Source organism: Piliocolobus tephrosceles, chromosome 21 (genome assembly GCF_002776525.5).
Source record: "Piliocolobus tephrosceles isolate RC106 chromosome 21, ASM277652v3, whole genome shotgun sequence".
In the NCBI taxonomy this organism is placed as follows: domain Eukaryota; kingdom Metazoa; phylum Chordata; class Mammalia; order Primates; family Cercopithecidae; genus Piliocolobus; species Piliocolobus tephrosceles.
In genome coordinates, this window is record NC_045454.1 from 29928753 (window position 1) to 29996071 (window position 67319).

Sequence of the window (67319 nt, forward strand, 5' to 3'; positions counted from 1 at the left end):
CCCGTCTCAGCCTCCCAAAGTGCTGGGATTACAGGCTTGAGCCACCGCGCCCGGCGAGATTTGAAATTGTAAGCTCATAAGTGTTTGAGAAATTTAGTTTTGCTTTGGGTAGGGCCAATGCCTTGAGAACAGGTCTATTGTTATTTTATATAACATAAAAATTCCAGGTTTTGCCTCAGAATTTGCATTGGGGTGATCTTAAAAGGCTCATAACATGTGATATGAGTGAAGTAAGGGCATCAAATGAATTGATTTGATTACTAATCTAAAAATGTGTCCAAGATCAAATGTGATAGTCTCTGGAAGGTACTTTTTGTGTGTGTGTGTTGCTTTTTAAGCAGCAGGAGCCACATGTACTGGAGGACAGTGAGAGGAAGACCTTCTGTCTCCTTTGAGTATGTTTGAGATGTGGTCACCAGTGTGCCTAGTTTCTTTTATGAGGGTGCCTGAGCAAGTTATGAAATTGGCAGGTCTTGCATTGTGACAGACACTTAAGGATCTGTTTTCTTCTATTTGTGGATAAGGACTATTTTGAAACTAGTAATAAATACAGAATTGAAGTCATGCATGCTACCAGCTCATTTTTAACTGACTTATCTTCTGTATTTACTGCTATTATTATTTTCATTGTTATTTTTCTTATGACATTGGGAGAGTTTCAGCAAAATAATAGTGGAAAGCAATATGGATTAGTAGACCAGTATTCTGGCTCCTTTCTTGTCTCATCTGTTGAAGACCACTATCAGCAAGCTTGCATTGGGAACCATTTCTTGACACCTACACCTGGTACCAGGCTCTAGAACTGCAAAGATGGATATAATATGATTCCAGTTCTAAAATTCACCAGTGCCTCACAACCAGCAAGAACAAGTGAAGAACTGGCAAGTGAGAAGTTGCAGTAGAAAGGAAAGGTGGTACACTCACATGTGCAGCTTTTCCATGTGGAGGAGAAGAATGTGGGAAAGGAAAAAGGTACATTTGGGCAAAAAAGCAGTTTAAGTACAGGACTTGAAGTATAAAATTATGAGGCTTATTTGAGGACAGGGTAGGACAAGAAGTAGAGTGTGAGAAAAGAATATAATTTGGGAGGGTTGTGTAGAGATGAGATGATAAGGGATGTTGGAAACATGAATGACTGCTTAGAATCATGAAAGGGGGCTCAGCTCTGTAGTCTGTTATGAGCCACCAAATGTTTTGGAGCAGGGCTGTAGTTTGAGCAGCTCTGTGTGTTCAGAGAGAACACTGGCAACTTTTTAAAAAGTTTAAGCTTGAAAAAAGACAATGTGCTCAGCAAAGTGCAGTGCAAACTTTGAATTTGGTACCCTCCTTGATAAATACATTTTCCCTTTTTTATGAGACTTTTCAGCCCAGAATGTATGGGCTGCCTTCCTAAACGTGGTTAAATCATAATGGAAAAGTTAGACATTTATTTTCCACACATCAAATTCAATTAGACAATGTTTAAGCTTCCCTAATAGGGTTTTACTAATTGGTATTTAAACTCTTTAAAGAGTAGGCATATTAGGCCGGGCGCGGTGGCTCAAGCCTGTAATCCCAGCACTTTGGGAGGCCGAGGCGGGCGGATCACGAGGTCAGGAGATCGAGACCATCCTGGCTAACACGGTGAAACCCCGTCTCTACTAAAAAATACAAAAAACCTAGATGGGCAAGGTGGCGGGCATCTGTAGTCCCAGCTACTCAGGAGGTTTAGGCAGGAGAATGGCGTAAACCTGGGAGGCGGAGCTTGCAGTAAGCTGAGATCCAGCCACTGCATGGGCGAGACAGCATGGGCGAGACAGCGAGACCGTCTCAAAAAAAAAAAAAAAAAAAAAAAAAAGTAGGCATATTTACAAGGCAGGAACTCCTTTTCTTTCAAAAATACTGAACCTGGACACTGGGAGCTGAATGGAGGTATGTGTAAAATAATTTTGGACAAACGATTACTACAATGGGGATACCAAAAGCTTATATGAATCAGTAAAAAGTTAAATAATTCAATAGCAAAATAAGCAGAAGACACGACTAGGCAATTCAATTTATTTATATATATATAACTTTTTTTGAGATGGAATTTTGCTGTTGTTGCCCAGGCTGGTGAGCAATGGCATGAGCTCAGCTCACTGTAATCTCCACCTTCTGGTTTCAGGTGATTCTCCTAACTAAGCATCCTGGGTTGCTGGGATTACAGGCACATGTCACCACGTCGGCTAATTTTATATTTTTAGTAGAGACGGGTTTTCTCCATGTTGTTCAGGCTGGTCTCAAACTCCTGACATTAGGTGATTCGCCCACCACAGCCTCCCAAACTGCTGGGATTACAGGTGTGAGGCACCGTACTCAGCCTGGGAAATATTTTTTTAAATAACATGTTCCATTAAACTATTCATAAATGGTAAGCATAGGGAAATAAGAGCTTTGTAACACTGTTACTGGAAGTATAATTTGATATCATATTTGTATATAGCAGTTTTTGCACTTTGCATCAGTGGCCTTTAAAATGTGCTATATTTCTTAATATAGAAATTTTAACTAATAAATTAATTAGTTTTAACATAATGAAGCAGAGTCACTTGTCTGGGGTAAACACCTGAGTTACATCATCTCATGTCAAGGAAATCGAGTAGATGGACACACAAGAAGTTGGTTTAGAGGCCCGGCGCGGTGGCTCAAGCCTGTAATCCCAGCACTTTGGGAGGCCAAGACGAGTGGATCACGAGGTCAGGAGATCGAGACCATCCTGGCCTACACGGTGAAACCCCGTCTCTACTAAAAAATACAAAAAACTAGCCGGGCGAGGTGGTGGGCGCCTGTAGTCCCAGCTACTCCGGAGGCTGAGGCAGGAGAATGGGTAAACCCGGGAGGCGGAGCTTGCAGTGAGCCGAGATCGCGCCACTGCACCCCAGCCAGGGCGACAGAGCGAGACTCCGTCTCTTACCCAAAAAAAAAAAAAAAAAAAAGAAGTTGGTTTATGGTTTAGGAGTGGAGATTTAATAGGCAAAAGAAAGGAGAATAGCTCTCTCTCCTGAATCTCCTGAGAAAGAGTGGGGCACCCCAGTGGGACTTCCTGCCTTCAGTGAAGCACACTGGATTTTACAGACTGGCTTCAGGAGGCGGAGTCTAATTTACATAGGACTCAAAGATTGGTTGGATCAGGTGTGGACATTTACACAGTGCATGAGGAAGCTGGCTGCCCCACCCTAATCTTCTATTACGCAAATAGAGCATTTGCCAGCACCTTGTTGCCTGCTTCTTACACTACATCTGGTTTACAAAGAAAAGGGAAGATGGAGCCACCTTTTGAACATCCATAGTCTACAGGTAGCTCCTTTCCTATTGGCACAGCTGCTGGCATTTATTCATGCAAGCTTCCAGCTTGGTTATCTATTTCTGCATCTCGATTTTACAGGCTGCTCTTTGTTAAAAAAGAAATAATTTGTTTGTTGCTTTTTATTAAAAGGAAAAATTTACCAAGGACTTCCTTACACTCACTATCTGCCTAAATAATTTCTTTTTAACTCCTGTATCAATAATAGTTAGTCATGGGAAACATTTATAATGTATTTGTATGCATGAATAAGCAAGATAGCAAACTCTAGTGGTTCTTTTTAATTTGTCTATACAAATGTGTTGGGTACAAGTGTAATCTAGTTATATGCATAGACTGCACAGTGGTGAAGTCAGGACTTTTAGGGTATCCATCACTCTAACAATGTACATTAAAGCTTTTAAGTAATTTCTCATCACCCACCCCACACCCAACCTTCTCACCCTTTCAGGTCAGGTGTGCTGGCTTTCAATGACCAACACAACAAAGACAAATTAATTGTTTTCTGAGACTTAGAATTAAAAATCAACCTAAGAGAAAAGATGATTCCTAAGGCAGTAAGACATATGTGTGTATATACACACACACACACACACACACACATATATACACATACACATATACGTGTGTGTGTATATATATTTGCTTATACTCAAGAAACTTATACAGTCTTTCCCACTGCACAAACCCCAAAGTAAAGCCAAATGATTCTATGCAATAAACATCATGGTAATAACTTCAATTAAAAAAAAAAAAAGAGCTTTCTCCAATGAATGTAAATTCTAAAATAAAATGAAGCCATTGTCTCTCTAGATATGCAGAAATCAGTATAAAGTCCCAGAAAGACACAGGAAACACAGAAAAGCAAGGTTTATGACACCTTTAAAGAAACACAATAATTGTTCAGTACTCTAAGAAAAAAAAATTTATTGAAATGACTTTAAAAAGACTTCAGAATATAGATTTTAAAGAAGCTCAAAGATGTTGCAGGAACTCAGGGACCCCGAATGGAGGGGCTGGCTGGAGCTGTGGCAGGGGAACATAAATTGTGAAGATTTCATGGACATTTATCACTTCCCAAATAATACTCTTATAATTTCTTACACCTGTCTTACTTTAATCTCTTAATCCTGTTATATTCATATGCTGAGGATGTACATCACCTCAGGACCTGTGATAATTGTGTTAACTGTACAGGTTGATTATAAACATGTGAAATCAGTGCACCTTGAAAAAGAAGAGAATAACAGCAATTTTAGGGAACAAGAGAAGACAACCATAAGGTCTGACTGCCTGCGGGGTCGAGCAAAAAGAGCCATATTTTTCTTCTTGCAGAGAGCCTATAAACAGATGCACAAGTATGGAAGATATTGCTAAATTCTTTTCCTAGCAAGGAATATTGATATTAATACTCCGGGAAAAGAATTGCTTTCCTAGGAGGAGGTCTATAAATGGCCGCTCTGGGAATGTCTGTCCTATGCGGTTGAGATAAGGACTAAGATACACCCTGGTCTACTACAGTACCCTCAGGCTTACTAGGATTGGGAAACTTCAGTCTGGTAAATTTTTGGTCAGACCACTTCTCTGTTCTCGAACTCTGTTTTCTGTTAAGATGTTTATCAACACAATATGTGCACCACTGAACATAGACTCTTACCAGGAGTTTCTGATATTGCCCTTTGAAGCATGTGATCTTTGTGACCTACTCCCTGTTGTTACACCCCGTCCCCTTTTGAAATCCTTAACAAAAACCTGCTGGTTTTGTGGCTCAGGTGGGCATCATGGTCCTACCGATGTGTGATGTCACCCACGGTGCCCCAGCTGTAAAATTCCTCTCTTTGTACTCTTTCTCTTTATTTCTCAGAGCAGCCAACACTTATGGAAAATAGAAAAAACCTACATTGAAATATTGAGGGCAAGTTCCCCTGGTATCTGGCATGCCAACATGGTTTTCTTTTTCCTAAGTGCATGTGGGAACCCAATTCCCTTTGGTAGGTGTGGAGAAATGTTCATCGGTCCAGTCCACAGAAACGCTTGTTTGGCTCCTGATGATTGGTGAGTTGTCTGTGTATTGTCCGGGGTAACTATGGGTCACATGGAGTCTAAACATTATGCTTATCTCTACTATATTATCTCTACTATATTAAACTCCTGTTAAAACAGGGAGGAGTTTGAGTGCCCATGGAAAATATGGTCACCCTATTCAGGGCACTGGAAGAACACTGTCCTTGGTTTCCTGAAAAGGGAACGTTAGATGTGGAACTATGGGATCATGTTAGTGCAAAATTCCGGAAACTGGTCCCAACGGGAAATTATGTTCCCGTCACTGTTTGGGGTGATTTGGCCTTGGTATGTGCCATCCTAATGACATACCAATCCCATGACCCCCTGCAATTACCACAATTTTCTGAATCTGGTGACCCTCTACCTTGTCCTCAGCTTTCCTCTCCCACTCGGCCTTCATTATTTGCTCAGCCTCTCTCTTCGCCTACTCCTTCCCCACCTGACAACGTTGAGGATTGAATATCTAACTCTGGTGACTTTGGCTTAATATCAGCCCCTGATGATCTTATTTCTTTTCATAAAAAGCCGATACTTATAGCTCCCACGGCCCCAGCTTGGACAGCCCAGGACCATATCTATGTTAATTCTTCCCTTGCCAAACCTTTGCAGTCTTTGCCTCTGGAGCCACCTAACAGCTTTGGGACCAAACTACAATTTACCTATAATTCTGCAGGCCCTCCCCCATCCACTGCAGACCCTCACCCTCCTGTCATTTTGGTGCCTTATCTGGTCACTTTGCCATCCATTCAACCTGCTTCTCTGCACCCTTCTTCATGCATAGACGCCAATAATCACTAGTATGCTTCTGCCTCTTCTACTCCCCCAATGCCCCTTTCTCACACTCTCATATCTGTCTGACTTCCTCAACCTCAGTTTCCCTTATCTACACATGCTTTTCCTGTCACTTCTATTCTGACTCTGTCTCACGTGCCTGCTCTCGAAACTTCCATGCAACACTTATTACACCAAAACAAACAAACAAGTGGATTAGAGGCGTGGGCTTATCTGGTCATGCTGGAACCTCCTAATGCTCAAGGGATACAAGTGCGTCAATATGCACTGCTCAATCTTACGATTTTAAAAGAACTCAAGGATGCTTGTACTCAGTATGGTCCTACTTCTCCATGTTAAAATGGTATTACAGACTCTTTGTATTGAGGTCATTTTGCTTCCTTTAGACTGGTACATTTTGGCAAAAGCTGTTGTAACTCCATCTCAGCATTTACAATTCCATACCTGGTGGTCAGAGGAGGCCCATCTGCAGGCTCAGCTAAATCGGGCTGAAGGCATTCTAATTCCTTAGGCCCAGTTCATAGGTTCTGATAATTACTCTGATACTACTGCTCAATTAAGCTTTGATGCTCTCACCATGGAACAAGTAACAAAGGTTTGTACGAGAGCTTGGGATAAATTATGTGCCCCAGGCCAAGCTCCTGTTTCTTTTACTAATGTTAAACAGGGTCACAATGAATTATATTCTGATTTTTTGGCTAAATTACAAGATGCTGTTCAAAAATCTGTCTCTGATGAGCACGCTCAAGGTATTCTCCTTTGTATGTTAGCTTTGAGAATGTGAACCATGAGTGTAAAATGGCCATGTGTTCCACCCAATGACAAAATTTACCTGATCATGAGGTTTTGCCTCATATATTAAAGCTTGTGAAGGCATTGGATCAAAGACCACAAAGCTATTCTGTGGGCACGGGCCATGAAGGACGACAATCACCTGGCTCAACTGATTTTTTCTTGGAGCCTGCTATAATTGCGATCAACTTGGTCATACTAAAAAAAAAATTGCACTGTCAAAAAGTTAAAAGCAGCCAAGCCGGCTCAACAAACACAACCAAATGCTGCCACTACTGTTTGCCCGCATGATCGTAAAGGTAAACATTGGGCAAGTACTTGCAACTCTTAAGTCTGATATAGGTGGAAATCCCTTGCCACAGAACCAGGGAAATGGAAAGCGGGGCCAGTCCCAGGCCCCAGTATCAAATGGGACACCTCAGACTTAGACCAATATTGTGTTTCCACTTCAAGCAGTCCCAGCGTAGCCCCCAGCACAAATTTACCTACAGCCAACCGGGATGGGTCCTAGCCTCTTCTTGTCTCAGTACAATGCTTGTCCACCTCCACAGTAGGGGGTGGGGTGGTAGATCTCTGTAGTATCATTCCTCTAAATTTACCACCTAATTCTTTGCCTTTAATTGTCCCTATGGGGGTCACTGGCCCTTTACCTCAAGGTTTTGTGGGCCTGGTGTTAGGTAGGGCATTCGCCTCTGCTAAAGGAATCACCGTTCATACTGGTCTCATTAATTCTGATTCCTTTAATGAGATTAAACTTACGGTGTTTGCCAAGGTTCCTGCTTCCATTCTGGCCAGTGAGTCAATTGCTCAATTACTTTTACTACCTAATATTGTTTAAAACAAGGGAGATAACACACAGGGCCCTGGGATGGCCTCCAGTGGTGAAAAAGCCACTTATTGGATTAATGTAATTTCTAAACAACAGTCCACCTGCACCATACACATTCAAGGAAAAAAGTATGAGGGCCTAGTAGATACTGGGGCTGATGTTTCTATTATTTCCTGTAATTTATAGCCTTCCTCCTGGCTTAAACATCCTGCTAACATGGGACTAGTAGGTGTTGGAAAAGCTGATGAAGTTCACTAGAGCACATTTATCTTGCCTTGCACTGGCCCTGATGGTCAAAAGGGTACAATTCAGCCTTATATCACACCAATCCCCATTAATTTTTGGGGTAGAGATTTGCTGGCACAATGGGGGTCTGAAATTAATATTCCACGTAACTCTTACAGTGCTCCCAGTCAACATATAATGAAAAACATGGAGTTTGTTCCCAGACCTGGTCTTGATCCAAAACATGAAGGAATTACTAAACCTCTTCAAATTACTGTAAAAGAAGACAGGGCTGGTTTAGGTTGTCCTTTTTATGGCAGCCACTGCCACGCCTTCTAATCCTATTCCTTTACATGGAAATTGGAAACACCTGTTTGGATCGATCAGCTGTCACTCTCTAAAGAAAAACTGGAGGCTTTAACTCAATTGGTTTCTAAACAGTTACAACTTGGACATGTGGAACCTTCTCTTTCCCCCTGGAATTCTCCTGTGTTTCTAGTGAAAAACAAATCAGGCAAGTGGTGTATGGTAACTGATTTAAGGGCCATTAATGTTGTAATTAAAACTATGGGAGCCATAGAACCCCACACACCTGCCCCTGCTTTAATACCTAAGAATTGGCCTCTTACAGTTACTGATCTTAAAGACTGTTTCTTTCATACTGCTTTACATAAATCGAATTGTGAAAAATTTGCCTTTACTGTACCATCTATCAAAAATCAGGAGCCTGCAGCTCATTATCAATGGAAAGCACTTCCTCAGGGAATGCTGAATAGCCCTACCATCTGCCAGCTTTATGTTGGACAGGTGCTTTCACCAGTTCGAGCTCAATTTCCTCAGGCCTATATACTTCATTATATTGATGCTATGTTAATTGCTGCCCCCGCTGATAAAAGAATTAATTGTTACCAATTTTTGAGTTGCTGTGTGCAGAGGCTGGATTACACATTGCTCAGGATAAAATTAAACAGAACACTCCTGTTCAATATTTAGGAATGGTGGTTGATGAATGTATTCAACATCAAAATGTTCGGATTAGGAGAGATTTTTTGAAAACCTTAAATGATTTCCAAAAACTTTTGGGTAACATTAATTATTTAAGACCTACTTTAGGCATTCCAACATATGCGCTAACTTGTTTTCTATGCTGCGTGGAGATTCCAATCTCCACAGTCCCAGGACTTTGACGCCTGAGGCTTCATTGGAACTGCAATTCATAGAAGAATCCAAACTGCCCAGTTGTCTAGGATACAGCTGTCTTAGCCTTTTCAGCTTCTAGTTTTCAATTCATTGCACTCCCCTACTGGGATAATAGTTCAACATAATGATTTAGTGGAGTGGTGTTTTCTTCCTCATTCTCTTTCAAAAACTTTTTCTGTTTATCTGGGCCAAATAGCCACCCTAATTGGACAAGCCTCATGTAGAATACTTAAAATTTCTGGATTTGATCCAAATTTAATTGTGTTCCTTTAAATCGGCTCAAAGTTCAGACTGCTTTTCAACATTCCATACTGTGGCAAATTCACTTGGCTGATTTTATCGGTGTTATTGACAATCATTGTTTGATTTTATAACAATGACTTATTGGGTGGTCCCTTGACTGACCAAAGATCAGCCCATTCCTGAGGCCGTTACAGTGTTCACTGATGGCTCCAGTAACGGAAATCCTGGTTATGTGGGTCCTACAGACAAGCTTATTTCTACCCCTTACACATCTGCAGACTCAAAAGGCAGAATTAATTTTTTAATAATAATTACTGCCTTACAGGATTTCCCCAAACCTTTAAATATTGTCTCTGATTCTGCTTATGTTATACATGCCACTAAAAATATAGAAACCGCTACCATCAAACATTGATAATTCTGAATTGGCTTCTTTATTTTCAAGGTTACAGCAGGCAGTTCGCCAATGTAGATACCCTTCCTATATTACACATATTAGATCTCATACCACTTCACCAGGACCCATGTCTGCTGGTAACCAAAAGGTCGACTGTTTGGTCTCTTTTGCAACCCAAGGAGCTCTCGAGTTCCATAATCTCACTCATGTCAATGCCGCTGGATTAAAAGATAAATTTGCTCTCACCTGGAAAGAGGCTAAGCTTATTGTCCACTGCTGCCCTAGGTGCCAAGTTTTTGTACTTCCAAATCAGGTACCTGGCATTAATCCCAGAGGCCTAACTCCTAATGATTTATGGCAAATGGATGTGACTCATGTTAGTTCCTTTGGCAGACTTTCATATGTACATGTTTCTGTAGATACCTTTTCAGGTTTTATTTGGGCTACTTGCCAAACAGGAGAAGGCACAGCCCATGTTAAAAGACATCTGTATTCTTGCTTTGCAGTTATGGGGCTTCCATATCAGATAAAAACAGACAACACCCCTGGATATGTTAGTAAGGATTTTGATTTATTTATGCAACAATGGGAAATTTCCCATATTACCAGAGTCCCTTACAATCCTCAGGGACAGGCTGTTGTGGAATGGGCAAATCACACCTTAAAAACTCAATTGTTCAAACAATCTAAACAATAAAAACATAATTTAACCACTCCCAGCACTCCCAATTACATTTAGCATTGTTTACTTTAAACTTTCTAAATGTTCCTAAAGACAATACCGTGACTGCACCTGAATGCCCTTATACAGGCAAAAAAATTCTCCCTAAATGAAGGCAAGCCAGTGTTATGGAAAAATCCCAAGACCAATACCCGGGAACCTGGAACAATTATAATGTGGGGAAGAGGGTATGCTTGTGTTTCACCAGGAGATCATCAATCCCCTGTCTGGGTGCCCACCAGGAGACTTAAGCTTCGTGTGAATACTGACAACGAAAACCACAGGGAAAAGACGTCTGTGTCAGAGACCACCCTAATACCTGGTGAGATCTTTGCCAACTCCTCAGAAACTGGTAGGCCAAATCAAAATGGGTCTGGCTCAGTCCTCCCTAATGGCAATGGAGTCCCCTCTAACTAATCCCACTTCTCCTAAACCTAAAAATCTCACCATTTCTATTAGCCTAAAAACGACATCCCTCTGTTCTTCTCTTCCTCCTTCAGCACTGGATCTTGCTTACAATAGGTTTTATTTAATGTTTCTCCTCTTTATACTTTCTGTCTCACCAATTTCCCCTCACACTGACTTACCTGCTACACAAAACTATTCTTATTGGGCTTATGTGCCTTTTCCTCCACTCATTCAACTTCTCACCTCGATGGATGCTCCTGCAGAAATCTATACTAATGATAGTGTGTGGATGCCTAGATCTACAGATGATCATTGCCCTGCCCAACGAGGAGAAGGCACTGCATTTAATGTTACTATAAGTTATAAATATCCTCTTCCATGCCTTGGACATGCACCTGGTTGTATCCATCTACTAACTCAAGTCTGGGCTGCTTATCTTCCGGAGAGATTAGCTACAAGAGAATCGGGACATTTGGTCTCTGGCCTCTCCCTTTCTCCTTTAAGACAAATGAAAAGGGGAGCAATAGGAGATACCCCATACTTGCAATATAAACTTGTAGAAAAACCATATCCTAAAAATTTTGAGGGTCCATCTAAAACTTTAGTTTGGGAATATTGTGTTAACTCACATGCAGTAGTATTAAAAAATGACTCATGTGGTTCAGTAACAGACTGGACACCAAAAGGTTACTTAAAAAACAATTGCTCCTCTGGCAGAAGGGAATGCCTGGAGGCTACTTATTTTATTTCTTATTGGAAGGATGAGGATCATCATTCTACTTTGTATAGGAGGTTCAGCTCATTCTTTCCCTTAAAATGGGAAGATAAGGGCACTACCCCCCTGAGGCCTCATATGATAGTCCCCATTCTGAGCCCAAAACACCCAGAACTTTGGAAATTGGCTATTGCCATGTCCGGACTGTGAGTATGGAAAGGGGAAACTTTTCTGTCTGTTGCCACCACTGCCACTCCTCACATCAGTGATTCTGAACCCCATGATAAATTCCCTTTAAACCTTTTTCCTCTTTTTCATGCCAATCCTCCTTTGTGGGACTCCAATTGACATTATGATAATTCTTCTCAACCCAGGTACGCCCCTCTACCTCTTCAGCATCCCCGGGCACCTTGGATTGCTTCTTTACAGTGGAGAACATTGGGTGTTGCCACCACCGCTCCCCTCCCTATCAAAGTAGATTCAAACATTCTGCTTTACCACTTTACCTCCAACCTGACTATTCCTATACAGACTTGTGTTAAGCCTCCTTACATGCTGTTAGTGGGAAATATCAAAATTTGGACAAACAATCAAACTGTCCAATGTATTAATTGCTACCTATACACTTGTATTAACTCCCGTTTTGACTCCAGGAAAAGTGTATTGTTGGTTCGAGCTCAAGAAGGAATCTGGATACCGGAAACTTTACCTAGACCTTGGGAATCTTCCCCCTCAGTACATTTAATTAGTGAAGTGTTACAACGAATTCTCAAAAGTGCTAAGAGATTTGTTTTCACTTTAATCGCTGTGATCATGGGTGTAATTATAGTTACTGCACTGGCCACCACTCCCAGAGTGGCGTTACACCAATCTATTCAAACAGCTCATTTTGTTAATGACTGGCAAGCGAATTCTCAACAAGTAATTGATCAAAATTAGCTAATCAAATTAATGATTTAAGACAGTTGGTTATTTGGCTTGGGGATCAGCTAAAGAGTCTTGAACATCGCATGCAAATGCAGCATGACTGGAATACTTCTGATTTCTGTATCACACTATATTCCTACAACGAGACTGATCATTCATGGGAAATGGTCAAGGGACATCTTCCAGGTAGGGAAGATAATTCATCCTCAGATATAACTAAATTAAAGAAACAAATTTTTGAAGCCTCTCAAGCTCATTTATCCATTGTGCCTGGAGCTGAGGTGTTAGATCAGGTGGCAGAAAGTCTTTCTGGACTAAACCCCACAACTTGGATTAAGTCTATTAGGGGCTCCACTGTAGTACATTTTGGAATTATGTTTCTTTGTTTAATTGGTTTAGTGTACCAGACCAGTCAAAGAATCCTGCGTTAAAATCAAGAGAATGAACAAGCCTTCATCGCCATGGAACATTTATATAAAAAGAAAGGGAAAGATGCTCTGGGAAATCAGGGACCCCGAATGGAGGGACCGGCTGAAGCTGTGGCAGAGGAACATAAATAGTGAAGATTTCATGGACATTTATCACTTCCCAAATAATACTCTTATAATTTCTTACGCCTGTCTTACTTTAATCTCTTAATCCTGTTATCTTCGCAAGCTGAGGATGTACGTCACCTCAGGATCATGTGATAATTGTGTTAATTGTATAAATTGATTGTAAAACTTGTGTGTTTGAACAATATGAAATCAGTACACCTTGAAAAAGAACAGAATAACAGCGATTTTAGGGAACAAGGGAAGACAACCATAAGGTCTGATTGCCTGCGGTGTCGGGCAAAAAGAGCCATATTTTTCTTCTTGCAGAGAGCCTATAAACAGATTTGCAAGGAGGGAAGATATCGCTAAATTCTTTTCCTAGCAAGGAATATTGATATTAACATTCTGGGAAAAGAATTGCATTCCTGGGGGGAGGTCTACAAATGATCGCTCTGGGAATGTCTGTCCTATGCAGTTGAGATAAGGACTGAGATACACCCTGGTCTCCTGCAGTACCCTCAGGCTTACTATGATTGGGAAACTTCAGCCTGGTAAATTTTTGGACAGACCTGTTCTCTGCTCTCGAACCCTGTTTTCTGTTAAGATGTTTATCAGCTGGGCGCAGTGGCTCAAGCCTGTAATCCCAGCACTTTGGGAGCCCGAGATGGGTGGATCACAAGGTCAGGAGATTGAGACCATCCTGGCTAACATGGTGAAACTCCCTACTAAAAAATACAAAAAAACTAGCTGGGCAAGGTGGTGGGCACCTGTAGTCCCAGCTACTCGGGAGGCTGAGGCAGGAGAATGGCGTAAACCTGGGAGGCGGAGCTGACAGTGAGCTGAGATCTAGCCACTGCACTCCAGCCTGGGTGACAGAGCGAGACTCTATCTCAAAAAAAAAAAAAAAAAGATGTTTATCAAGACAATACATGCAGCGCTGAACATAGACTCTTACCAGGAGTTTCTGATATTGCCCTTTGAAGCATGTGATCTTTGTGACCAACTCCCTGTTCTTACATCCCCTCCCCTTTTGAAATGCTTAACAAAAACCTGCTGGTTTTGTGGCTCAGGTGGGCATCACAGTCCTACCGATATGTGATGTCACCCCCGGCGGCCCAGCTGCAAAATTCCTTTGTACTCTTTCTCTTTATTTCTCGGACCAGCTGACACTTATGGAAAATACAAAGAACCTATGTTGAAATACTGGGGGCGGGTTCCCCCAATACAAAGAGATGCAAGAGAAATCTGAAAAACAATACAAATATAAATAAACAAATTTAGAGTATGAGTAAGAAGTGTATCAAGGAGATAGACATCTTAAAAAAAAAGAAACAAAAATTGTGGAACTTAAAGATTTATTAAAGGAAAAAGAAAATACATTCAAAATTTCAATAATAGACTGAAACAGGCATAAAAAGAATTTTCAGACCTTTAACAGGTTTTTTAAAATAATCTACTCACATAAAATAAGGAGAAAAATGAAAAAGAACGAACAAAGATTTTGCAATATTTGCAACTACATAAAGTAACTAAATAAAAATTATCAGTGTTTCTGAGGAAGAAAAAACATCAAAAAGTTTAGAAAACCTATTTAAGAAAAAATTGATGAGAACTTCCCAACTCTAGCAATTGAATTAGTCATACATATACAGGAAATTCAGCAATCACCAGCAGAATGCAATGCAAAACAGACCTCAATATGGCACATAATAATCAGAAGATCTAAAGTCAAAGTGAAAGAAGTAATTCTAAAATCAGCAAAAGAAAAGCATCTAGTCATTTATAAATAGAACCACATCAGACTAAAAGAGACTTCTCGGCAGAAACTTTACTGGCCAGAAAAGAATGTGATGGTACTTTTAGAGTGTTGAAAGAAAAACACCAGCCAAAAATTTTACATCAAGCTAGACAAACCTTCACAAGTGAAGAAGAAATAAAGTCTTACCCTGACAAATAAAGGCTGGGGAAACTAACCACCAATAGACTGGGCCTACAAAAGATGTTCCAGGGATTTCCAATATAAAAACAAAAGATTGATATTCATCATCATTAAAACATACAAAAGTATAAAACTAACAGGCCTTATAAAACAAAAGAGAAAAATAAATAAATCACAACAGGATACAATTTTGTTAAACCACAAAGATAAATAGATAAAAAGAAAAAATAAAACAAGAAAAGAATTAACATTATGACAGTAACAAAGCTTTACATATTAATATAACCTTGAATATAAATCAATTAAAACCTTCATTGAAATGTACATATTTATGAAATGAATAAGAAAAAATGATCCAACTCTGTGTTGCCTACAAGAATTTCACCTTACCTGTAAGATACATATAAATTAAAAGGAAAGGGGGGAAGATATTAACACAAACAGAAACCAAAAACAGACAGCAGTATCTGTACGTAAATAAAATAAAACAGACTTTAAAAAGAAATATTATTAAACCTATAGAAAGAGATGGACAATAACACAATAATAGTGGAGAAATTCAGCATTCTACTCATGGCATTAGAGAGACCATTGAGATAGGAAAGTTGGCAAATCAACAAAGTACTCCCAAAAATCAAAATTATATCAACTACCTACTTAGACCACAGTAGAATAAAACTACAAATTGATATCAAGATAAATTTCAGAAACTATAAATTTACAAAGAATTAAAACAACATGCTCCTAAAGAGTCACTGTAAATGAAGTAATGAGGATGACCAGCCACGGGTGGTGGCTCACACCTGTAATCCCAGCACTTTGGGAGGCTGAGGCAGGTGGATCACCTGAGGTCAGCAGTTTGAGGTGGCCTGGGCAACATGCAAAAACCCCATCGCTACAAACAAATAAAAAAACATCTAGGTGTGGTGCTGTGCACCTAAGGTCCTAGCTACTTGGGAGGATGAGATAAAAAGATTGCTTGAGCCTGGAAGGCAGAGGTTGCAGTGAGCCAAGACTGTTCCACTGCACTTCAGCCAGGGTGACAGAGTAAAACCCATCTCGAAAGAAAATTAAGATGAAAATTAAAAATGTGTGGAAAAAAAGATGGAAAGAGAAACACAATATAATAAAACCTGTCAGATACAGCAAATATAGTACTAAGAGGGCAGTTTATAGCCTAAATGTCTGCATCAAAAAAGTAGAAAGCTTACATGTTAAGGACCTGACATCATACTTCAAGGAACTAGAAAATTAATAACAAACCAAATTCCAAGTTAGAAGAAGAAAAAAAGTAACATAAATCAGAACAGAACCAAATGAAATAAATATCAAAAACAATAAAAATGACCAACAGAATCAAAAGTTGCTTTTTCAAAAAGACAAAATTGATAAATTGCTAGCTAGAATAACCACAAACAGAATAGAAATCTAAATAAGTAAAATCAGAAATGAAAGAACAGACATTACAATGGATACAACAGCAATACAAAAGATCACTAGAAATGATTATAAACAACTAGACACTCATAAACCTGAAAACCTACAAACAATGAATAAATTCATGGAAACATAAACCTCCCAAGATAGAGCCAGGAAGAAACTGAGTACCTGAACAAACCAATGAGTAGCATGATTGAGCCAGTAATAAAAAATGTCTTGAAAAAGAAAAGCTCAGAACTAGATAAATGCACAGCCAAATTCTACCAAATGTATAAAAATTTTACCAAATGCTCCTGAAACTCTTCCAAAATATTGAGGATAATGAAATTCTTCCTAAGTCACTCTCAGGTCAGTACCACCCTGCTACCAAAACTAGCCATGAACACAACAAAGAAAACTGTTATTATTTATTGTATCATCGTTATAAAAAATTGACAAATTGGATTCAAACTAAAAAGTTTTTGCACAGCAAATAAAATAGAGTAAATGGGCAACCTACAGAATAAAAGAACATATTTGCAAACTATGTGCCAACATGACACTTATATTTGGAATTTATAAATAACTCAAACTAAAAACATAGTAAGAAATCCCATTGAAAAATGGGCAAATAACATTACTAAGCATTTTTCAATAAAGACATACAAATAGCCAACATGCATATGAAAAGAATGCTCAATCTCAGATAGCTAAAAATAGAACTACCATTTGATTCAGAAATTTCATCATTGGGTATCTACCCAAAAAAATAGTTTGTTATATGAAAATGATACCTATACTTGCATGTTTATTGCAGCATGCTTACAATAGCAAACCATACATACACGTTTAAAATTCAAAATAGAAAATTCAAAGCAAAGACAAGTATAATAACAATGATATACCAACTAAAAAATGGTCAAAACACTGAAGAAATACTTTGCCAGTGAATTATATACAAATGACCCAATAGATATATAAAAAAGTCCTATCACCTACCAACAGGCAACTGCAAATGAAAACAATGATGAGCTATCACTTCAAATCTGTTAGGATTGCTAATATCAAGAAGGAAAAATGAGGCCAGCTCCGGTGGCTCATGCCTGTAATTTCAGCACTTTGGGAGGCCAAGGCAGGCAGATCACCTGAGATCAGGAGTTGGAGATCAGGCTGGCCGACATGAAGAAACCCTGTCTCTACTAAAAATACAAAATTAGCCAGGTGTGGTGGTGCATGCCTGTAATGCCAGTTACTTGGAAGGCTGCGGCAGGAGAGTCGCTTGAACCTGGGAAGCAAAGATTGCAGTAAGCTGAGATCATGCCATTCCACTCCAGCCTGCGCAACAAGAGTGAAACTTCATCTCAAAAAAAAGAAGAAAAAAAAGACAAGACAATATCGAGAAATAACAAGTAACATGTCATTGATGTTCCTGAGATTTCTGAAACAAATCTTAATATCACCACTGCTCTCACACATTTCAGACATGATAGGAAAAGAAAACCTAACAAATGATCAACATGCAGTTTCTCAAAAATAGTCAGAGATATTCTTATATTCCCCCCAAAGAAATGGAATGGGCAGGCATATCATGAAGTACCTTATCAGCCATAAAGAGGACTTTAGCTCTCATGGTAATCTCAAAGGAAAATCACTAAATAGGAAGTAGAGTGCATAGAGAATTTAACGGTATGGGAAAAAAAGATGTTCCTATATAAGAGCTAGGGAAAAAAACAAAATGGTTTTTTAGGAAATCTTTCCATTGGAACAGAGCATCCCATACCACATCGTAAGGTCTGGAATTCTTTTTGACCTTTGTATCTCTGTCATGCATACCTGTCTGAGTATTTGACCACTGTCTCATGTTTCTTTACATACCAGCGTTCTTTTATTTGCTCAAGGCAGGAGATCAGATCAGGTTCAGAGACACCAAGGCCTATTTTGTTAGAAAAAAGTTAACATGATTTGTTGGGATTCTCCAGTTACCATCCTAGTACCATGTTTAGTACAGAGGAGAGAATGTTATGAAAGATTCTAGAAATTTAATTCCAAAATACTGTTTTCTGACAGAAACTTTAGAATATTTAGAACATATTTTACATTTCTGGGTCCTTAGCTCTACTATTCAATACTATTGAATTTAAAGTTGGTGCTGGATATTGGATTTTATTATTCGGGCAACAATATTTAATGCCACTGAATTTCTAGAATTATCATTAATCTAGAGTGAAGGATGCAGATTACCTCAAAAAAGGGGGATGGTTCCTGTTAAGATAAAACATCTTGGCCGGGCGCGGTGGCTCAAGCCTGTAATCCCAGCACTTTGGGAGGCCGAGACGGGCGGATCACAAGGTCAGGAGATCGAGACCATCCTGGCTAACATGGTGAAACCCCGTCTCTACTAAAATACAAAAAAAATTAGCCGGGCGTGTTGGCGGGCGCCTGACGCTGAGGCAGGAGAATGGCGTGAACCCGGGAGGCGGAGCTTGCAGTGAGCTGAGATCCGGCCACTGCACCCCAGCGGGGGGAAAAAAGAAAACCCCCCCCTCAAAAAAAAAAAAAAAAAAAAAAAAGATAAAACATCTTGAAGATTTTCTTTTCTATTTCAATAAACCTTCAAGTTTTCCTTAAAAGGGTTGATCTAAAAATAATTTACGTGGAGCAAAAACTCCCAAAATCACACTACAAAGGGAGAAAATGGAAGCCTTATGGTATATTAGGAAATCTGGTGAAAATTTATTCTCACAGAGAGACGTATTCTAATTCAAGAGATGTGGGATGAGACCTGAGTTTCTGTATTGCAAAAGAACTCACCAATGATGTCAATCATTCTAGCTTAAGGAAAATACTTTGTAAAACATCTAGTAAGTGATAGAACCTGGGTTTTATCCAAGTGTATATTACTAGGAAACAAAAATGACAGCCTTCATTTTCCAAAGCAAAGTATAAACAAAGAGAAACTTCAGAAAAAGGGTGTTTCACTGTTGTCACCTAGGCTGGAGTGCAATGGTGCAATCTTGGCTTACCGCAACCTCTGCCTCTTGGGTTCAAGTGATTCTCCTGCCTCAGCCTCCTGAGTAGCTGGGATTACAGGTACGTGTCACGATGCCCGGCTAATTTTTTTTTTTTTTTTTTTTTTTGTATTTTTAGTAGAGATGGGGTTTCAACATGTTCATCAGGCTGGTCTCTAACCCCTGATCTCAGGTGATCCACCCACCTCGGCTTCCCAAAGTACTGGGATTACAGGTGTGAGCCACTGCACATGGCCCATGTTTTGTAATTTCTAATAGTGTATCTAAATACTCTCTCTTTAGCATTCTAGAAGGCACATTTCTTTGAATTAATTCCTTTATATATCTTTCTAAATTATTCCAGGCAATTAATTGCATCTTTTTTAAGTGTGCATTTAAAAATGATGCTATTCATAGAGTGATGGAGCATTCAGATGGAACCTAAGTGTGCAGTTTTCTCCTTCACTGATATCTGAGGACCCAGCACCATCCCCAATAAGAATGTTTTATATCTTCACCTGCCCAGGCTGATCTGTCAACGAAGGGAATACTTTCAATATCTCATGGTATAAATTCAAGGTGAGTATTACTTGCTATATGTAAGAAGCCTGGATGGAGCGAATAAAGATAAGGTTCTGAAACATAGGGAAGAATTATTCTAATGAGGTCATTTCACTGTCATGAGAAGAAAAAAGGTAGTTCAAATAATCTTGTTAGGCAAAAGCATCAAAAGTAGAAACGTAAATGATTGCAACTGTAAATACATGACATTCTAGAAGAAAATGTGGACACAATTTTGACCTGGGACACATTCATCTGAGAATCAACCATTTTTTCTCTCTTCTCTGATTCCTTCTCAGGAGACAGTATCTGAACAAATCACAACCTTCATCTTCAGAATGTATCTTTAAAGGCATCAGGACAACCCTCTGAAGGAAGCAGACTGTTCCTGCAGGACCCGACAGACACCCCAAATACAGTGAGTGCCACTACTGCAGAAGTGGGAAAGGGAGACCCTCTTCTCCTGAACACAACGACCCCACTGGACAAACCGAAAGTCTGTTTGTGGGAGAAGCTCCTTACTACCTGGAGCTGAGTCAAGTTAGAGAGCCAAGCTGAGTGAAATACAGGAGTGCAGGAGGCAACAGGGAGGCCCTGGGAGCTCGCTGAATCCCCAAGGAGCTCATTCCCGCCAGGCACCACAGGGATCCGTCGGTGGGGGAAGGGGAAGGACAGAGGAGCAGGGGGTAAAACTCCAAGGGGAGAAGGACTTACCTAGCTAAACTTCATAACAATTTGAATGGTACAAGAAGCCTCCTGGCAAAAGCTTGGGGGAAAGCATGAATCTGACTTAAACACTTCACAGGTGGGGAAGAACTGAAGCCCTTTTATTTTACCACACTGAGAAACAGAAAGCCTGGGGTAATTTTCAAGCCCAACTCACCCTCCACATGGAAACAGACTTGGGGCTGGTGTGAGGGGGTGCAGTGGGAGTGAGACCGGCCTTTTGGTTTCCATGGGAGCTGAGTGAGGCCTGTGACTGCCAGCTTTCCCCCACTTCCCTGACACCCTGCCTGAATCAGAAGAGACAGTCATAATGAGCCTCAATAAATTTAAGAAAATTGACATTATATCAAGCACTCTCTCAGACCACAGCGGAATAAAACTGGAAATCAACTCCCAAAGGAACCTTCAAAACCATGCAAATTACATGGAAATTAAATAACATGCTCCTTAATGAGCATTGGGTCAAAAACAAAATCAATATGGAAACTAAAAAATTCTTCAACTTAATAACAATAATGATACAACCTATCAAAACCTCTGGGATGCAGCAAAGGTGGTGCTAAGAGGAAAGTTCATAGCCCTAACTGCCTACATCAAAAAGTCTGAAAGAGCACAGACAATCTAAGGTCATACTTCAAGGAACTAGAGAAACAAGAACAAACCAAACCCAAACCCAGCAGAAAAAGGAAATAACCAAGATTAGAGCAGAATAGAACTAAATGAAATTGAAACAAACAAACAAAAAATACAGAAGGTAAACGAAACAAAGAAGTGCTTTTTTTATTTTTATTTTTATTTTTTGAGACGGAGTCTCGATCCGTCGCCCAGGCTGGAGTGCAGTGGCGCGATGTCGGCTCACTGCAAGCTCCGCCTCCCGGGTTTACGCCATTCTCCTGCCTCAGCCTCCCTCCCGAGTAGCTGGGACTACAGGCGCCTGCCACCTCGCCCGGCTAGTTTTTTTTTTTATTATTATTATTTTTTATTTTTTAGTAGAGACGGGGTTTCACGGTGTTAGCAAGGATGGTCTCGATCTTCTGACCTCGTGATTCTCCCGTCTCGGCCTCCCAAAGTGCTGGGATTACAGGCTTGAGCCACTGCGCCCGGCCTAAAGAGGGGCTTCTTAGAAAAGATAAATAAAAATTGATACATCATTAGCAAAATTGACCAAGAAAGGAAGAGAGAAAATCCAAATAACCTCAGAGAGAAATGAAACGAGATAACTGACACCACTGAAATACAAAAAATCATTCAAGGCTACTATGAAAACCTTTATACACATAAGCTAGAAAATGTACAAGAGATAGATAAATTCCTGGAAAATGTAGAAGAGATGAATAAATTCCTGGAAAAATACAACCCTACTAGCTTAAAACAGGAAGAATTAGATACCTTGAACAGATCAATAACAAGCAGTGAGATTAAAATGCTAATTTAAAAATTACCAGCAACAAAAAGAATCCAACAGATTAACCGCAAAATTCTACCAGATATTTGAATAATTGGTACCAATCTTTTTGACACTATTCCACAAGATAGAGAAAGAACTCTCCCTAATTCATTCTATGAAGCCAGCATCACCCTAACACCAAAACTAGGAAGAGACACAATCAAAAAAGAAAACTAGAGACCAATACCCTTGATAAACATTAATGCTAAAATCCTTAACAAAATATTAGCTAACCAAATCCAACAACATGTCGAAAAGACAATCCATCATGATCAAGTGGGTTTCATACCAGGGATGCAGGGATAGTTTAACACACGCAGGTCAACACACCATACACCACATAAACAGAACTGAAAAAAAAAATCACACGATCATCTCAATAGATGCAGAAAAAGCATTCAACAAAATCCAACATCCTTTATAATTAAAACTCTCAGCAAAGTTGGCATAAAAAGGACACAGCTTAATGTAATAAAAGCTATCTATGACAAACCCACAATCAACATTATAGTGAATGGGGAAAAGTTAAAAGCATCCCCTCTGAAAACCAGAACAAGACCAGGGTGCCCACTCTCACCACTCCTCTTCAATATAGTCCTGGAAGTCATAGCCAGAGCAATAAGACAAGAAATAAAGGCATCCAAATCAGTAAACAGGAAGTCAAACTGTCCCTGTTTACTGATGGTATGATCATTTACCTTGAAAACCCTAAGGACTCCTCCAGAAAGCTCCTAGAACTGATAAAATTCAGAAAAGTTTCTGGATACAAGATTAACATACACAAATCAGTAGCTCTTCTACTCACGAACAGCAACCAAAGAATTAAATCAATAACTCAACCCCTTTTACAACAGCTGAAAAAGTTAAATACTTAGGAATATACCTAATGAAGGACCCAAAAGAAGGAAAACTACAAAACACTGCTGAAAGAAATCATAGACCACACAAATGGAAACACATCCCATGTTCATGGATGGGTACAATCAATATTGTGAAAATGACCATCCTGCCAAAAGCAATCTACAAATTCAACACAATCCCCATCAATATACCACCATCATTCTTCACAGAGTTAGAAAAAACCATTCAAAAAATCATATGGAGCCCACATAGCCAAGGCAAGACTAAGAAAAAAGAACAAATCTGGAGGCAACGCACTACCTGATTTCAAAGTATACTATAAGGTTATAGTCACCAAAATGGCATGGTCCTGGTATAAGAATAGGCACATACACCAGTGGAACAGAGAACCCAGAAATAAACCCAAATGCTTACATCCAGCTGATCTTCAACAAAGCAAACAAAAACATAAAGTGGGGACAGGACACTCTTTTCAACAAAGAGTGCTGGAATAATAGGCTAGCCACATGTAGGAGAATGAAACAGGATCCTCATCTCTCACCTTATAAAAAAAATCAACACAAGATGGATTAAGGACTTAAACCTAAGACCTGAAACTATAAAAACTCTGGAAGTTAACATTGAAAAAACTCTTCTAGGCATTGGTAGGCCAAAATTTCATGACCAAAAACCTAAAAGCAAATGCAGTAAAAACAAAGAAACAGCTGGGACCTAATTAAACTAAAAAGCTTTGACATGGCAAAAGGAACAGTCAGCAGAATAAACAGACAACTCAGAGTGGGAGAAAATCTTCACAATCTATACACCTGACTAAGGACTAATATACAGAATCTGCAATGAACTCAAATCAGTAAGAAAAAAATCAAAAAATTGACAAATCTCAAAAGATACACAAATGGCCAACAAACGTATTTAAAAAAAATGCTCAACATCACTAATGATCAGGGAAATGCAAATCAAACCACAATGCAATACCACTCTATTCCTGCAGGAATGGTCATAATCAAAATATCAAAAAACTGTGGATGTTGGTGTGGATGCAGCGATCAAAGAACATTTCCACACTGCTGGTGGGAATGTAAACTAGTACAGTCACTATGGGAAACTGGAGATTCCTTAAAGAACTAAAAGCAGAATTATCATTTGATCCAGCAATCCCACTAGTGGGTATCTACACAGAGAAAAATAAGTCATTATTTGAAAGAGATACTTGCACATGCATGTTTCTAGCAGCACAATTCACAATTGCAAAATTGTGGAACCAACCAAAATGCCCATCAATCGATGAGTGGATAAACAAACTGTGGTGTGTGTGTGTATGGGTGTGTGTGTGTATGTTGGAATACTACTCAGCCATAACAAGTAATTAATTAAAAGCATTTGCAACAACCCGGATGAGATTGGAGACTATTATTCTACATGAAATAATCCAGGAATGGAAAACCAACCATCATATGTTCTCACTGATATGTGGGAGGTAAGCTATGAGAATGGAAAGGCATAAGAATAATACAATGAACTTTGGGGACATGGGGAGAAGAGTAGGAAGGGAAAGGAATAAAAGACAACATATATGATGCAGTGTATACTGCTCGGGTGATGGGTGCACCAGGATCTCACAAGTCACCACTAAAGAACTTACTCATCTAACCAAATACCACCTATACCCCAATAACTTATGGAACAATAAAATTTAAAAAAATTACTCTTGTAATTACAGACCAGTTCACATAATGAATACTTCATAAACCATTACACAGGCTGGGTGCAGTGGCTCACACCTGTAATTGTAGCACTTTGGGAGGCTGAGGTGGATTGATCACCTGAGGTCAGGAGTTTGAGACCAGTGTGACCAACATGGTGAAACACTGTCTCTATTGAAAATATAAAAATTAGCTGGGCATGGTGGCAGGCACATGTAATCCCAGCTACTTGGGAGGCTGAGCCAGGGGAACTGCTTGAACCTGAAAGGCAGAGGTTGCAGTGAGCCAAGATCTCACCATTGCACTTCAGCCTGGGAGACAGAGCAAGACTCCATCTCGAAAGAAAAAAACAAGAACAAAACAAAACAAAAACTATTAAACAAACAAGCAGAGAATATTATGGGACTAGCATGAGTACCAGTCAAACTAAAACAGAGAATTTGCATGGGGAGATTCTGAACTCTGAGCCAAAAGATTGCACAGTAATAAATTCAATACAAAGCAGAGAGCATAATTTGCTTTCACCATTTCTGAGAACTTTTGTTTTCTAGTAAATTAGGCCCCTTATTAAAATTCCTGTATTAAAATATGCCATGTATGGCATAAACATATACACATATTATATATTCACAGAAATTAAGAAAAACAAATTTAAATGTGAAAATAAGAAAAATATAACCTATAGGAACAATATTTTTAAACTATTGGCCATTTAAAGTTACCGGCAAAAAAGATTACTAGCGATGTCAATCCATTATCTTACCAAATAATGTATTGTTACCTACCCCCTTGAGTAAGATGGACTAGGTTAAAGTTAGTGGCACAATAACATTTCAATGGATTCATGATAGTATTTAACATGTTAAAAACGTGGAATTGAAAAGTTAATTTCACACATAATTTATAATTTTAAAATATACTGTATAATATTCCACAAAAGTACAATTAATAACATTACTAATCTAATTTTAACTAAAATTAAGAATGTTTTTCTTTCATAATAGTGCAGAAGAGTATTACTCTGAACACCCACCTCATGTATCACTCAATACTATAAGTTAATCACAAAGAGCCTCTCTACTTAAATTTTCATTATCCATCTTACATTTTAATGTCCTTACCTTTCCATAGAAAAGGTCATAAGTAATGCTTACCTAATAAACAAGAATCTCCCATATATTTTATCCAGCAACAATTAGTCACATGCTTTCACATTTGAATACACCAGGAATGATGGAACAGCATGAAGTAATTTAAGAGTTTAACTCCATTATTATCCACTTTTTAAAAATACCTGTATTTTCATAAAGAGTATAATTTGAATGTAATTATAACTCTCCAAAAAATATTCTACTTCTTTTAAAGTTATATACAAATAATGTTTACACAACTTTAGTTTTGTATTATTTTTTATACTCAGCACTCTGATTTACTATAGTGTCTAAAGATTGAGTGGTCCTAGATATTTCTACTGTGGATTATTCTGATATTTATACAGATAAGTTTGGATTATATATCTTTCATATTTACTGCATCTGCAAAAGTATATTTTAGTATAAACTCTTTGGTGTTTTACAATTTGTAGTTTTTGAAAAAATGTTTTTTCAAATTTATTACATTTGCAGGGTTTTCTTCAATATAAACTCCCTGATGTTGAACAAAATTTTGACAACTGCCTCAGGGTTTTCCCCTAACACAAAATGTGTACAATAAGATCTCTGATACAAGTAAAGGTATTACAATCGTATTTATATTTGTAATGCTTTTTAAAAATAAATACTCTTCTGCACTTTAAAGACATATTTTACAATAGATCTTTTGACAGTAATTAGACTTTTAATGCTTTTATTTAGTACGAACTCTCTGATTTTGAGTAAGATGTGAGCAGGTATTAATGGCTTTTTTACTTTATCTATATTTGCACATTTGTTCTCAAGTATAAATGCTTTCCTGTGCAATAACGTGTGAGCATTAGTTAGAAGCTCAGCCACATTGTTCACACTGATAGTTATCTCCAGTATGAATTACCTTACCTAAAATCAAGTGTGACAATCATTTAAAGGCTTTGCCACATTCTTCACATTTCTAGGATTCTCAGCAGCATGACTTTATGTTTAGAAAAGCTTAAGTTGTTGTCAAAAGCATTGGCACATCTTTCAGGTTTGTAAAGCTTCTCTCCAGTATAAATAATCTTATGTCTGTTAAGAACTGAAGACTTTTTATAGGCTTTGACACATTATTCACACTTGTAATATTTCTCTTCAATATGAGTTATCTTATGTGTATTAAGTTGTAAGGACTAAAGGCTTTGCCAATTTTTTTCCATTTGCAAGGTTGCTTTCAAGTATAAATTTCCTTATGTTTAGTTAGGGCTGAGGACCAGAAAAAGGCATTGGCACATTCTTCACATTTGTAGGGTTTTAAACCAGTGAGAATTATTACCTTATGTTTAGTAAAGCTTGAAGACAGGTTAAAAGATTTGCCACATTCTTCACATTTGTTGGGTTTCTTTCCAGTATGAATTCTCTGATGGTTAGCAAAAATTGAAGACTGCCTAAAGGCTTTGCCACATTCTTCATATTTGTAGGGTTTTACTCTACTATTAATTTCCTTATGTTTAGTAAAGCTTGAAAACAGTTTAAAAGATTTGCCACCTTCCTCACATTTGTAGGGTTTCTCTCCAGTATGAATTCTCTTATGTGTAGTAAGGATTGAGGATTGGCTAAAAGCTTTGCCACATTCTTCACATTTGTAAGGTTTCTCTCCAGTGTGCATCCTCATATGACTAGTTACGGTTGTGACCCATAGAAATGCTTTGCCACATTCTTCACATTTGTAGGGTCTTTCTCCAGTATGAATTACCTTATGCGTACTAAGGTGTGGGGACCAGCTAAAAGCATTGCCACATTCTTCACATTTGTAGAGTTTCTTTTCAGTATGAATTATCTTATGTATACTAAAGTTTGAGTTTTGGCTAAAAGATGTATAGTAAGGTTTGAGTTTTGGCTAAAAGGTTTGCCAAATACTTCACATTTGTAGGGTTTCTCTCCAGTGTGTATCCTCTTATGTCTAGTTAAGGTTGAGGACTGAATGAATGCTTCACCACATGCTTCACATTTGTAGGGCTTCTCTCTAGTATGAACTCTCCTATGTTCAGTAAGGTCTGAAGACCAGAAAAATGCTTTGCCACATTCTTCACACTTGTAATGTTTCCCTCTAGTGTGAATTCTCTTATGTTTAGTAAGGGTTGAGAATCAGGTAAATGCTTTGCCACATTCTTCACATTTGTAAAGTTTTTCTTCAGCACAAATTATTTTATGTGTAGTAAGGGTTGAGTGTTGCCTAAAAGCTTTGCCACATTCTTCACATTTGTAGGGTTTCTCTTCAGTATAAATTTTCTTATCGTTAGTAAGGATTGAGGACCAATTAGAGGTTTTTCCACATTTTTTACATTTGTAGGACTTCTCTTTAGTATAAATGCTTTTATGTTGGGTTTTGTGTGAAAGCATGCAAAATGACTTGACATATTTTTTACATTTGAAAGGTTTTCTTCCAGTATGTCTTATTTTTGTTTGTTTGAATTTAAAAATTTATAAAAGACTTTCAAACATTTACCACACTGAAATACTTTGCTCTGAATAATTGTGAAACACTTAAGTCCATTATAACCTTCTTTGTGCACCTGACACTCATCCACACTTTTACAGCCATTTCTGAACAGTAAATTCTCATGTCCACATTTTTCATATCTTCTCAGTATTACTTTTTTTTTTTTTTTTTTGAGACGGAGTCTTGCTCTGTCGCCCGGGCTGGAGTGCTGTGGCCGAATCTCAGCTCACTGCAAGCTCCGCCTCCCGGGTTTACGCCATTCTCCTGCCTCAGCCTCCGGAGTAGCTGGGACTACAGGCGCCCGCCACCTCGCCCGGCTAGTTTTTTGTATTTTTTTAGTAGAGACGGGGTTTCACCGTGTTAGCCAGGATGGTCTCGATCTCCTGACCTCGTGATCCGCCCGTCTCGGCCTCCCAAAGTGCTGGGATTACAGGCTTGAGCCACCGCGCCCGGCCAGTATTACTTTTTAAAAGGAATATTCCATGCCCTGCTCTGGCCAGAGGTCTTAAGCAAAACGAGGGCATATACTTGAAAAAAAAATTAAAAATAATAAATTACTTCACCTACTAGACTCACATGAATACAGTTTTAAAATCTTACCTTTAAAATTATACATAATACACAGGCCGGGTACGGTGGCTCACGCCTGTAATCCCAACACTTTGGGAGGCGGAGGTGGACGGATCACGAGGTCAGGAGATCGAGACCATCCTGGCCAACACGATGAAATCCCGTCTCTACTTAAACAAAAAACACACAAAAAAATTAGCCGGGCGTGGTTGCCGGCACCTGTAGTCCCAGCTACTCGGGAGGCTGAGGCAGGAGAATGGCATGAACCCAGGAGGCGGAGCTTACAGTGAGCCGAGATCGCGCCACTGCACTCCAGCCTGGGTGACAGAGCGAGACTCTTGTCTCAAAAAAAAAAAAAAATTATTCATAATACATAAACAAGAGGGCATTGCAAAATACCACAAGCTCTAATTCTTTTATAGATACATAAATGTAACTAAAATATACAGACCCAAATATAGCTGCAAAAATTTATAAATGAGTTACGTGTGTGCAGTGTTCGAGGTGAGCACATACACACACAAAAAAAACACACAAAGAAAAAAAAGAAGAGTTAAATTCACCCAACACAGCTTTTCCTGCTTCCCACTATAACATAGTGCCTTTAGAAGTAAATTCCTAACTCTTGGTTTCTGTTTTAAAAGAAAGCTAAAATACTGGCACATTCATTGTTATTTCTGACTTTAAGGGACCTTTTCTGACACTTGTTTCAGTCTCTCATGACATAAAGTGCTGAAAGACATGGTGGCATATTTTGAAATGAGAGTTTGAGTCAGCTGAGATAAAAAAAAAAAAAAAAGTTAGAGCAGCAGAAAGACTGCAGTGCCACAGAAAAGGAACAGGTGTAGCATGTGATTACTGACTTCTACAAAAAATAAACACAAAATTTCAGACATCACGTGTCCTAAGAATATGTGTGAGAAACTCCCATAATCACCAGCCAAGACAATTGTTTTCAGACTATGCCAGGACAGAACTACATTATAAAGATTTTGACAGGTAGCTTTTTTTAACGTCCAAATTGCAATCAAAGAGTATAATATATACAAAACAGGGCAATATGATCCCACCAAAAATATCATAAAATTTTCTGAAAGAAACCATAAAAAAATCAGAGGTATAAATTAATTTTAATAATTGGTAATAAATTGAATAGTACTCACTGATTAAAATAGGAACAGAGACAACTATGGAAATTGAGAAAAATGAGGACAAGAACAAAAATATTTAAGATTTCAAAAAAACAAAAATTGTGGAGGTAAAAAATAAAAACAACTAATAGATCACTATGATGTAAAAAAAAAGAAGCACAACAAACTAGGATCACAGAAAGATATTTATAACAAACATATATATAACTGCAATTTCAAGTCAAAGACAAAAAGATTATCTTTGAAGCTGCAAGATAAAAGTGATGTGCCAGGCCAGGCGTCGTGGCTCCTGTCTGTAATCCAGGCACTTTGGGAGGCAGAGGTGGATGGATCGCCTGAGGTCAGGAGTCCAAGGCCAGACTGGCCAAGATGGTGAAACTCTGTCTCTACCAAAATGACAAAAATTAGCCAGGTGTGGTGGTGCATGCCTGTAATCCCAGCTACTCAGGAGGCTGAGGCTGGAGAATCACTTGAATCTGGGAAGTGAGAGTGAATTGAGGTCACACCACTATGCTCCAGACGGGCTGGGGAACAGAGAGAGGCTCAGTCTCCAACAAAAAAAAAAAAAAAAAAAAAAAAAAAGGAAATGCTATTTACAAACATAATCTAATGAGATAATCAGTGAACTGTTAACAAAAATTTTGCATGACATAAAGGAACTGTGTTATGGAGTCACGAAAAAAGGTGTTAAAAAAATACCTATTAAATGAGAATTATACCATCAGTGAATCTATCCTGCCAAATAAAAAAATAAAAACCTTCCAAAGTAATGAAATTCTAAAAAGGTATATTAGAACTGCATATGCACTACATATAAAAGGTGTTAACAACAGTTCCTTTTACTGAAAATAACATGATTTTAAAAACTACACATAATTACATAAAAATACATTATTTTCTGGGAAAGATATGCAAATACACAAAGTAGAATTTCTTAGCATTATCCTAGTGATGCAGAAAACATTTTTAATTATTCTCTGAAATTTGAATGATAAAAGAATAGAAATCATTATAAACATCAGTTAATGAATATACAACATAGAAAGATATAATTAGCAACATCAATGACAAATTTGAGAGAAGACGTAATAAAAAAGAATTTTGGTATGCAACTTGTTTTTCTACCAGATTAAAATGCACTGCTGTATCTTTTAAACATTATATGTAGTCCCCAAGGTACCACAAAAATATTTGTATAAATACACAAAAGAGGTTGGGCATGGTGGCTCATGCCTGTAATCCCAGCACTTTGGGAGGCCAAGGTGCGTGGATCACCTGAAGTCAGGAGTTTAAGACTAGCCTGACTGACATGGAGAAACCTCGTATCTACTAAAAATGCAAAATTAGCCAGGCATGGTGGTACCTGCCTGTAATCTCAGCTACTCAGGAGGTTGAGGCAGGCAAATCGCTTGAACCAGGGAGGCAGAGATTGCGGTGAGCCAAGATCAATGCCACTGAACTCCAGCCTGGACAACAAGAGCAAAACTCAGTCTCAAAAATAAATAAATAAATGAAAATAAGTGAAAGCATATCAATACAAACATCAAAAAGACACAAAGATGGAAAGAGAATAAGAGACAAAGATGTAATAATCAAATAAAATATATAATAAAATAACAGTAAGTCTTTCTAATAATTAAAAAAGACTGGAAGTGGCAGGATGGAAGTAGACATTCCATGCAACCATTACTCAAATGAGAGCAGAAACAGTCAAAATAATATTATGCAAGCTACATCTTAAGTCAGAAAGTATAATGTTTTATAAAATGTGCTTTAAATTGAAACTCCAAAGAAACAAAGAAGGACATCAAAAAAATAATAGATTCATTCACTGGGAACCGATGACAAATTTGTGTATGTGTGTGTGTGTGTCTCTCACATTAGGGTTCCAAGTACATAAAGCAAATACTGATACAATGGAAGAAACACATAGAAAGCAATATAATTAGAGCAAGATATTTTAATACCACACTTTCTGTAATAAAAATAAAACGAGAAAGAATGTTAATAAGAGAAGAGACTACTTAAAGGCAGTATAAAACAATTATTCCAAACAGAGTTATACAGAACACTCCTCAACAACATCAGAATACACAACCTTCTCTATAGCTCATACAACATTTCCCGTGATAGACCACATCTTAGGCCAAAAAGGAAGTCTTACCAAATTTTTTAAAAGTAAAATTCTATGAACTACATACTATGATCAAAATGGAATGAGTATACAATGATAAGAGAAAAAAAAACACAGAAAAATTTACAAATACATAGAAATTAAGCAACACACTCTTGAGTGTGCTCTTATACAAAGGTTGAAATATTTAATATTGCAAAGAGTCCATCCTGCTCAATGCAATCTACAGATTTAATGCAATATTTTTCAAATTTCTCATTGCATTTTTGAAGAAATAGAAACAGCAACCTCAAAAGTATATAGAAAATCTCAAAAGAAAAATAAACTACCCAACAATATTACAAAAAAAAGAAAGAATGCTGCAGGCATTAAAGTGTCTGATTCAAAGCACATTACAAAGCTACAGAATTAAACAATTTCATATGAGTATAAAAGTGAAAAAGTAAACTAATAAAATAGAATGCAGCACATATACAAACTTTCACATATATGGTCATGTAAGTAGTCATTTATATACTCATAATTATTGCAGCATTGTTACTGTAAGCCAATAGGTAAAAGCAATGTAAGTATCTTTCAATAAATCATTCAGTAGATAGAATTTGAAATATAAAAATTCTTCCCAGGCACCGTGGCTCACACCTGTAATCCCAGCACTTTGGGAGGCTGAGGCAGGTAGATCACAAGGTAAGGAGCTGGAGACCAGCCTGGCCAACATGGTGAACCCTGTCTTTACAAAAAAAAAAAAAAAAAATACAAAAATTAGCTGGACACGTTGGCACGTGCCTGTAATCCCAGCTACTCGGGAGGCTGAGGCAAAAGAATTGCTTGAACCTGGGAGGTAGAGGATGCAGTGAGTAGAGATTGTGCCACTGCACTGCAGCCTGGGTGACAGGGCAAGACTTTGTCTCAAAAAATAAAAATAAAAATATCTGGAATATACTCAGTATTCAAAAGCAGGAAATACTCTACCAAAATATAAATCTTGATGGCATTATGCAAAATGAAATGAGCCAATCACAAAAAGACAGGTTTTATAACATATATGAAGCAGTTAGATTGTTAAAAACAAAGAACACAGTGGTATTGGCAAAATGCTATAAAACAGAAAAAACCGGGGCCAGGCATAGTGGCCCATACCTGTAATCCCAGCACTTTGAAAGGCTGAGGCAGGTAGATCACCTAAGGTCAGAAGTTTGAAACCAGGATGGCGAACATGGTGAAACTCCATCTTTACTAAAAACGCAAAAATTAGCCAGGCATCGTGGCGGGCACCTGTAATTCCAGCTACTCAGGAGGCTAAGGCATGAGAATTGCTTGAACCTGTGAGGTGGAAGTTGCAGTGAGCTGAAATCATGCCACTGCATTCCAGTTCCAGTCTGAGTAGCAGAGCAAGACTCCATCTCAAAAACAGAAAAGCGGGGGGAAGGGGTGTGGAGAAAAGAAGAAAAGTTGGTACTTGTTGTTTAATATGTATTAAGATTTAGATTTGCAAGATACAAACATTTTAGCAATATGTTGCATGACAATGTCAAGATAATTAATGACTAAATATTTAAAAATATTTTGTGGTAAATTTTGTTGTTATTTTGACAAGAAAAAAATAATAATATCTAAAAGAGATAGAGTTATGATAGTTTTAAATTATATTCAAATCCAAAAGTCTTTCTCCCACACAAAAATCATATAGATTTACAAATAAATAGGTAGTTGAATTATAAGAATTTCATGGGCTTAGCATGGTGGCTCACACCTGCAATCTCAGTACATTGGGAGGCTGAGGCAGGCAGATCACCTGAGGTCGGGAGTTAGAGACCAGCCTGACCAACATGGAGAAACCCTGTCTCTACTAAAAATACAAAAATATTAGCCAGGCATGTTGGCACATGCCTGTAATTCCAACTACAAAGGAAGCTGAGGCACTAGAATCATTTCAACCCAGGAGACAGAAGTTGCAGTAAGCTGAGATCGTGCCATTGCACTCCAGCCTAGGCAAGAAGAGCAAGACTCCATCTCAAAACAAAAAACAAAAAACAAAAAACAAAAAGAAGAGAATTTGATGATGACTCATCTACACCGTTCACAACAAACCAACACAACAAATATACAAGTTACAAAAAAAAACGAGGATAACATTTATTTTTGTACACAGGAAAACAAACATAGAGATAATTCTATTGGAAAAAGACATAGAACTCATGCATATTTGACTTTGCTCTACACTGTCTTAAATTGCACAAAATTAAGTATTAGCATGCACGATTATAATAAACACTAAAAATAAAAACACAATTAACGGATGTGTGGTGGCATACCCTAAAATATATAATAGAAAAATCTATAATTGCAAAACAAAGTTAAAACATAGAATGTAAAACTTACTAGATACCTTGGGGGGCCAAGGCAGGAGGATCATGAGGTCAGGAGATCAAGACCATCCTGGCTAACATGGTGAAACTCAGTCTCTCCTGAAAATACAAAAAAATAGCTGGGCATGGTGGCGGGTGCCTGTAGTCCCAGCTACTCAGGATGCTGAGGCAGGAGAATGGCATGAACCCGGGAGGCAGAGCTTGCCGTGAGCTGAGATTGTGCCACTGCACTCCAGCCTGGGCAACAGAGTGAGACTCCATCTCAAAACAAAAACAAAACAAAAAAGGAACAACTTATTAGATACCATCAACTAGATTTAGGAAATTTTAGAAGAAGAAAATGAAGAAAAAAAACACAGAGGTTATGTGAAGATAAAAAAGGGTGAAAACGTCCCAAATTTTGATGTAATTAAAAAAACAATGTTTTTAACCAATACTTGATTTAAATTTATTTCACTTTAAAAAGAAGATGAAAATAAAGAATTTCCAAAATAAAAGGTGAAGATGTTCATCACCACTAGCACAGTTCTACAAAAAAAATGGTACATGGTGGCCAGGCACCATGGCTCATGCCTGTAATCCTAGTTTTAGGAGGTAAAGGCAGTCAGAACATTAGAGACCAAGAGTTTAAGATCATACTGAGACTCTGCACACAAAAAAAAGAAATGCTAAAATGAGTTAATTTTGCTTAAAAACAAAATAATAATGAACACCATCATAAAACTGAAGTAGAGGGTGTAGAGAAAACTAGTCCTTAGCCCCTCTCCTACCATGGAGCAAGGATGGGAAAAATAAGTTTTCCTCCTCTCCCAGCTTCACCGTCCCTTTAGTAATTTTTCCTTAGTGAAACTCAAGGTTACTTCACAACAACTCCAGTTTCTCTGTTCTGGGCAACATGACAAGGTCACAAGATGAGCTTGAGTAAGACGTGTACCAGCTGCAAGGCCTGCTTTAGTTTGTTAAGTTCCTGTTTTCCTCCCAATGCAGCTGCAAGGTCAGTATAACCTGTCACTATTAAATTAACTGCCTTTTTTCTGCTTCTGTGAGCCTGCTTGCTTGCACCACAAGTCTTGAGCCACTAGATGGCCACCATGCACATATAAAAGACAAGCCCTGTCTTTGTCCAGGGCTCAGCTTTTTGGGTGTGAAGCCACTGAGCCAGTGCGCACCTTAATAAAATCCTCCAGTTTCACCCACTGGGCCTCTTCTGCCTCCTGTTTTCTGCAACATTTTGGCGAGCCAGCCAGGAGATGGAGATGACAGGTTTGCTGTCTACATTGCCTGTGGGTATGAGGCCCCAAGTAGGGATGGGCCCACGACCTCAGGTGCCATCAGGGGAACTTAAATGTGAAGAAGTGATTGGCTCTCCCATGACCTGGTGGTGCCCTCGCAGACAGCACAACAGAATCTAAGGGGCTACAGGACGATTCCAGGAATAGTGTGCTACAGGACCACAGTAAGGTTTTGGGGCCCAAGGCAGGAACCGTCCCATAAGGACAGAAGGGGAGCCTGATTATCTCCCGAGGTGTAACTAGTAGACCAACACAGGACGCAAGAGTGGTTTGTAAAGTCGGGGAAACTTATACCCCAAGTGACCAGGGCATGAGAGTGGCTCGCGAACTCAGTTAGGAAAGAAAACTGGGACTGGGGTGGTGTGTGAGTGTGTGTGAAAGAGATGGTTTCAGGGGGAACCAATGTGGACAGTGACATGTGGGGGCCACAGGTCTCTTAGTATAGACTGTATGCTCTGAGCGAATTGTGAGACCAACCGGGACTAGCGGTGATCCACATATGGCTTACGGAGGTGCCCCACAATTTAGTAATTGTGAGGGGATTAACAAACTCTCCAAAGCTAAGCAGCATCTGAAAACTCCCATGAGGGGGATGGTTTAATCCGTCTGAAGCAAAAGGAAGAGTGAATGTGTTGCGCTGCAATGCGGAGGAAATGGAAGTCACCAAAACCCACCCCATTAGAATGTATGTTAAGGAACTTTAAGAAAGGTTATTCAGGGAACTATGGAATTAAGTTGACCCCCAGAGGCTGAGAACTCTCTGTGAAATACAATGGCCCTCTTTCGATGTTGGATGGCCAGCTGAAGGAAATGTAGATAAGGAAACAACTGCTGTGTATTTAAGGTGGTAACTGGGGTCAGAGGACAGCCAGGGCACCCAGACCAGTTCCCTTATATTGACTCATGGTTAGCTATAGTACAGACTCAGACTGCACGGTTGCAGTCTTGCCAGGCAGCTTTTTGCAAAATGCTCCTGGCTCAAGCTGAGCCTAAGCTACCAAAAAAAAAAAAAAAAAAAATCAGCTTTGCTGGAAGCTTCAGAGACAAAGAGAAAGCCACGGGAAAGACAGGAAAAAACAGTTTTGCAGGAACCCCTCCTCCCTATGCACCATCCTCCCTATGCACCAATCTACCACCTTTACCACGGCTGGCCACTGAGCAGCCGAACTCAGATGGTATTATGCCCCAGGCTACACCTTAAAGGGGCAAATCTGAACCCCTGTCCCAGGAGGTAAAGAAGGAAGTCAAGATGATCAAGCAGGCTGCCTTCGATCTGCCCACACCAGAACTTTGCAGATGCCCCTCCAGAAAACACAGGGACCTATTATGATGACAGGGCCAGGCCCAAGGGGGGCAACTGACTTTTATTTACCAGCCTTTTTCTACCACTGATCTACTAAAATTGAAACATCACACCCCCTCCTACACGGAGAACCCCCAGGGCCTCATAGATCAGGTGCAGTCTATCTTCCTAATGCACAATCCAACCTGGTCAGATTGCAGGAAGTTCCTCCTAACACTGTTTAATACTGAGGAGTGCAAAAAGATAGCCCAGGCAGCTCTCTGCTGGCTGGAAGCCAGTGTGCCTGAAGGTAACCTTAATGTCCAGGCATATGCTCAGGGCCAATTCCCAGAAACAGATCCCAACTGGGACCCAAATGATGCAACCCAGCTTCCACACCTGCAAAGGCACTAAGAAGCACAGCTACAAGGATTGAGGGAAGGTAGAAAAAAGGCAATCGATATAAGGAAGATCTCTGAAGTACTTGAGGGAATTGATGAGCGCCCTAGCCAGTTTTATGAGAGACTCTGTGAGGCATTCCAGTTTTATACTCCAGTTGACCCTGAGGCTGCTGAAAATCATCACACAGTGAATACAGCATTTGTAAGACAAGTCCAGGGTGACATCAGACAGAAGCTGCAAAAGCTAGAGGGTTTTGCAGGCATGAATGCCACCCAGCTTATTGAAGTGGCCACCAAGGTGTACGTCAACTGTGACCAACAGGCAAAAAAGGAAACAGAGTGGAGGCTTAGGAAAAAGGCCAACCTGTTAGCAGCAGAAAGGAAAATTAACATTGTAAAGGGATGCAAATGTGGATGTGGGTGTGGGTGTGGGTGTGGGTGTGGGCATGGAAGTGGCCAAGTTGAACAGGGAGCCAAGAGACTGCTGAGGCTAAAGGGAGGTCAATGTGTGCGGTGCAAAAAGGAACACTAGAAAAATCAATGTCCAGAGGGCACTGAAGAGAATGGCAAAGGCTGTGAAACAAAGAGGCCACCAGCCAAGGGCTGCCACACCCTGAGGGAGCCAGATGTTGACCTGATTGGGCGGGCAGAGACTGAAGAACATGAAGACTAGGACCAACTGGGCTCCTTCTCCCTAGGCCCCCAGGAACCCATAGTCACATTAGAAGTGGGGGAGGGGAGGAAAGAGCCCCTCCTCTGGGAGGCAGACCAGGAAAAAGCATTTAAACAAATCAAAGAAGCCTTAACTCGGGCTCCAGCCCTAGGACTGCCAGATCTAACTTAGCCTTTCTTTCCACAGGCTCACGAGTGAAAGGGAATGGCTTATAGCAGTCCTAACTCAGGTCATGGGATCATGGCATCATCTGGTGGCATACTTATCCAGGCAGTTGGACTCCATGGTGCTGGGATGGCCCCCATGTTTCAAAGCACTAGCTGCCATAGCCTTACTGGCAAGGGAAGCTGACAAACTAACTCTAGGACAGCAACTAACAATCTGAGTATCGCACTAAGTTATAACATTAGTGGATCAGAGAGAGCCCCATTGGTTATCAGATCCGAGAATGACTTGGTACCAAGGGCTTCTATACGAGAATCCTCGCATAACTCTAGAGACTGTGAACACGCTAAACTCGGCTACTTTGCTCCCAATTGAATCAGAACCAGGAGGTACCTCTTCATTGCTGTACAGACACAGTCAATGAGGTATTCTTAAGCTGGAGAGAACTAAAAGACCAACCCCTCAGAGACCCAGATATTGAGTACTTTACAGATGGAAGCAGTTTTGTACTGGAAGGAGTCCAATGGGCCTGGTATGCAGTAGTAACACTGCACTCAGTGGTAGAAGCTCAGTCTCTGCCCATAGAAACTTCAGCCCAAAAAGCAGAGCTGATAGCTCTAACAAGAGCCCTTTTGCCAGCAAAGGACAAAAAGGTCAATATTTATACTTATTCCAAATATGCTTTCGCCACACTGCATGTCCATGGAGCTATATATAAGGAGAGAGGAGGACTTTTAACTACCAGGGGCAAAGAAATAAAATACAAAGGAGAAATTCTACAGCTCTTAGATGCTGTATGGGCCCCAGAGAAGGTAGCTGTTATGCATTGTAAAGGACACCAGAAGTCAGGGACACTGGAGGCCAAGGGAAATGGAAAGGCAGAGAAGAAAGATGGACAGCAATGACTGCTCCACACTCTAGAAAACAAGCCCTGACCATGCCTCTCCTCCCGGAATCTCCCCTCCAGGAGACCCCAAGTTACTCTCCAAGTGACAGCACCTGGTTTGCCCAAGAATCTGGAGAAAATATTGAAGGAGGATAGTGGAAATTATGTAATGCGAGACTAGCCATCCCTGAAATGGTGGCCCCCAAATTTGTGAGGCAATTCCAGCAAGGAACTCACGTGGGAAAAATGGCACTAGAGACACTATTAGGACACCATTTCTATGTGCCACGGCTCACTGCCATCACATGAACCGTTTGTGAAAAATGCCTACTTGTGCCCAGAACAACTTATTACAGGGGCCCACCTTGTGAAAGGCCCTTGGGGATTCAGGAAATAGGGGCCACACCTTGTGAAAATCTGCTTATGGACTTTACTGAGTTGCCCCTAGCAGGGGACTATTGATACATGTTAGTACTTGTCTGTACCTTTTCAGGATGGGTCAAGGCTTTCCCCACCAGGACTGAGAAAGCACAAGAAGTAACTAAAGTACTGTTAAGAAACATTATCCCCAGATTTGGACTGCCCCTAACTCTAGCATCAGAAAATGGACCGGCATTCATAGCCAAGATAGTTCAAGAACTAACACAGCTATTAAAAATAAAGTGGAAGTTACACACACCCTACTGGCCACAGAGTTCAGAAAAAGTCGAACACATGAACTGGACACTCCAATAGCTACCAAAAATTTTTTGCCAAGAAACTCATCTAAGGTGGGATCAGGTCCTGCCCATGGTCCTCCTCCGAGGGAGGTGCACCCCCACCAAACAAACTGGGTATTCACCCTGTAAGATCTTGTCTGGCCAATTTAAAGGTGATCTATGTGAACTAGAGGAATTAACCTTAAGGAGACAGATGCAGGCTTTAAGAATAGCCATGCAAAAAATTCATGGCTGGGTATGGGAAAGAATGCCCATAAGCCTCGCAGACCCAAGTTAACCCTTTAGACACTGGGACTCTGTTTAGGTTAAAAAATGGAATCCAGCAACACTGGGACCCATATGGGATGGGCCCCATATTGTCATCTTATCTACTCTTACTGCTGTTCAAGTTGCAGGAATCATGCCTTGGATTCATCACAGTTGGCTGAAACTGGTAGTCTAGGACAAGTGGACCAGCCAGCAGGACCCAGATCATCCAACCCAGCTGATCCTATGACGGGACCGAGGTGCCAGTGAAGACTACAACAGCCCTGCTCTGGTCACTTCGGAAGCTGACCAGTCTACGCACGGCGGAGGCTTGAAGAAACAACAGCCCTGCTCTAGCCACCCTGGGAGCTGACTCGTCTACGCATGGCCAAAGCTCAAGGCATCATCAGGAAAGTAAATGTGGTTAGAAATCTTAGGTCTAGAAACTTTCCTTGTAATATTAATTGTTTTACTATTGTCCTGTTGCTTTGCTCAACTTCCTCCTCTAGGAAAGGACCTCTTCTCTCCATGCTGGGTATAAACATGTTATTCATTACTTTTGCTACTCCCCTTAAACATGTTAAAGGGAGAATCCTTAGAAGGATGCCCCCACTGCACTGACATTACGTGGACAGGAAACACCATGACTGGAACCCTGTTGTACCACACTTATTATAGGTGTGCAGGGACGCATTGAGGAACTTGTACACATAACAGATAACCTACTCAATCTGCAACCCAGGAAGTGGCCAGCCTTATGTATGTTATGACCCAAAGTCCTTACCTAGAACCTAGTTTGAGGTTCAAGTCGGGTCAAAAGAAATAAAAGGGAAATAACCATAAAGAATTAAAAAGCTAATGAATGGCCCCCTGAAAGAATAATGCAATACTATGGCCCAGCCACATAGGCAAATTGATCATGGAGATACCGCACCCCTATTTATGTGCTAAATCGCATCATATGGTTGCAGGCAGTACTGGAGATCATTATAAATGATACTGCAAGAGCCTTAAATTTGCTGGCTCGGAAATCTACAGAAATGAGAAATGCCATTTAGACTACCTCCTAGCCCAAGAGGGAAGAGTATGTAGAAAGTTCAACCTAACTAATTGCTGTCTAAAAATTGATGACAATGGAAAGGTCATCAAACAAAAAGCTGCAAGAATTCAAAAATTAGCCCATGTTCCAGTCCAGACTTGGAAAGGATGATCTCCAGATTCCCTCTTTTCCCTCTTCAGCGGTTAGTTCTCATCCCTTGGAGAATTTAAAACCTTAGTAAGAATAGTTCTAGCCATATTAGGAGTCTGCCTCATACTCCCTTGTCTCTTATCCCTCCTTGTCAAAAACATCTAAATGGCTATAGATGCTCTTGTAACCAGGCAAACTACTACACAACTAATTGTTCTAACTAAATATCAGCCTTTGCCAAATGAAGAAAACTTGCCTTTTCATGAAAAATTAAGTCATAGTGATGGTTTCTATTAAACCTCATTTATAAAAAGCGTTAAAGGGGTAAATGAAGTACAGGATGTAAAGAAAACTAGTCCTTAGCCCCTCTCCTCCCATAGAGCAAAGATGGGAAAAACAATTTTTCCTCCTCTCCTAGCTTCCCCCTCCCTTTCGTAATCCTTCCTTAGTGAAACTCAAGGTTACTTCACAACAACTCCAGTTTCTTTGTTCTCGACAACAAGATGAGCTTGAGTAAGACATGTACCAGCTGCAAGGCCTGCTTTAGTTTGATAAATTCCCGTTTCCCTTCCAATGAAGCTGCAAGGTCAGCATAACCTGTTACTATTTGATTAACTGCCTCTGTTCTGCTTCTGTTAAGCCTGCTTGCTTGCACCATGAGCTTTGTGCCACTAGATGGCCACCAGGCATGTATAAAAGGCAAGCCCTGTCTTTGTCCAGGACTCAGCTCTTTGGATGCAAATCCACTGCACTGGTGTGCACCTTAATAAAATCCTCCAGTTTCACCTACTGGGTCTCTCCTGCCTCCCATTTTCTGCAACAAAACCATATATAAAATAAAACTCTATATTAAATGTAAATATACAAATATAGAAATCTGTACTATCATAATGATGCATAAAACCCTTAAAATTCTTCTGTAGAATATTTAAAACAGAATACAATCTGCATACATATGTTAATAAATACACAATATAAAATAATTTTTATTTGTTTATTTTATTTTGAGATGGAGTATCACACTTGTTGCCCAGGCTGGAGTGCAATGGCGCAATCTCGGCTCACTGCAACCTCTGCCTCCCGGGTTCAAGTGATTCTCCTGCCTCAGCCTCCCGAGTAGCTGGGATTATAGGCATGCCCACCATAACTGGATAATTTTGTATTCGTTAGTAGAGATGGGGTTTCTCCATGTTGATCAGGCTGGTCTCAAACTCCTGACCTCAGGTGATCCACCCACCTTGGCCTCCCAAAGTGTTGGGATCACAGGCATGAGCCACTGCACCCAGCCTAAAAATCTGTAATATTATTAACAAACTGAAAAATACAGGGGTATAATTTTATATTCAATTGAAGTTGTCATGAAATTAAAATATATTTTTTGAATTTTAAGATGTTTAATGTAAACTCCATTTTTTTAAGATAATATGGTTTGGCTGTGTCCCAATCAAAGTTTCATCTTTAATTCCCACATGTTGTGGGAGGGATGTGGTGGAAGGTAATTGAATCATGGGGGCAGGTATTTCCTGTACTGGTCTCATGACAGTGAATAAGTCTCATGAAATCTGACAGCTTTATAAAGCAGTTTTTTCACACAAGCTCTCTCTCTCTTATCTGCCACCATGTGAGACATGCCTTTCACCTTCCATCATAACTGTGAGGTCTCCTCAGTCACATGAAACTGTAAGTCCAATAAACTTCTTTCTTTAGTAATTTGCCCAGGGTAAGGTACGTCTTTATAAATAGCATGAAAACACACTAATAGACAACATGATTATAAAGATAATATTTAAAGAAAGTATGCAAAACAAAATTAGAAAAATAATTGAAACACATCACTACACAACTGAAATAAAATTTAAGGCAATAAAATAGTAAATAAGAAAAAACATACCACTCAGGAACACATAAAACAGTAACAGTAAAACCAGTAACTTCATTTTTAAGAAGTAGTTTTAAATATAAATTAATTAAATTACTTAATAAAAAGAAATTAACCTCAGGACTTTGGGAGGTTAAGGTGGGCTGATCACTGGATCTCAGAAGATTGAGAACAGCCTTGACAATGTGGCAAAACTCTGTCTCAACCAAAAATACACAAAAAACTGGCTGGGCGTGATGCTACACACTTATAACCCAGCTACCTGAGAGGCTGAAATGAGAAAATCTTCTGAGTTTGGTAAGTTGAGGCTGCAGTGAGCCATGATCACAACACTGCAAACCAGCCTGGTTGACAAAGTGAGGCCCTATCTCAAAAATAAGTGAATAAACAAGTAAATAAATGAAATTATAAAAAGAAAAACGAAAACGCTTTACTGGTTTAAGAAAAAAGCTAAGAGTATGTTGCCTACAAGGGAATCATTTTAGCACTAAATCAAATAGGCTGAAAACCACAGAGTGAAAAAAAACAAACTGCATTTTATGAAAATAGTAACTACAACTGGGTAGGTATTAGACATAATATGTTTTAAGTCAAGTGCAATGTGAGATAAACATTGATATTATATACTCATAAAATAGGTTGATTTACCATAAATCTATAACTATTATATCTATCTCCCTAGCTGTATGTATACGTATACATAACATAAGGGCTCCAAAACATATAAAGCAGGCCGGGCGCGATGGCTCACGCCAGTAATCCCAGTACTTTGGGAGGCCAAGGCAGGCGGATCACCAGAGGTCAGGAGTTTGAGACCAGCCTGGCCAACATGGCAAAACCCCGTCTCTACTACAAATACAAGAATCAGTCGGGCGTGGTGGCAAGTGCCTATAATCCCAGCTACTTGGGAGGCTGAGGCGAGAGAATTGCTTGAACCTGGAAGGTGGTGGTTGCAGTGAGCCGAGATCATGCCACTGCACTCCAGCCTGGGTGACAGAGCGAGACTCCATCTCAAAAATAAAGAAATATATATAGAGAGAGAGAGAGAGAGAGCGCGCAAATATTAACAAAATTAAAACAAGAAATTCATAGCAACATAATTGTAGACATCAAGACCCCAGTTTTAATAATAGAAAATTCAGATTAAAAAATCAATAAGAAAACAAAACCTAGACAACATTATAGACTGTATTAATCATTTTACATATAGAAGAATACCTGAGAGTGGGTAATTTATAAAGAAATAAAGATTATATGGCTCACAATCCAGCAGACTGTACAAAAAGCGTGTGCCAGCATCTGCTTCTGGTGAGTGTCTCAGCAAGCTTACAATCATGGTTGAAGGCAAAGACCTTCAAGACATATTTGATACAATAGAATATTATTCAGCCTTAAAAAAAAATCTTGTCACATTTAAAGATACACTTTGAGAATATTATGTCAACTGAAATAAGCCAGTAACGAAATCATAGATATTATGTACATGTCACATAATAAGAGACAGAGCAAGTATGAGATGAAGGAGCCAGGTTCTTCTAATAAATCTGCTTTCATTTGAATTAATGGAGTGTAAACATTTGGGTTACCAAGAGGATGGTGCCAAGCTATTTATGAAGACTTTGCCCCCATGACCCAAACACCTCCCACCAGGTCCCACATCCAACATTAAGGATTACATTGCAGAATAAGGTTTGGAGAACATGAACATCAAAACCATATTATAGACCAACTAGGCTTAAGAGATGAGTACAAAACTTTCCAGTCAAAAGCAAGAGAATACACAATATTCTTATTTGCACCTGGTGTATTCTGTTAGGACGTATACTAAGTTTTATTAAATTTAAGAATGCCAGCTAGGTGGTGTAGCTCATGCCTATAATCCCAACACTTAGAGACCAAGGTGGGAGGATTACTTGGAGTTAAAAGTTTGAGGCCAGCCTGGGCAACATAGTGAGACTCCATCCTTACAAATAATCAAAGAATTACTCAGACATGGTACTTTATGTTTGTAGTCCCAATTACATGAGACACTGAGGTGGAAAGATCACTTGAACCCAGTAGGTTGAGGCTGCAATGAGCCAAAATCATGGCAGTACACTCCGGCCTGGTTGACAGAGTAAGATCCTGTCTCCAAACAAAAACAACAAATACAACAACAAATAAATTTAAGACCAAAATTACACACTTTGTGTTTTCTGACCAAAACTGAATTAAACTAGAAACTAAAACTAAAAAAAATTCCAAAAATATATGAAAATAAAACACACTCTTCAACATATGTTTGCTCAGGAATCAAAAAATAATAATTTTTCAGCGTTGTCAATACAACTGACAGTGCTAAACAAATTCAATATAATCTTCATAAAAATCCCAATAGCAGTTTTTTAAAGAAATATTGTTTAAAATGTTAAAATGTTATTATGACCTATAGCCAAACACCCATGAAAAAGAAAAAAGGTGCATTATAATTTCTCATTTTGAAACACATTAAAAGCAACAATAACAAACACAATGTGGTACTGACACAAAGACAGATAAACAGACGAAAGAACAGAATACAGCGCCCAGAAATGAACCCTTCGGAATATGGCCAAATAATCTCCCACAAAATTGACATGAGCACACAATAGAAAAAAGATAATCTTTTCACAAAATTATTTTAAAAACTGAATACCCATACTGATAAAGTTCAATTATTTCCTGAAACCATAAGTGAAAAATCTTTTAATCAGACATAAGAAGATAAGTTCTTTTTGTTTTCTTTTTTCTTCTGAGATGGAGCCTTGCTCTATTGCCCAGGATGGAATGCAATGGCATGGTCTCAGCTCACTGCAACCTCTGCCTTCTGGATTCAACCAATTCTTCTGCCTCGAGCCTGCCACCATGCCTAGCCAATTTTTATATTTTTAGTAGAGATGGGGTTTCACCATATTGGACGGGCTGGCACGGTGGCTCACACCCAGCATGTTGGGAGGCCAAGTTGGGCAGATCATAAGGTCAGGAGTTCAAGACCAGACTGACAAACATGGTGAAACCCTGTCTCTACTAAAAATACAAAAATTAGCTGGGTGTGGCGGCATGTGCCTGTAATCCCAGCTACACAGGAAAATCGCTTGAATCTGGGAGGCAGAGGTTGCAACAAGCTGAGATCACCCTACTGCACTCCAGCCTGGGCAACAGAGTGAGACTCTGTCTCGAAAAAAAAAAAAAAAGAAAGAAACCCATGATGATTGTCAGTAGAAAACAAGGAGGCACCCATTATTATATGTTATAAATGTACTTCTTATAATTAAAAATAAAATTATTATCAAATACAGCAATTCCATTTATTAATCTGTATCTAAAATATGCAACATAGGACCTTCAAGACATATTTGATACAAAGGAATATTATTCAGCCTTTAAAAAAAGTCTTGTCACATTTAAAGATACACTTTGAGAATATTATGTCAGCTGAAATAAGCCAGTAATGAAATCATAGATATTATGATTTCACTTATGAAAGATATATAAAATAGTCACACTCATAAAAACAGAAAGTGGAAGGGTGTTTGTTAAGGGCTGGAGAGAGTATAAAATGAGTAAAAGTTATTTAATGGATACTGAGTCTTAGTTTTACAAGATATAAAATTTCTAGAAGTCTTTTGCATAACAATGTGAATACAGTTAACATACCTGAAATATACAACTTTTTTTTTTTTTTTTTTTTGAGACAGGGTCTCAATCTGTCACCCAAGCTTAAGTGCATGGCACAATTATGGCTCACTGCAGCCTTACACTCCCAGGCTCAAGTAACCCTCCTCCTCAATCTCTCAAGTAGCTCAGACCACAGGTACACACAACCCTGCTTGGCTATTTCTTAGAAAGAAAAATGTTTGTAGAGAGGGTGTCTCCACATTTTGCCCAGGCTGGTCTCAATCTTTTGGGCTCAAGCAATCCTCCTGTCCTGGCCTCTCAAAATCCTGGTTTTACAGATGTGAGCCACCACCATGCCTGGCCCTGACATGTGCATTTAAACATATTTAAGAAGCTAAATTATATGTTATGTGTTTTTACAACAATTACTTCTTAAAAAACTGAAAAAAATACCAAATTATAAATCTTTTAAAAAATTACCTCCAAATCACAAAGTGTTTGTCTCACACAAAGGAAATACGTATTCATCATTAAACACATGGCGAAAATGAGACTATTTCCAAGGCTACTCACTTAGACAAGATAAAACCAACATTGAAAATGAGCTAAGAGGTGGGGCACAATGGCTAACGCCTGCAATCCCAGCACTTTGAGAGGCTGAGGTGGGCAGATCACCTGAGGTCAGGAATCCGAGACCAGCCTGACCAAGATGGAGAAACCTCGCCTCTAATAAAGAAAAAAAACAAAATTTGCTGGGCATGGTGGCACATGCCTGTAATCCTAGCTACTTGGGAGGCTGAGGCAGGAGAATTGTTTGAACCCTGGAGGCAAGAGGTTGCAGTGAGGCGAGATAGTGCATTGCACTCCAGCCTCAGCAACAAGAGCAAAACCCCCATCTCAAAAAAAAAAAACCAAAAAAAAAAACAAAACAAACAAACAAAGAAAAAACCAGAAAAAGAGAATGAGCTAAGAAAGAATATATACAAGATAAGCTATAACAAAACTTGGGGTCACATTTGCAGATACAAACACACAAATATATATAATCTGATTGTGACAGACATATGGCTCATTTATCTTTTAATTAAACCCCACTTTAACTTAAAGTACACAAACAGAATTGTCAATTGTCTAAAATTATAATACATAAGTAAAACTAAAAACAATAAACTAATAGTAAGAAATTTACAGTAAAAAAGACAATAATATAGTACTACAAGACAATAATAAATGTTTACTCATAAAATCTAGTTGGTAACATCAATGTACATTAACAAATAATTTGTCTAGATAACTGCAATGTTTGGCTGTAACTGTGCATTCCTGGAAGGCAGGCATTTTTTTTTTTTTTTTTTTATTTTTTGAGACGGAGTCTGGCTCTGTGGCCCAGGCTGGAGTGCTGTGGCCTGATCTCAGCTCACTGCAAGCTCCGCCTCCCGGGTTCACGCCATTCTCCTGCCTCAGCCTCCCAGTAGCTGGGACTACAGGCGCCGCTACCTCGCACGGCTAGTTTTTTGTAGTTTTTAGTAGAGACGGGGTTTCACCGTGTTAGCCAGGATGGTCTCGATCTCCTGACCTCGTGATCCGCCCGTCTCGGCCTCCCAAAGTGCTGGGATTACAGGCTTGAGCCACCGTGCCCGGCCCGGCAGGCATTTTAAATTACTGGTATCTATTGTAAGGTAATAAAATTTCAGAGAAAATGAAATACAATCATAAACAGGAGATGCTAATGAAAAACTTTTAATAGATAAGCATTTAAAAGAAACTAGTGTCAATTTTTGTTTTAAATATTTGCTATTTTTACCCAAAATAAAACTACTGTAATCCAAATATAGAAGCAAACAACACCTTACATTGTGAAATTATACATATATTTAGCAGAATAGGGTTAGAGCCTCATATACAAAACAAATATTTGGGGAATAAACTATGCTATTATTTAGATATAGGCTGACAAAAGTAGTTGAAAATTTTATAATTCCTTTTTGCCTGCCTGCATACTAATTATCTAATTTAATTCAGGCACAACATGTAAATTCTAGTGTATTGCCCTAAATGTCTGAATCTAAAATTACAGACAAATTTGAAGTAGAAAATAGAAAGTAAAAATTTATATAGAGGGTGACATTAATAAGACCAAAAACAAAAAAAAAGGCACCCTATTTGCTTATCCCCTGACAGCAAGAAAATTTGTCAGCCATTCCTAATGAAAATGCCTTTTTGAGAGAACCATGCATCATGGTTTACACTGGTAATGACAGCTACATGATACATTAACAAATTGCTTGCAGTCAAAATATTAAGACATGCCTGGGTTATGTAACAAGACCACATCTCAAAAATAAGTGCCTTTGGCCAGGCACAGTGGCTCACATCTGTAATCCCTCACACCTGTGATCCGAGGTAGGTGGCTCACCTGAGGCCAAAAGTTAAGACCAGGCTAGCCAACCTGGTGAAACTCCATCTCTACTAAAAACACAAAATTTAGCTGGGTGTGGTGGCGGCACCTGTAATCCCAGCTACTCGGGAGACTGAGGCAGAAGAATCACTTGAACCTGGGAGGCGAAGATTGCAGTGAGTCAAGATCGCGCCACTGCACTCCAGTCTGTGTGACAGAGCGAGACTCCGTCTCAAAGAAGAACAAGAAAAATAAAAGTGCCTTTAAGAGAGTTCTGAGATCCAGGAAGGGAGTTGTGAAACTCTGCCAAAGCCCAAGATTGAAGGTAATTCTGTTTAGAAGATAGGCCCTTATTCAGGTGGCAAACTACAGGAATACTATTTTTGGCTACAGACAAGAAAATGTTCCACCTAACTTGGTTCCAGTGAGAATTTTGAACTTACTCTGTAACCATCCCAAACTCTTCCCAGCCACAGTGTGGGGGAGGTCCTGCCCTTCCAGAGGCCTTGAGGAAGATACCTATTTACAGCCATGCTGGTAGGCTTGCAGACCTTGGCCTTTACTGTGGTCCCTGAGGCAGTTCCGTGACTCATTTCCAGCTCCCTGAGCCACAGTTCATGGCCGGTTCTGCCTATGTAGAAACCCAAAGTGACCTGGGAAAATTCTCTCTTGTAGTCAGTGAAAGCCATGCTCATCCACATCCTGATATAAAGTCCATCATATGCAGACCCGACTGCAGAAACCTGCCCCTGGGTCTGCAATGCACAGCAAAGTCCTGAAAGATATTCACTCTATCCAAAAATTAACTGTCCAAAAATGTGAACTACAATTATCCAAGCCCCTTTTAACAAGACAACTAAAGGTGGACGCTTGTGCAAACCCAGCAGCCTTAAGACCAAGCTACACCTCTTCTTCACTACAAAGCCAGAGGGCATTCTATCACATTGGGGGCCAAACAAAAATTTATTTTTACTTTCTGAAACCAGTTTATAAAATCTTGAAGAGGTGTTTGCTCCTTTAAATTTACAGACTCCATTGCAAAACAATTGTTTCTTATTGTCAATGCTTCTATTTTAACATAGCACTGAAAGTATGTGGAAGAAGAAATAGTCAAAAGAAAAATTTAAAGTCATTGATATTGAAGACCAAAAGTAAAACATTGCTCTTGGTAGATCATGTAATCTTATATCAAAAAAACCATAAACAGTACATTAAAACCTGTTTAAACTAAAAATATAAAATTAACACACAAGTATAAGTTATGGTTCCATACACTTAAAACAAATGGTCTGATAAAATAGAGAAAAAAAAATCTTATTTACAATAGTAATGAAATAATTAATTTTAGAACAAATTTAAACAAGGAGCTTGTAAATCTTTTAAGTGAAAAATAAATCAATGAAAAAAATTAGACAGGACACAAATAAATTTAAAAATATTTCTACTGAAAGAATAAGTATTGTGAAACAGCTATATTATCCAAAGTGATCTCTAGATTCAATAAACTCCCTGTCATAATTCCAGTGTTTTTTTTTCACAGTAATGAAAAATACAATCCTAAAAAAAAAAATGAAACTACCATAAACTTTGAATAGCCAAAGCAATCTTAAGAAAAAAGAACAAAGCAGAAAGACATCATACTTTATAATTTCAAACTATATTTCAAAACTATGGTAATGAAAACAGGATGAAATGTGCAGAAAAAGTGAACAAGAAAACCCATGAAACAGAAAGCACCACTCTCATGCATTTCAGACGTGATGTAAAAAGAGAACTTAAAAATAGTTTAACATAGAGTATCTCAAAATTATGGAGATATCTGTCCACATAAACAAGAAAAAAAAAAAGTCAGATTGTACACTCTTTTTGTATGTCATGAACAGTACTTTAGCTGTCACTGTAAATTTGAAGGAAGAACATTGAAAGGAAATTAGAATTCTTAGAAATTTTATAAACATAAGACAGAAGACGCCCCTATGTGAGAGTAAAATTTTTTAAAATTTTCAGGCTTTTGAGAAACTATTTCCTTTCTAACACAGCTTCCCAAATCACTTTAAGGACTTGCTTTCTTCTTGACTTGGACCCCTCATCCATGTCATCTGTTGTATTCACTCTCACCTACCTGGGGGTTCATCCACCATCTCATGTCACTTCATATTCCAGGGCTCTTTTTCTTGCTCCAGACAGGTGATCAGGTCTGGCTTAGAGACAGCAATACCTGTTTTATTAAAAATAACTAACATGAATCTTACTCATAATTCTCCAATTACCAACTTAGTAATGTGTTCAGTAAAGAGGATATAATAGAATATTCTAATAAATTTATCCCAATATACTAATTTATAACAGAAATGTTTAAGTATTTAGAAAACACTTTTATTGGTTGGGTACGGTGGCTCATACCTGTAATCCCAGCACTTTGGGAGGCCAAGGCAGGTGGATCATGAGGTCAGGAGTTCAAGATCAGCCTGCCCAAGATGGTGAAACCCTGTCTCTACTAAAAATACAAAAATTAGCTGGGCATATTGGCAGGCGCCTGTAATCCCAGCTACTCAGTAGGCTGAGGCAGGAGAATCGCTTGAACCTGGGAGGTGGAGGTTGCAGTGAGCTGAGATCATGCCACTGTACCCTAGCCTGGGTGACAGAGCAAAACTCAAACAAAAAAAAAAAAGGAAAAAGAAAATACTTTAATTTTGTACGTTCTTAATTTCACTGCCTGATACGACTGAATCAAGAATTGCTGATGACAATTAGATTTTAAGGCATGAGTAACAATATTTTATGCAACTAAACTTCTGAAATTACCAATAATCTAAAGTGAAGGACACAGATCAGCTCAGGAATGTGGAAAGTTCAAGTCAAGATGAAACATCTTGAAGAAATTCTCTTCTAAACAGACAAATCCCCAGGATTTTCTGGAAAACAGAAATTTGAAAGCATAAATTACCAGAAAACATCCTACAAAAGAGAAATGAAACCTTTAGTTTATATAAGGAATTTTGTATTAAAGTTATCCTCACCCAGGAAGGCCAGGTTTTCATCACATTCCTCTATAAATTCTGCTGTGCAGTGTCCAGGCACTGCTACTCCTCCAGAGAGAATTCTATGGCCACATCCCTAAATGTCAGCAGTCCCTGGAAAAGACACACAAACACACATACTTACAAAGTGGCTACTGGCAGAATTTTCCATTCAACTCAAGGTAAAATCAGAAAGCGAATAGAACTGATTCTAACTTATAAGAGGGACTGAAATTATCCAATAAAATAATTGTCAAAACACAAACGTTTTCTAATGTATTCTCTAACTCTGAGAAAAAAGAGTGGCATCATATCCACAAATCAGTGTATATATGACACTTGTCTGGATGATAAAGTATAAAATTGAGGGCATAAACACTAACATGTACATTTTTGGGGGACTATGTTTACATAATACAGAATGAATTGTGTATGTTTTTCAGATGAAAAAGACATAGCTGTTTACATTTTTCAGACAAAATAGACATGTTGACTTAGAAGGTAACACTCGAATTTTAATGTGTACAATAAACCAGACATCTTGTTAATGCAGATTATTTTTTCAGGAGATGTGAAATAAAGTCTAAGTTACTGAATCTTTACCAAGTTTACCAGTTATGCCAATGTTTTGGCTCCAAAAGATCATTTTGTCAAACATCCAGTAAGTGGAAGAGTCTGTGTTTTTTTTTAAGTTTTTCTGGCCTGTAAACAAAGATGAGAGCTTTCATTTACCAAAGAAAGATAAATACAAAGAAAACCTCAAAAACAGGGCAGCTGCCAGATTAAATGTGATGGTTTATGGACATCAGCTGCATAAAGATACTTAATGAAGGCCGGGCGCGGTGGCTCAAGCCTGTAATCCCAGCACTTTGGGAGGCCGAGACGGGCGGATCACGAGGTCAGGAGATCGAGACCATCCTGGCTAATACGGTGAAACCCCGTCTCTGATAGAAAATACAAAAAACTAGCCGGGCGACGAGGCGGGCGCCTGTAGTCCCAGCTACTCGGGAGGCTGAGGCAGGAGAATGGTGTGAACCCGGGAGGCGGAGCTTGCAGTGAGCTGAGATCCGGCCACTGCACTCCAGCCTGGGCGGCAGAGCAAGACTCCGTCTCAAAAAAAAAAAAAAAAAAAAAAGATACTTAATGAAAAGAAAAAAAAAAAAAAAACTCTATAGCGAAAAAATCTGTGAGAGCTTACTAAGCAAGTGAGTTATTAACATCAAATGCACTAGGACAAGTTTTTATAGTGTGCTGATGCACCCAGAAGGACACAGCATCACTACTGAGATATTGCCCCCACTAAAACCAGTTACAGTCTGAATTTAACCGTAAGAAAACATCAGTTGTATGGAAAGTTAAAGATACAGATATCTTCCATGTTCTACAATTTTTAATAGTGACTTTAAGTAGTCTTTCTTTAGCAACCAAATAAGCAGGTATCTCCTGATAATTTTTGTTTGTTTGTTTGTTTTTTGTTTTTTGTTTTTGTTTTTTGAGACTCAGTCTCGCTCTGTCACCCAGGTTGGAGTGCAATGGTGCGATCTCGGCTCACTGAAACCTCTGCCTCCAAGGTTCAAGTGATTCTCCTGCCTCAGCCTCCTGAATAGCTGGGACTACTAGCGCGTGCCACCATGCCTGGCTAATTTTTTGTATTTTTAGTAGGGACGGGGTTTCACTGTGTTTGCCAGGATGGTCTCAATCTCCTGTCCTTGTGATCCATCCGCCTCAGCCTCCCAAAGTGTTGGGATTACAGGCATGAGCCAAATTGCACAGCCACTTCTTTCAGAACTTTCTGGGTAATAAATGCCATTCTGTTTAAATGAGCATTTTCTTAATCGTGTAATGCCTCAAAATAATAAAGAACACAGAAAAAACCGCAACATTACATGCTCTCCATCTTTACTAAGAACCCCAGGTTTTCCCCATAGAAATATAGAGTATCATTGCTGGATGCGGTGGCTCATGCCTATAATGCCAGCACTTTGGGAGGTTGAGGCAGGTGGATCATATGGTCAGGAGTTTGAGACCAGCCTGACCAACATGGTAAAACCCTGTCTCTACTAAAAATACAAAAATTAGCTGAGTGTGATGATGCATGCTTGTAATCCCAGCTACTCTGGAAGCTGAGGCAGGAGAATTGCTTGAACCTGGGATGTGGAGGCTGCAGTGAGCCGAGATCATGCCACTGCACTCCAGCCGGGACAACAGAGTGAGATTCCGTCTCAGAAAGAAAGAAAAGAGAGAAGAGAAAAGAAGAAAAATATTGAGTATCCACAGTTATCCATGTTCAACAGCCAGTCAATATTTTTAATATTGCAGATCACAAATTCATGGTGAGAATTCTGCATGGCATATAAGAAGCCATGATGTACAGAAGGCTGTGATATATAGAAACGAAGTATTTTTCAGAGACCCTCGACTATCATAAGCATTTGTAAAAGTAGTTAAGAAAAACTCATTAGGGAGAAAAAACACAAGTATAGAAGTGAAGATTTGCAAGTACTAAACACATGGCAATCCAGGAGGCAGAGTGGACACAGCTCTTGATGTCAGAAATGTTTAGCTGAAAAAAAGTAATTCTTTCTCTTTCTCCTCCTCCTCTAGAATTATTTCTCAGATGACACTTTCTGGACTAATTATACCTGCATCTTTAGAATATGCCTTTAAAAATTTGAGCACCACATGTTCATCTTTTACCACCACACCCAAAGGTAGAAAGCCCAAGACAGAAAAACTCGACCCATTTCTGTCCTTTATAACAGAAAGGATTTAGGAACAATGAGCTGCTCCATAGAGATAAAAATATAAGTTTCTCTGCAGCCAGGCGCAGTGGCTCATGCCTGTAATCCCACACTTTGGGAGGCTGAGGTGGGTGGATCACTTGAGGTCGGGAGTTCGAGACCAGCCTGACCAGCATGAAGAAACTCCATCTCTACTAAAACTACAAAATTAGCAGGATGTGGTGGCTCATGCCTGTAATCCCAGCTACTCAGGAGGCTGAGGGAGGAGAATCGCTTGAAACCCAGAGGTGGAGGTTGCAGTGAGCCAAGACTGTACTATTGCACTCCAGCCTGGGCAACAAGAGTGAAACTTCATCTTTAAAAAAAAAAGAAAAAAATGTGCGTGTATATATATAATATATATATTTTATTTTTTTGGTCCGCAGGTTCTCTCCTCTGCTACAGACACTAGCAATTTCTGCTACAGTAATAGAAATATTGGCCACACTGTCCTGTCCTTACCAAACCCAAACAGAACAGGTTCCTGGACCACCCTTTAGTGCAAAGGCAGCACTTAACTCTCATAAATGTATCTTGAACTCGTCATACTTGATTCTGGCACCTTAGAGTCACATGAGGCACTTAATTAAAACAAATAGACGCTTTCATCCAGAACACTAAACAAACTGTGAAAAGGGTACAAGAGAGTTCTGCAAATTGGCCATGTGATTCTAATTAGAAGCCTGTGCTTATAACCACTTACCTAAGCACTGCTACTCAAGCTTTAATGAGCTTATAAATCACTTCGTAAATTTGGCCCCACTCTATGTAGTATGATTCTTCAGGTTTGGAAAGGGTCCACAAATGGGTATTTTAAAGAAGTCCCCTGTCAGTTCTGATGTCACTCTCTCTGGGCTCATTATTAGCATTGGTTAGAAAAATGAGGCATGGCACAGAGTCCCTTATATTCAGCAGTCTTGTCACAACACAAATACTTTTGATACAAATGAAGACAACCATTCTTTATCTTAAACTATTATATTATTTGCTGGCTTTTTAAAGTTTATAGAGAAAACAGAAAGCAGCAATTTCTGAGTAAGTCTGCATTTAGAAAACAACGTGTACACATGTACTAATGCAACGTTTATTAAGCAGGTACCGTGTGCTCAATAAGAGGTTACAGAGCACTATGATAACCCATTACTTAATTCTGATAAAACCTGTGAGTTTATACTAAGTGTTCAATAATTCCAAGGATTTAGAATAAGAACCCAGCATTTTTATTTCTTCTTTTGTTTATATGTCACTGATTTTTAAAAAAAATATATAGTCTAAATATAGACAGATGAGCGGGATACAGATAGAGTTTAATGTAATTTAGATGAATTTTTGTTGTGTTTATATTTACTATTTTGTGATTTGTGAATCAATTACTATATCTGCAGGGACAGAAAACAAGTTGCTAAACATAATCTCTCTGCAAACAATGGTTTCAATAAAAAATTTAAAAATTAAGACCATATAAATCATGTTTCATATTTTCCATTTATCTGCTTCCAGGTTTCAGAAAATCATGAGCATCAACCCTAAAAAAGCAACAGGATTCATCACCCAAAACTCTGATCTCTTCTAGTTAGTTCATACCTAAATAAGGTCTTCAAAAAGGGTGAATCTGATCAGGGCTGGGGCAAGGTGTAGAACTAATGTAAAATTCTGTTCTTTAAGCCACTGGGGAGTATTTTCAGTTGTTTCATTTTTTAAGTGTACCAAAAAAAAAAAATCTTAAATCTCAGAGTTTGTATAATTTTTAATCTTTTTAAACCCCACTGCCCTCTCAAGGACATATCACATACTAATAAGCAATTTAAACAAAACTCTTAAGGTTTTCTAAAATAATTTTTAGAAGATAAGTATTCTTAGCAAGCTAAAAAATACAAATAATAACTCTTTTGTTTATAAATATATGTTCAGGTGTAGACATCAGAAGTCTCAACAATATAAAGAAAATGGTGTAAATAAATCCCATATATTTGCACACATCTATTTATTGTACCCACCATATGATGTATAATTAAACCACTTATCCAGTTGATAGTCAAGACTAAAAGTTCTTGCATGGTAGGGACCATGATTGCTTTATCTATTTTTCTAATGAAATGGAATCAATTTGTTTATCTGTTTGAGTCTCCAGATCTCCTCCTTGTTTTTCACCCAAGTACCAGGGAACCAGAGAAACTCTCATCTGGGTACCAGCCAAAGACATCTCTTGTATGGTGGGAGGAACAAATACCAGATGACTCATTTCTTTTACACTAAGACAGAAGCAAAATTAACCACTCTTGTCAGTCTGACACAATTCTGTTCTGGAGATTCTCAAATGTCTCAGATGCCTAGGTGATTATGAGAGCATTTCCAGTGACCCTGGGCTGATGGCCCAATAATAAGCCAGCAGGAGAGACTCAGGCTGATTCTAAAAAGAAAATGAAACTATCCTGGTGGAGCTCCAGAACCTGGATCACCTGTCCTGATTAGCTAGCTTTTGGGCATGTAGAAGGACAATAAGACCCCGGTATCACATTTTCCAGGTAGCTATAGTTGTGCTCAGGGCTCTGGCTACTTTGTGGCCTTGATCTCTCACTCCTAAGATGCTTGTTAACACTTAGAGATTCTGCCATCAGATTCTATTTACACCTGTAGCCTCTCACATAAAGATAGCGATGTGAAAAGGTCAAAGAGCCACACTCTCAAAGGAGGGATCTGAAATGTCTACGTTGACATCTCACAATGCAGAAAATGCCTCCTGTTGGTTTTCTGTACATTCTCAATCTAAAGTCTGGCCCTGTTTTGTAAATTCCAGGCAGAGGCCAGACCTTATTTGCAGATTCCAGATAAAATCAACATCATTCTACATTTTTGGATGTTACAGCGAGTACAATCAAAGGAGAAATCTACTCAGAGGCTGCTCTAGAAAATTCTAAATAATATTTCACCTAAAAAAAAAGCTGACACAACATGAATATAAGTAGACAGTTTATTGGGGCCAAGCTTAAGCACTGTAACTTGAGAAGAAATATTCAAGATGCCTGGAATCTACACTTTGATTAGCAGCAATTATAAGTGGATTTGTGAAGGTAAAAAGAGAGAGAGTGAGGTGATACAAACTAGTTTGTGAGAAATTCTTCTTTGTTTAAATAAATAACTTATTATTGGTTTAACTTATACCTACTTTTGGCAATAGTGAACAGCTTCAAGAGATGAATACATAGTTGAAAGTAAGGAGAAAGACATAATTGTGCTCTTATTTTAATGTATGAGTTTTATAAGTAAAAAGACTTGCAGACAGGCACAGTGGCTCATGCCTGTAATCCCAACATTTTAGGAGGCCAACAAGATAGGATCACGAAGTCAAGAGATGGAGACCATACTGGCCAACATGGTGAAGCCCCGTGTCTACTGAAAAAAGTAATACAAAATTAGCCAGGTGTGGTGGCACATGCCTGTACTCCCAGCTACTCGGGAGGCTGAGGCAGGAGAATAGCTTGAACCTGGGAGGAGGAGGAGGATGCAGTGAGCCAAGATCATGCCACTGTACTCCAGCCTGGTGACAGAGCAAGACTTCATCCCCCCCCCCACACCCCCCCCCCCAAAAAAACTTGCATTTCTCAAATGAAACTTTTGTTTTGTTTTGTTTTTTAATTTCTAGACCTAGATTTAGAATTTGGAGTTGCAGATTTAGGTCCTAGATGCGTGGAATAGCAGTAGGTGTTACCTGCAATTGTGAGCATGTTAGTAAGAGGAAGGAAAGAGAAGTGGAGATTCTCATGTCTCCATGTCTACTCAATGCACACTTGTTACACTGATTGGGTTTCTGGGCTCCATGGTCTCTGAATCAGTTTCAGGTCTGAAGATACAAGAGTCATTGAAAGAAGTAAAATGGTTAATATCTGCCCTATAAAGTTTGTAGAAATCTAGGCCAGGCGAGGTGCCCCACACCTGTAATCCCAGCACTTTGGGAGGCTAAGGTGGGTGGATCACCTGAGGTCGGGAGTTCGAGACCAGCCTGACCAACATGGAAAACCCGTCTCTACTAAAAATACAAAATTACCCAGGCGTGGTGGTGCATGCCTGTAATCCCAGCTACTCGGGAGGCTGAGGCAGGAGAATCACTTAAACCCAGGAGGTGGAGGTTGCAGTGAGCTGAGATTGTGCCACTGCACTCCAGCCTGGGCAACAAGAGCGAAATTCCGTCTAAGAAAAAAAAAATGGTTTGTAGAAATCTGCTCTAGCCTCTCTAGAAGTGACTGTGGAGGACTATAGATACCAAATAGGCAGAGACACAATTCTGCCTGCATATTTAGGTGACAGCATGCATTTTACAGCATAATTGTGAGAAGCCTGAGAGGGAAAGTCCCCTCTAGAGTAAAGCTTGGTTGGCACCTTATTTCTTTATATTATGTCTGGTATATAGTTTAAAAAAAAAATCCTCTTCAGCCCCAGAGAAACCACGATAATAGCAAAGAAAGAAGCTGGGCATGGTGGCTTATACCTGTAATCCCAGCACTTTGGGAGGGCGAGGAGGGTCGATCATAAGATCAGGAGATAGAGACCATCCTGGCTAACACGGTGAAACCCCATCTCTACTAAAATAAATTAAAAAAAAAAAAAAAAGCCGGGCGTGGTGGCATGTGCCTGTAGTCCCAGCTACTTGGGAGGCTGACGCAGGAAAATCACTTGAACCTGACAGGCAGAGGTTGCAAAGAGTCGAGGTCGCACCACTGCACTCCAGCCTGGGTGACACAGCGAGACTCTGTCTCAAAAAAAAAAGAAAGAAAAGAAAAAGAAAAAGAAAGAAAACTCTTTCATTACACAATTAAATCTGAATGTCACATATATTACAGTCAGTCTGCTTAAGAGATTGAAAAGACATAAAGATGGTTATCATAAATAGTTTACAAGTAGAAGAATTTACACCACCACGTCATACACAGTTCATCCTAAATTCACCTGGTCATTGGGGAGGTCATCCATGTATGCCAATTGGTTATATTCAATGACAAAATAAGCTTTTCACATGTTCATGACAGAAGATAGTTCTGCAACTTGAAGCCAGCTGCCTGCTGAAGGTAGACTTTCACTCTTATACAAAAGTGGTTGAATAGGGTGCTATCTTTTTGGCTACTTGCATTTTAAAGCAGTGCCTCTCTCCTCCCTGAGGACGGGGTTACAGTACTCCGGTTTCCCCTCTTCTGATTGCCAGTGTCCTCTTTTGTTTCCTACCCTCTGCCACTGCGGTACAGCCCACAGCACAGGGATCACAGCTGGCAGCTCACATTATAGGTGAATGCCAATTGCCATAGCAGCACTTTAGTGTCACATGAAAGAGTGAAGCCTGAGCTGCAGGAAGAGAGCCTCCCTGGGTAGAACTGCACCTTCACAATAATGGAAATGAGAGCATTATTTAAGCCACAGTTTCTATTTATAATGGTGACATGGAAAATAAACTGCTGGATTTCTAGCATGCATCTAGATAGAGATAGCTCCAAGAGTTCTCACTGTAACAGCCAGGTCTTTCACAGACATTATGGGATACTAATAGGGCTTCTAAAACAGATACACGAAGCATCTAAAGAAAAACAGCTCTCACTCTGAGAAAGATTATATTGAGAGAAAAAAAAGTTAAAAGCATCTTAAGAAAAAACTGAAATTAGATATAAGATTGTTCAAGTCAGGCAGAAAATATTCCTCCAAAAAGAATTTCTCTCTAAATACCCAAAGTGCATAGCTACTCACAGCATGAGAAACATGAGTATTATGAAGAAAAGAGGTATATTATCAGAAGAATTATAAAAGATTTTTTTCTATCTCTGATGCTAATTTTCTAGCCATCGAATGCGGAATCTATATTCAACTATATCTCACAACTTCCACTAGCACTTTTTGATAAAAAATTAAAATCTGACTGTGTTAATATAGTGGAATATATGTGAACCTGTAAGGTAGCTAACTGGAGAGCTACTACAGTTTTTGGGCAGCCACATCGCCTGCCTTTATTTGTCCTGTAATAGCAGCATTCCAATTTGTGAAATGAAAGACACTGAAATTATGCTTACTTACAATTATCCCTGTTGGTTAAATTAATAAGAATAGATGACTAATGTCTACTGTAACAATTTGGTAGTAAAATTTCTTTGGCTATTGGATATAAATATGTAAGGAGGAATAATTTTAATGTACTAGTCATAATGTATGGAGGATTTTTTAAAATTTCTGTAACTATATTTCAATTGAAAAACTTTACATTTCGAAAGTGTGAATCACAATATTAAAATAACTAAGGAATTCATTCAAAGTAGACATTGTGGCTTTATATTCACACTATTATAGAAAATATTATTAAAATGTATATGAATGCAGGTTGTCTAACAACACCACACATAACTATGCTAATTGTACTGAAGTAATAAATAGAAACCAAGGTATGACAACATACTCCACTGTTCAGTTTACAAACTGAACTATTTTTGCTTTTGTAGTATAAGTACTTCAGCCTGTAAATAATCACGTTGGATAAACAGGTTTGTCAATCAAATTACCCAATATCTTTTAGTCCTTATAATTCTGTTTTGCTAAATTTAATCCTATTTTTATGCTAAACTTTTGTGTGCTCTTGGAATGAGTTTTACTGTAAACAAATCTGTGTCAACTTTAAAAGACTAAAAATATTAAGAATAACCTTTTGCCAAAGCAAAAACAAAGCAATTAATCTCAGGTCCCAGATAAAGACAATCCTGAGTAAAAAAAATAAATAAATAACAAAGATTTATTTAACTGTTAATATGATTTACATATATTTCCAAAAAAGGGAGATAAAAATCTATGTAAAACCTAACTGTTTTAAGAAAAGAGATTTTAGTAAGATATTTTCTCTTATTTTTATGTGGACTAATTAAGCCTCTTATTTCTAATTTAGACTTTTACAACAGCCAGGTCTATAAACATGTTCTTAAACTCGTGGACATCTAAATTTTGCACATTGTACACACATGAAAGAATGTTTACAGAAGAAAAAGCAGAAAAGAGAAAATTGTTATATAAAATTAACGGGTTCACATGAATAAAGCAAGTTCTTAGAGACCTATGAAGAGATTTAGATTCTGACACAATAACAGTGGGAGACTACAACATCCCACAGGCACTAAGAGACAGATAACTGAAGAAGAAAATTAACAAAACATTAGGACCTAAACTCAACACTTGACCAAATCGTCCCAATAGACATCTACAGAACTCTTCAGCTTGACAAAAATATAATTCAACAAAAAGAAAACAACTTGAAACCATACAATTACATAAAAATTAAACAACCTGCACTTGAATAACTTCTTGATAAATAATGAAAGTAAGGCAAAAACCAAGAAGTTCTTTTAAACAAATAAGAACAAAAAAGACCAGGGCTGGGCACAGTGGCTCATGCCTGTAATCCCAGCACTTTGGGAGGCCGAGGCAGGCGGATCATGAGGTCAGGAGTTTGAGACCAGCCTGGCCAAGATGGTGAAACTCCATCTCTACTGAAAACACAAAAATTAGCCCACCGTGGTGGCACACGCCTGTAAACCTAGCTACTTGGGAGGCTGAGGTAGGAGAGTCACTTGAACCCAGAAGGTGGTGGTTGCAGCAAGCCGAGATTGTGCCATTGCATTTGGCCTGGGCAGCAAGAACAAAAATCCATCTCAAAAAATAAATAAATAAATAAAAATAAAAATATAAAACCAACATATCAGAATATCTGCAATACTGCTAAGGTGGTGTTAAAAGGGAAATTGATAGCATTTAATGCTCAAAAAGTTAGAGAGATCTTCATTTGACAACCTGACATCATAAATAAAAGAATGAAAGAAGCAAGAGCAAATCAACTGCTAATCTAGCAGCAGACAAGAAATAATCAAAATCAATATCAATAAATCCAGGAATTAAGTCTATGAAAAAATAATAATATAAATAAACCACTACCTAGATTAATGAAGGAAGAAGGGATGATCCAAATAAACACAATTAGAAATAACAAAAGACATTACTACTGACCCCACAAAAATATATTGAAGTCTACTATGAATATCTCTGTGCACACAAACAAGCTAGAAAAAATGAAAATATTTTAAACAAATACATCCTTCCAAGAATGAAAAAAAAGAAATCAAAGCCCTAAACAGATGAATAAGAAGCTCAAAAATTGAATTAATAATAAATAGCCAACCAACCAAATAAAGCCAAGGACCAGACAGATTCACAGCTGAATTCTACCAGGTGTACAAAAAAGTGCTGGTATTATTTCTACTGAAACTATTTTAAGAAATTAAGAAAAAGTAACTTCTGTCCAACTTGTTATATAAGAACAGCATTATTCTGATACCAAAACCTGGCTGAGATAAAAAAAAACAAAAAACAAAATTCAGGCCAATATCTTTCAACATTCATGCAAAAATCCTCAACAAAATACTGACAAACCAAATTTAGCAGCATATCAAAAAGCTAACCCACTACGATCAAGTAGAATTTATTTTGGGAATGCAAGGTTGGTTCAATGTACACAAATCAAATCAATAAATGTGATTAATCACATAAACAGAACTAAAGACAGAAACCACAAGATTACCTCAATAGATGCTGAAAAGGCTTTTGATAAAATATAATATCTTTCATGTTAAAACCCCTCAAAAACCTAAGCATTGAAAGTACATACTTTACAATAATAAGTTATTTATGGGCCGGGCGCGGTGGCTCAAGCCTGTAATCCCAGCCCTTTGGGAGGCCGAGACGGGCGGATCACGAGGTCAGGAGATCGAGACCATCCTGGCTAACACGGTGTAACCCTGTCTCTACTAAAATACAAAAAATTAGCCGGGCGTGTTGGCGGGCGCCTGTAGTCCCAGCTACTCGGGAGGCTGAGGCAGGAGAATGGCATGAACCCGGGAGGCAGAGCTTGCAGTGAGCTGAGATCAGGCCACTGCACTCCAGCCTGGGCGACAGAGCGAGACTCCGTCTCAAAAAAAAAAAAAAAAAAAAAAGTTATTTATGACAAACTCTCAGCCAACACACTGAATGAACAAAATCTGGAAGCAGATGGGTGCAGTGGCTCATGCCTGTAATTCCAGCACTTTGGGAAGCCAAGGCAAGTGGATCACCCGAGGTCAGGAGTTTGAGATCAACCTGGCAGACATGGCAAAACCCCATCTCCACTAAAAATACAAAAATTAGCCAGGGGTGCCTGTAATCCCAGTTACTTGACAAGTTGTGGAAAGAGAATCACATAAACCAGAAGACAGAGGCTGCAGTGAGCCAAGATTGTGCCACTGCAATCCAGCCTGGGAGACAAAGGGAGACTCTATCCCAAAAAGAAAGAAAGTAAAAAGCTTGAAGCATTCTGCCTCAAAAATTGGCATAAGGCAAAGATTCCTTCTCTCAACTCTTCTATTCAACACAAAATTGGAAGTCCTGGTCAGAGCAATCAGGCAAAACATGACAATAAAAGGAATTTACACAGAGAGGAAGTCAAGCTATCCCTTTTTGCAGACAATATAACTCTATATCTGGAAAACTGTATAGTCTTGGCAGAAAAACTCTTTAAACCTACAAACAACTTCAGTATCATTACAGGACACAAAATAAATGCACAAAAATTAGTATCATCCTTGTAAATCAACAACATCCATACCAAATACAAATTATAAACACGCCATTAACAATCGCTGCAAAAAGAACAAAATATCTAGAAATACAGTTAACCAGGAAGGTGAAACATCTCTATGATAAGAATTACAAACAATGCTTAAAGATGTCAGAAATGGCACAAACAAATGGAAAACAACTTTACACTCATAAGTAGAAAATATCAATATCCTAAAAATGGTTATACTGCCCCAAAAATTTACAGATTTAATGTTAGTCTAATCAAATGACCAAAATATTTTTAACAGAACTAAAAAAAAAAAAAGAAAAAAGAAAAACTATTGTAAAATTCATATAAAACCAAGAGTCCGAATGGCCAAGGTAATCATAAGCAAAAACAACAAAGCTGAAGGCATTACATTACCTAACTTCAAATTATACTACAGAGCTACAGTAAACAAAGCAACATGGAACTGGTACAGAAACAAACTCATAGACCAATGCAACAGAACGGAGCCCAGAAATAATGCCACATATCTACGACCATCTGATCTTCAACAAAGGTGACAACAGAAATGTGGAAAGAATTCCCTATTTAATAAATGGTGGTGGAATAACTAGCTAGCACTATGTAGAAGACTGAAACTTTATTACACCATATACAAAAATCAACTCAACATTAATTAAAGGCTGAAATATTTATTTGAAAATTATTTAAAAAACCCCGGAAGATAACTTAGGAAATACCATTCTAGACATAGAAACTGGCAGAGATTTCATGATGAAGATACCAAAAGCCATTAACAAAAGCAAAAATTGGCAAATTTGACCTAATTAAACTAAAGAGCTTCTTCACAGCAAAGGAAACTATCAACACAGTAAACAGACAACCAAAAGAATAATAGGAAAAATTTGCAAACTATGCTTCTGACCAAGGTGTAATATCCAGAATCTATAAGAAACTTAAATAAGTTTACAAGAAAAAATAAAATCTCACTAAAAGAAAAAAACATGAAAAAGATGTTTTTCAAAGAAGACAAACGTGGCTAACAAGCATGTAATAAAATGCTCATCAATAATCATTAGAGAAATGCAAAGAAAAACCACAAGATGCCATCTCACACCAGTGAGAAGGGCTATTAAAAAGTCAAAAAATAGACGCTGTCAAGGTTGCAGAGAAAAGGGAATACTTATACTCTGCTGTTAAGAGTGTACATTAATTCAATCATTGTAAAAAGCAGTGCGGCAATTTCTCACAGAACTAAAAAGAGAATTACCATTTCACCAAGCAACCTCATAATTGGGTATATACCCAAAGAAATATATAAAGACACATGCACAAGCATGTTCACTGCAGCACTGTTCACAATAGCAAAGACATGGAATCAACTTGAATGTCTATCAATGGTAGACCAGATAAAGAAAATATGGTATGATCAGACACAATGGCTCATGCCTGTAATCCCAGCACTTTGAGAGGCCAAGGCAGATGGATTGCCTGAGCTTAGGAGTTTAAGACCACCCTGAGCAATATGGAAAAATTCCATCTCTAAAAAAATGCGAAAAGAAAAATTAGCTAGGTGTAGTGGTGCATGCCTGTAGTCCCAGCTACTTGGAAGTCTGAGGTACAAGAGGATCGCTTGGCCTGGCGGGATGGCTTACACCTGTAATCCCAGCACTTTGGGAGGCCGAGGCAGGCGGATCACCAGGTCAGGAGTTCAAGACCATCCGGGTCAACATGGTGAAATCCCATCTCCACTAAAAATACAAAAATTAGCTGAGCATGGTGGTGGTGGGCACCTGTAATCCCAGCTACTCAGGAAACTGAGACAGAAGAGTCACTTGAACGCCAGAGGAGGAAGTTGCACTGAGCCAAGATGATGCCATTACACTCCAATCTGGGCAACAAAAGGGAGACTGTCTCAAAAGAGAAAAAAAAAAAGAAGACTGCTTGAGCCCAGAAGGTTGACGCTGCAATGAGCCGAGATCATGCCACTGCACTTCAGCCTAGGCAACAGACTGAGACTCTGTCTCCAAAAAAATAAATAACATGACATAATATAAAATACAAATAAAATAAAATAGAAGTACAATAAAATACAAATAAAACAAAAGTAAAACTCTGTCTCAAAAAAAAAAAAAAAAAAGATACAACCCCAAAAAAGTGAAATGTATAGGACCAAGAAAAGAGGCGGGAAAAGATGAAGCACAAAGATGATAAACAGTTGTAATTAATAAAGTTCTCATCCCTTGTGTTCTCCAGGAAGACTTTAAGTGGGGGTGGGGGGGTAGGGAACCGCTTTCCATTATGACTGAAATGGTGCTCTCTTTTCTTACCTATCACACAGCCAGAAAAACGCTTTGTACATTTGCTCTTTTTACTCACTGAAAAACAAGCTGACTTTGTCTTCAGTGCTCAACATAAAATACTTTTTTTTTTTTTTTTTTTGAGATGGAGGCTCGCTCTGTCGCCCAG

General features: G+C 38.8%; 1 pseudogene; it reads right to left on the minus strand.

Moving 5' to 3' along the window:
• Positions 1-27178: 27178 nt before the first annotated feature.
• Positions 27179-55105, minus strand: LOC111530800 (annotated as a pseudogene).
• Positions 55106-67319: the final 12214 nt, after the last annotated feature.